Source organism: Nicotiana sylvestris, chromosome 10 (assembly GCF_000393655.2).
Source record: "Nicotiana sylvestris chromosome 10, ASM39365v2, whole genome shotgun sequence".
NCBI classification, from domain to species: Eukaryota; Viridiplantae; Streptophyta; class Magnoliopsida; order Solanales; family Solanaceae; genus Nicotiana; species Nicotiana sylvestris.
In genome coordinates, this window is record NC_091066.1 from 172,188,950 (window position 1) to 172,261,038 (window position 72,089).

The 72,089-nt window shown below is 38.4% G+C and overlaps 1 protein-coding gene and 1 long non-coding RNA gene across 2 annotated transcripts; one reads left to right on the top strand and one right to left on the bottom strand.

The window, feature by feature from the left end:
* The first annotated feature begins 121 nt into the window (after positions 1–121).
* On the top strand, positions 122–1,895 carry LOC138880264 (uncharacterized). Its single transcript, XM_070159943.1, has 3 exons — positions 122–474; positions 787–1,173; positions 1,469–1,895. Exons 1-3 carry the CDS (start codon positions 122–124, stop codon positions 1,893–1,895), a joined length of 1,167 nt encoding a protein of 388 aa, XP_070016044.1.
* Positions 1,896–11,757: 9,862 nt separating this feature from the next.
* LOC104214200 (uncharacterized) lies at positions 11,758–20,714 on the bottom strand. Its single transcript, XR_011403101.1, has 3 exons — positions 19,424–20,714; positions 19,194–19,341; positions 11,758–12,018 (listed from the first exon to the last, which is right to left on the bottom strand). It is a non-coding gene; the product is annotated as an uncharacterized lncRNA (long non-coding RNA).
* Positions 20,715–72,089: the final 51,375 nt, after the last annotated feature.

A 72,089-nucleotide genomic window follows, 5' to 3' on the forward strand; every position in this document is an offset into this window, starting at 1 on the left:
TGTACGCGGTCAGTCGAGGATCAGATGAGGAGCTTTGTCTAAGGATAATGCGCAGGAGTTGGAGGGGCAGCTGATGAATTTGGGTGCCTGGAAGAGTGGCGGGGACGCTAGCGCTATGTGGATGGCGACGACGAACTATATAAGGGAGGCAGCAAGAGAGGTGTTGGGAGTTTCGAAAAGTTACTCTGGTGGGCACCGAGGTGACTGGTGGTGGAATGACGTGGTCCAAGGCAAAGTGGAAGCCAAGAAAGTGGCTTACATTAAGTTAGTAGAGAGCACCGACGAGGACCAAAGGAGAGCAAACAGAGAAAGATATAAGGAGGCTAGGAAGGAGGCGAAATTAACGGTCACAGAGGCCAAGACTGTTGCTTTTGGTCAGCTTTATGAGGAACTCGAGGGCAAAGGTGGGGACAAGAAGTTATTTCGATTGGCCAAAGCGTGGGAGAAGAAGATTTATGACCTGGATCAAGTGAGGTGAATCAAAGACAAAGATGGTCGAGTATTGATGGAAGAGGCCCAGATTAGGCAAAGATGACAATCGTACTTTCATAAACTTCTAAACAAAGAGGGGAATAGAAATATTGTGTTAGGGCATTTGGGGCACTCCGAGAGTCATCGAGACTTTAGGTATTATAGGCATATTAAGGTTGAGGAGGTAGTGGGTAAGATGGGTAAGATGAGTCGGGGCAAAGCGACCGGACCAGATGAGATTCCAGTAGAGTTTTGGAGATATGCGGGCAGAGCATGCTTGGAGTGGCTGACTGGGTTGTTTAATATTATCTTCAGGACAAAGAGGATACCAGATGAGTGGCGGTGGAGTACAATGGTTTCGGTGTACAAGAACAAATGGGATATCCAGAATTGTAGCAACTATAGGGGTATCAAGTTATTAAGTCATACCATGAAAGTTTGGGAGAGGGTGGTGGAAGGGAGGATAAGAAGCGTGATGTCTATATCGAAAAACCAGTTCGGGTTCATGCCGGGTCGTTCTACCATAGAAGCTATCCACCTTATCAGGAGGTTAGTGAAACTATACAGGGATAGGAAGAGGGATTTGCATATGGTGTTCATTGACCTAGAGAAGGTGTATGACAAGGTCCCTAGAGACGTCCTTTGGAGGTGTCTAAAGGTGAAAGGTGTGCCGGTAGCTTACATTAGGGTGATAAAGGATATGTATGATAGAGTTATGACTCGGGTTAGGACTGTGGGAGGTAACTTAGAGCCTTTCCTAGTTGTTATGGTGTTATACCAAGGATCGGCGCTCAGCCCGTTCTTATTTGCTCTAGCGATGGACGCACTGACACACCATATTTAAAGAGAGGTTCCATGGTGTATGTTGTTCGCTGATGATATAGTTCTTATTCATAAGATGTGAGGAGGAGTTAATGGGAGATTGGAGGTAGGCCCTAGAGTCTAAAGGTTTCAAGTTAAGTAGGACTAAGACGGAATATGTGGAATGTAAGTTCAGCCACGTGACGGAGGAAGTGGATGTGGAAGTCAGGCTTGACTCACAGGTCATCCTCAAGAGAGAAAGTTTTAAGTACTTAGGGTCAATTATCCAGGGAGATGAGGAGATCGACGAGGATATTGCGCACCATATTGGGGTGGGGTGGATGAAATGGAGGTTAGTGTCTGGAGTCTTGTGTTACAAGAATGTGCCACCGAAACTCAAAGGTAAATTCTATAGAGCGGTGGTTAGACCAGCCATGTTGTATGGAGTTGAGTGTTGGCCAGTCAAGAATTCACATATCCAAAAGATGAAATTAGTAGAAATGAGGATGTTGAGATGGATGCGTGGCTACACTAGGCTAGATAAGATTAGGAATGAAGATATTCGGGAGAGGGTGGGTGTGGCTCCCGTGGACGACAAGATGCGGAAAGCGCGGCTTAGATAGTTCGAACACGTGTAGAGGAGAAGCCTAGATGCACCGGTTATGAGGTATGAGCGGTTGACTTTGGCAGGTACGAGAAGAGGTAGAGGGCGCCAAAGAAGTATTGGGGTGAGGTGATCAGGTAGGACATGGTGAGGCTTCAAATTTTTGAGGACATGGCTCTTGATAGAAACATGTGGAGGTCGAGCATTAGGGTGGTGGGATAGGGGGTAGTCGAGAGTTCTTCCCTTATTGTATCGGGTAGACTACTAGAGTTTTGTTTAGGTGTGTTAGTGGTCTATGTTGTGTTTATCGTTGTTGTTATTTTCTTTCTGGCATCTTTTGTTGTTACAAGTCTTTTCTTTTGTTTCTTTTCTGATATTATTGTCTCTCTTGTTGAGCCGAGAGTCTATTGGAAATAGCCTCTCTACCCTTTTCGGGGTAGGGGTAAGGTTTGCGTACACTCTACTCTCCCCAGACCCCACTAGTGGGATTTTACTGGGTATATTGTTGTTGTTATTGTTGTACAGATAGTCCCCTCATTTCATGGAATGTAATGAGAAGAAATGAATTGAGCCTTCGATTTTATACTTTGACCTATCATGACTCCATCCTCGTGATGTAAGTGGACGAAGTGATTGAAATGTCCTATCGGTACAGTTCCCTAAGTCATTAATGTGCGTCAGTTGATGGTCGGCCACCAGTGCCTTTGAACCATCATCTTCATCCAATAAATGTGCTTTCCTTCTCTTTGCTCAAACTTTACTCTTAATCTCTGCTCTAATCTTCAAGCTTTTTCGTTTTGCATAATCTCTAGGTTTCGTTATCAACCTTCCCTCAAAACACCAAGCCTTATTCTCTTCTTCTTTCTTTAAACTTATACAAAATGGCAAAAACATTAAAGACTGTTCCTCAAAAGGAAAAAGCTTCTTCATCGCGGCTGGCCGATAGTATAACACCGGTGGCACTGTGCCTTGAAGAGTGCGTTCCTGGGGATGTGTCTTTACTTCTGACTTCAATGTCGGGAAAACTTTGTCGGTCCCTGGTCGATGCAAGCCAATATTGATATATATATATATATATATACTTCTGACTTCAATGTCGGGAAAACTTTGTCGGTCTCTGGTCGATGAAAGCCAATATTGATATATATATATATGCTCGATAACCGAGAGCGACCTTAAGAAAGTAAAGGAGGACTGCTACTGGGAAGACAAATAGGTGGTGATTCCGGCCCCCGAAGAAGACATCACTACCTATCTGGAAGGGTTTCTAAGTGTTTATACTTACCCTTTCACGCTGGGTCCTATCAATCCCGTCATCATCGATTTTTTCCATCAATATCAATATCCCATCATCCCGAACGCGGAGAAGCAGACGCGAACGCGAATGAGAAAATGAGTTGACAGATATCAGTAGCCAAAAAATAGGGGAAAATGACCCGTAGACCACCCGGAACACACCCGAGGCCCCCTGGGCCCCATCTAAATGCACAAACAAATCATATAACCTAACACGGACTCGCTAGAGGTCTCAAATCACATCAAACAATGCCAAAACGATGAATCACACCATGAATCAAACTTAGGAACTTTCAAATCATCCAACTTCCAAAACTTGCGCCAAAACCTATCAAATTAACCCGGAATGCTGCCAAATTTTGCAGACAAGTCCAAAATGACATAACAGAGCTTCTCCAATTCTCGGAATCACATTCCGACCTGATATCACAAAAGTCAACTATGGGTTAAACTTCAACTTTTCCAACTTTCGCCGAAATGCCTCAATTTACCCTACGGGCCTCCAAATCTGAATCCGGACGCACGCCTAAGTCCAAAATCACCATGCAAAGCTGTTGAGATCACCCAAAACCCATTCTGGGGCCGTTTACTCCAAAGTCAAATTCCAGTCAAATTCTCACCGCTTAAACTTCCAAAACTAGATTCCTTCTTCCAATTTGACTGTAAATCATCTGTTAACTGAATTCAACCATGCATGCAAGTCGGTACTCATATTATTAAGCCGTTCAAGACCTTACACCGCCGAGATCAATAATCTCGCACAATAGAAAAAAAAAGTGAGATGGTCCTAATAGTTCCGTAGCCTCTCGAAGATAAGTACAGACGTCTCCGTACCGATCCACAAGACTCTACTAAACTTGCTTATGACTCGTAGCACCTATGAACCTAGAGCTCTAATACCAACCTATCACGATCCAATTTCCCCTCCGTTGGGTTTCGTGATGACACCTAGTCTTAGGGACTAGGTAAGCCTAACAATTTCTGAATATCAACAATAAAGAAAATCTAAAAGTCTTGATATATAAATCCTTACAATTTTACAATTTCTCAAAGTCCGGTAGTACAAGTCATAAGCTCTACAGAGTTTACTATAACTTCTATATACAATTGTTTGGAGATAAGTAAAACAATATGAATACTACATAGGAAGGTGACTCTAAAGCCTGCGAATGCAGGAGCAGGGTTACCTCGAGTCTCCTCGGCAAGTCCAACAGCTACTAACGATCAATACCTGGATCTACCCAAATAAATGTGCAAACGTGTAGTATGAGCACACCGCAGCGGTGCCCGATAAGTATCGAGGATAACCTCAGTGGAGTAGTGATGAGGAATAGTCGAGACACCTACTGGTCTAATAAAATAAACAAGTATAAGTATAGAACAACCCAAACATGAGATCTATATAAAGACTACACGATATGGCTAGAAATACAATAATTGCAATAAGGTAGGAAACATCAAGTAACAGTAGAAGACCATATTAAGAACACAGAAAAGTGAACAAAAAATACAACCCAAATCTGAAATCACAAATACAGCAAGGACAAGTCATAACTCAACAACTACGGCAGTCTCACATTAGGTCTTAGCCAAAAAATTTCAATCAACTAGTAAAATCCTTCAATTGATAAAACATTTTGAATTATACTTCCTTCAAGTAAATATTTTTTTTTTTCAAAAAATATTTCTCTAACAATGAATACCTTTCAAATATAATCTTTTCAAATAAATATCCTGCGCATATAAGTCATCCTATGACACCTCATCTCATAATTATACTATATGAGTCTCAATACCTGAACCCTAACACTTGGCATCATGTGCCCTTATCACATCTCATAATCATATTGACTACTCACGTGCCCAAAAGAGCTATTCTCACATGGAAGGAACATAAATAAGGGTGTGTGCCTATACTCAGCAATATCAAGAAGCCTACTATACGATAAGGGTGCTTAGCCATGTCTATTCTTGTGCAAATGTCCTAGCATAGTTCATACCAGCTAATAAGCATAAGGAAGGAACGAACATCACATAGAATGTTTACACAAGGATAGGATCAATAGAAAACACCCGCTCAGGACACAATGATAATAACAGGGGATCTCCCAGGATACTGTCTCGTAGCCCAAATGTAAATGTGCAGGGGGATCTCCCAGAATATCGTTCCGTAGTCCCAAAGTAAATGTGTAGAGGATCTCCCGAGATACTGCCCCGTAGTCACAAAGTAAATATGCAGTGAAACCAACAGAGACAACAATCACAGCACGACAGAAACTCGTTCATCATCACAGCACATACAACAACAACAACGACGACAATAAGACAAGGTACAACAAGTAAATCAACTCAAGAACTGTAAATCACGAAGAAACGATAGAACTAGTTCACAAGGGATAACCATAAAAGAGAATGTTGGCATAAAGGGAACAGTTCAACAAAAGGAAAACTAACATATAGCAATGATCCCACAATACCCAAGTTAATAACAAGGGAATCAACACGAGTCAAGTAGTCCCAAATAAAGTCAAGTCAACAAAGATATAGGTTATCTAAAGGCCTTTTTAAGATTGAACAATTACGAGGATATTTGACAATTAAATTAAGGAAAGATGATATTAGCTTCACTTAAGACTAAACAAGTATAGGAGGAGATGATGATAATTCCCAAATAAGACAAGAAGTTATGAAACGATAACACGACAACATGAGAGGCAAAATTCTTCAATTAAATCAAATAGGAGTTGATTAGGCAATAAGAGTGAAGCATGAAGCAATTAATTCCAATTAAGTATATAGAGGTGAAATTAGTAAATAGAAAACTTAGTCATGTCAAGAATACATTCATACATAGTGAATATAAAGATCTAAGAATACGAAAAGGCTAATTTTCCACAAATAAGTCCGAGTACGCACTCATCACCTCGCGTACACGAACTACAATCAACATAGCAGACTCAAATCCTAAGGAGAAGTCCCCCACACAAGGTTAGCAAGATATTACCTCAAAGACGACAAACCAAAATTTAAAAATGCACTTCTCGGGCGAAAAGACCTCCGGACAGCTCAAATCTAACCAAATTAACTTCAAAGCACAAATAAAACACTTAAGAAACTATTCTGAAGCATAAAGTCTCAATTCTATCAAAATCCAAAAATCGGTCCAAAAGTCGACCCCTGGGCCCGCACCTTGGAACCCAGTAAAATTTTAAAAAAACTGAATACCCATTCCAATACGAGTTCAACCATACAAGAATTATCAAATTTCGATACCATTTGGTCCCTCAAATCATGATTTTTCTTTTTAGAATTTTTCTTTCAAAACCAACATTTTCTTCAACTCAAAACACAAATTAAACGATGAAAATAAAGATAAAATCATGGAATATGTTATATTCTAGGTGAAGAACACTTACCCAATCGTTTTGCTTGAAAACTGGTCAAAGAACAGCTCAAAACTGAGCTCCATAAGTCAAGATATGATGAAAATGGTATAACCCTCAAATTGGGAATATATTCTGTCTGCCCAGGTCTTTATGCATCGCACACACGGAAGAACAATCGCGTTCACAAAGAAGAAAACTGAAGATGCCAAGAAAATCCCATCGCGAATGCGAGCTAAAGGACGCGAGCTCGGGGAATAAGGAAGAGAAGCTTTCGCAAATGCAGGGAGAGTGACGTGAACGCGAAGAAGAGAAAGGAAAACCTTCGCAAACGCGAGAGGTTAAACGCGAACGCAAAGAGAACTCTCTATTTCACTCTCTAACATATTCCCTTGATATTATAGCTTTCATTTATTATCTCCATACTTGTTCTTCATTTATTGTTTGTCACTGGCCATAAAGAGCCTCCATTAATTTTATTATAACTGTTAGTCACATAGCAACTGCCATTATTAGTCCGTAATCGAGCACTGGGATCGACCTCGAGGCCCGGAATCGGCAAGCCTCAGGCCCCGAGTAGCTAGCCTATGGGTTTGATTGTAGCTCCCTCTGTAACGACCCGACCGGTCGTTTTAAGCTCTAGCGCGTCGTTCAGCAGTTGGAATTCATGAACAGCTTCATTTTAGGTATATTGACTTGTACGTATGGTCAGAATTGAATTTCAAGAAATTCGGAGTCAAATTGGAAAGAAACTTTTCATTGCGGCAACCTTAAGTTGAAGAAAATGGCTAAGATTGGAATTTTGAGTAAACGACCTCGGAATTGGGATCTGAAAGTTCCAGCATGTTCGAATGATGATTTCGTACTTGGGCGTATGTCCGGATTTGGTTTTGGATAACCCGTGAGCATTTCGGCGTATATTGTGGAAGTTAGTATTTTAGAAGAATTTCATAAACTTGGGTTGGAAGGCATTTCAGAGTTATAGATGTCCGTTTGGGATTCCGAGTCTGGGAATAGCTCTGTATGGTGATTCTGGAGTTGGGAGCGCAATCGGAAGTGAATTCCTAGCATAGTTCATACCGGCTAATAAGCATAAGGAAAGGAACATACAACACATAGAATGTTTATGCAGGGATAAGATCAATGGAAAACACAGCTCAGGACACAATGATAATAATAGGGGATATCCTAGGATACCGTCCCGTAGTCCCAAACGTAAATGTATAGGGGGATCTCCCGAAATACCGTTCGGTAGTCCCAAAGTAAATGTGCAGAGGATCTCCCAGGATACTGTCCCGCAGTCCAAATCGTAAATATGCAGGGGGATCTCCCTGAATACCATTCCGTAGTCCCAAAGTAAATGTGCAGAGGATCTCCTGGGATACTGTCCTGTAGTCCCAAAGTAAATATGCAGCGCAACCAATAGAGGCAACAATCACAACACGGCAGAAACTCGTATATCACCACAACATGTACAACAACGACAATAAGACAAGGAACGGCAAATGAATAAACTCAAGAACTATAAATCACAAAGAAAAGGTAGAACCAATTCACAAGGGATAACCACAGAAGAGAATTCTGGCATAAAGGGAACCGTTTAACAAAAGGAAAACAAACATGTAGCAACGATCCCACAATACACAAGTCAATAACAAGGGAATCAACACGAGTCAAGTAGTCCCAAATAAAGGCAAGTCAACAAAGATATAGGTTATCTAAACTCCTTTTTAAGGTTGAACAATTACGAGGATATTCGAAAACTCAATTACGGAAAGATAATCTTAGCTTCATTTAAGACTAAACAATTATAGGAGGAGATGATGATAATTCCCAAATAAGACAAGCAGCTATGAAATGATAGCATGATAATAGGGGAGGCAAACTTCGTCAGTTAAGTCAAATAGAAGTCGATTAGGCGATAAGAGTGAATCATGAAGTAATTAATTCCAATTAAGCATGTAGAGGTGAAACTAGTAAATAGGAAACTTAGTCATGTCAAGAACACATTCATACATAGTGAATATAAAAACTTAAGAACCCTAAAAGACTAAATTTCCACAAATAAGTCTGAGTACACACTCATCACCTCACGTACACGAACTACAATCAACATAGCAGACTCAAATCCTAAGGAGAAGTCTCCCACACAAGGTTAGGCAAGATATTACCTCAAAGACGACAGACCGATATTTAAAAATGCACTTCTCGGGCAAAAAGACCTTCGAACAGCTCAAATCTAACCAAATTAACTTCAAAGAACAAATAAAACACATAAGAAACTATTCTTGATCATAAAGCCTTAATTTTAACAAAATCCAAAAATCGGTCCAAAAGTCGACCCCTGGACTCGCACTTCGGAATCTGACAAATTTTACAAAATCCGAATACCCATTTTGATACGAGTTCAACCATACAACAATTATCAAATTCCGATACCATTTGGTCCCTCAAATCACAATTATTTTTTTAGAAATTTTCCTTCAAAGCCAACATCTTCCTCAACTCAAAACACAAATTAAATGATGAAAATGAAGATAAAATCATGGAATATATTATTCTAGGTAAAGAACACTTACCCAATCGTTTTGCCTGAAAACCCTCAAAGAATCGCTCAAAACGGAGCTCCACAAGTCAAGATGTGATAAAAATGGTGTAACCCTCAATATGGGAATATATTCTGTCCGCCCAGGTATTTGTGCATCGTGAATGCGGAAGAACAATCTCATTCGCAAAGAAGAAAACTAAAGCTGCCAAGAAAAGCCCATTGCGGACGCGAGCTATGTGACGCAAACACGGAGTATAAGGAACAGAAGGTTTCGCGAATGCGGGGAGAGTGACGCGAACGGGAAGGAGGAAAGGCAAACCTTCTCGAACGTGAGAGGTTTAACGCGAACGTGAAGAAAAATAAATTCTACCTCCAAGATTACTCTTCGTGAACGCGGAGAAGCAGATGCGAACGAAAAGGAGAAAACTAGCTGACATATATCAGCAGTCCAAAAATAGGGGAAATGACTTGTAGCCCACCCGGAACACACCAAGGCCCCCGTACCCCATCTAAATACATAAAAAAAGTCATATAACCTAACATGGACTCGTCAAGGCCTCAAATCACATCAAATAGACCGAAACAACGAATCACATCATGAGTCAAACTTAGAAACTATCAAATCTTCCAACTACCAAAATTCACGTCGAAACCTATCCAATCAACCCTGAATGACGTCAAATTTTGTAAACAAGTACAAAAAGACATAACGGAGCTGATCCAACTCTCGGAACCAAATTTCGACCCCAATATTACAAAATTCAACTATGGGTCAAACTTCTCCAATTTCCAAACCTTACCTTTTCCAACTTACGTCGAAATGCCTCAGTTTACCCTACGGAACTCTAAGTCTGAATCTGAATGCGCGCCTAAGTCCAAAATCATCATGTGAAGCTATTGGGATCACTCAAAACCCATCCGGTACCGTTTACTCAAAAGTCAAATTCCAGTCAAATTCTCACTGCTTAAACTTCCAAAACTAGATTCCTTCTTCAAATTTGACTCTAAATTATCTGTTAACTGAATTCAACAATGAACGCAAGTTTATACTCACATTATGAACCTGTTCCAGACCTTAAACCACCCAACGGAGCTTGATTTCTCAAAATGACTGGCCAGGTCATTACATAAAAGCAGCTCGGAGGAAGCATACTGAGATGGTCGAGCAGGTATTTCGAGTGTTTCACGATAGTGAAGACGAACTTGACATAGTGACTAATGATCAGATATTGCAGGTTTGTCAGATGCTTTAATAGATTCGGAAGCTTCAGGCACAGGTAAATACGATACAGGCCAGGGCTGAGGAGTTCAAGAAAAATATGGACATCTTGGCCTCGGAAAAAGAGGCCATCCAAGAAGAACTGGAATCAATCGAGTCCCAGCTCCGGGCTGCAAAAGAGAAAGCCTCGGTGAAGGTCAAGATAATCAAGGAGCTTCAATCCCAACTAGACTCGGTTTTTTTTATAAGGCAAACATGGACAATGAACTTGAGGTGGCCGTGGCCAATACCAAAGTCGTTGCTAAAGTGGCCTAATTCAACGCCATCCAGGCGCAGGCCAATAGCATGATAGAACATGCAAGGTATCAAGATCAAAGGGAAGCCCTCGAGGGAGTTCATGCTCAGGACTTTGATATACTGGCCAAAATCAAGAATGCCAAATCGGAAGAAGCGAGGGCCCAGAAGCTAGCCTTTTCGAGAAAGACTCCAAGAGCTTAATCGAGTCTGAAGACGGGGAAGATCTCGAGGACGGAGATGCTGCCTCCGATGAAGACCAGACTACTTAGGCCTTTATATGTTTTTATGTTTTTTTGCTTTCTTTGTCATCTTTTTGAGGCCATTTTGGCCATTGTAAATTTTTATATTAGGCCATTCTGGCCTTTGTAAAAAGATTATTATATGTGTAAGGCTTTCTTTCCCTTTCTGATCTCAAATTTTTCCTTTTCTTTATTACTTGTATTCACAAAAGTAGAAATGCCTTAGCATAAAATAACTTAGGTTTTTTTAGGCATCTTGGGTTCGGTGTCACCGGGAACTTTCTCCCAAAGTAATTAATTCAAAATATAGTTTGTTGAGGGTAGCCTTTAGTACCGGTTATGAGAATTTCAAAGGACTATTTTTTGTTACAGTTCTCGGATGTCTCCTAAGAGTGTTAATATGGCCGTGGTCTTTTAATTTCGGGTGTAGCCCAGTGGGCTTGCTTTCCCGAGTTATCCAGGCTTGCCTAAGATAACAATCCCTGAGTGGGTTTGGCCGTGGCCTTTAAAATTTGGGGGTTTCCTAATAGGTCTTGCATCCCCAATATTTAATAACTCGATCTTTTCGAGTTTGTTTTCGGACGGCAGTCCCTGAGTGGGGGAGTGATTGTTTGCCGTGAAAATGGTAATAATAATTAAATTTGTTGATGGAACTCTATAAATGCATGATCTATTTTTATACTAGTTTATTAAGCAGCTGATGCTAATTATATGAGATTTAGAAACGAAATAAAGTTAATGAGGGTGTCACGACCCAATTTTCTAACCCGGTCGTGATGGCGCCTCTCGTGAAGACAAGGCCAGCCAACTAACCCAAATCGTATCTTTAACAATTATTAAACATAAATGAATAAATAAAGACAACTTAACGACAATAATAAGCAGTGTTTACAGCCCAACATAACCCGACCGGGGTGTCACAAGTCACGAGCATCTAAAGAAATCCTGAACACAGTTACAGGGCCAATAATAACAAAATTAAATTCTGAAATTCTAAAGACACTGTCCGGTTCCGCGAACGCTGGCGGTCACCTTGCTCAGCTACAATGGTAATACCTTCAATGAGCTAATATCCCGCTACCGGGTGATCAATACCTCCAGCTGCACGTGAGGTGCTGGGAGTAAAGTGAGTACTCCGACCGAGTGAGTAATAAAAGTAACTACAGTCCGAAGATAAGAAAATCCAGTAAAATACACAAAGTAAGCAATATACAGCAACATATGGAACTGAGCAGCTAAACAACAGTATAAGTACAAATACATGAATGCAATGCAATGCATATGATGGTACATTCCAGTACCCACTGCGGTGTGCAGTCCGAGCCATCCATATTTATTTATCGTCGAAGGCGCTCACTGGGGGTGTGTACAGACTCCAGAGGGGCTCCTACAGCCCAAGCGCAATATCTTGGTCAGTCATTGTTACCTGACTGGTCAGCCCATTGTTACCTGACCAATTTACATCATACAGTGCCATTGTTACCACTGTTTCAAGTATATCATACAGTGTCATTGTTACCACTGTTTCAAGTCACTTTATAATCAGTCCAGAAAAATAATATAATAAGCCCCTTGGGCATTTACAAAATAGAAGTTTCCAGCCCGAAATACATTTAAAATGTCATTTGAGTTTTCAACATTTAGAATTACGGCTAAGTTTGCAAAACAGCATTTAAAACCTTGGACTGAAATTAAATGATATGCAAATCATGCTAAGCAGTAATATTAATCCCCGACGGATTCTACAAATCGGCACAAGGCCCTAAACATGGCATTAAGCCCAAATATCATCAATACATGTGCGTATCAGTCGCCAACATATCATAAGTATCAATACAATGTGCGAATCAGTCGCCAATATACTATAATTATCACTCGGGATGGACCAAGTCACAATCCCCAATCATATACGACCCCGCACCTGCCATGGGATGCGTGTCACGCCTCAATATAGCGTTACAATGTGAAAGTCCGGGGTTTCAAACCCTCAGAACAACAGTTGCATCAATTACTGACCTCTAACCGGCCGTAGACTAGTTCGCAATGCCCTTTCCTCTTGAATCGACCTCTTCGCGCGTCGAATCTGGCTAAAACCACAACGAATACATCACAATAGGCTAAGGGAATATAACCCAATCGAAAAGACTCGAAAAATATCAAAAATCGCGAAAATTGCAAAACCCGAGCCCCGGGTCCACGTCTCGAAAAATCAGAAAATTAACATCATCGGATTCCTTATCTCGCCACGAGTCTAACCATACAAAATTTATCCAATTCCCATATCATTTCGACCCTTAAATCCGTGATTCTATCCAAGAGGGTTTTATACCCATTTCCAACAAAATTCGCGAATTAAATGCCAAAACTAGTAATAGATTCGAGTAATCTAACCAAAATTGAGTTAAGAACACTTACCCCAATGTTTTCCTTGAAAATCTCTCGAAAAATCGCCTCACCCGAGCTCCAAATCGTCAAAATGGAAAAATCTCCCGAACTTAACATTCTGCCCGGCACTGTTCACGGGTTACTATTCACGGGTCACTGTTCACGGGGTACGGTTCACTATTCACTGTTCACCCCCCACGCGGTTACTGTTCACTGCTGTAGAAAATACAGCAGCTTTTAAGAAATTTGCAGCACAACCATTTTTCGCTAAAATGGCTCTAACTCCGTCATACGAACTCGGAATTAGACGATTCTTGTTCCTATGAGTCACAAATAATAATACGAACACAACCCTTCAATCAAAACTCAATTAGGAGCTTGTTTTCCCAGTTCAATACCCATTTCGCTCGTTAAACAATTAACTCACATTTCACGTCAAAAACCCAATCGCGACTTGATGAAATTAAACCAAAATTTCTAGATCAGTCCAATAATTCATGATTTAAATTCTGTAAGTCTCGAAATCAAATTTAGATCTCTAGAACTAAAAATCAACCTTTAGATCATTATATTTATGCTCAAAATGGCAAAAATCTTCCAAAAACTCTTCCAAAACTTATCAGAGCCTCATGGGACCCCGACAAAAAATGCCAACATAATTCATAACATCATTAAAATCTACTCAAATCATCAAAACACCACAAACAATATCAAATTACCCTCAACTCATCGAATTCAAGCCTAAGTTTCCCAAAACTTCTGAAAATACATTGTCGATCAAAAACCCGACCAAACGATGTCCGAATAACCTGAAATTTTGTACACACATCACAAATGACATAACAAAGCTACAGCAACTCTCGGAATTCCATTCCGACTCCCGAATCAAAATCTCACCTATCAACCCGAATTCACCAAAATACTAACTTTGCCAATTCAAGCTTAATTCTACCCCGGTCATCACAAAAATATTCCGGACACACTTCTATGTCCCAAATCCTAACGAAGCTATCCGAACCATAAAATTTGCATTTCGAGCCCTCTAACACATAAGTCAATATCCGGTTGACTTTTCCAACTTATGCTTCCTTAAGAGAGACTAAGTGTCTCAAACCTTACCAAAACTAGTCCGAATGACTTCAAATTTTGCACACAAGTCACATTCGATATTACGGACTTGCACCAACTTTCAGAATCACATTCCGACCCTGATATCAAAATTTTCACTTCCGGTCGAATTTTCTCAAAAACCTTCAAATTCCTATATTTAGCCAAATGACCTCCGGACATCCGAATTCACTTCCGATTGCGCTCCCAACTCCAGAATCACCATACAGAGCTATTCCCAGACTCGGAATCCCAAACGGACATATATAACTCTGAAATGCCTTCCAACCCAAGTTTATGAAATTCTTCTAAAATACTAACTTCCACAATATACGCCGAAATGCTCACGGGTTATCCAAAACCAAATCCGGACATACGCCCAAGTACGAAATCATCATTCGAACATGCTGGAACTTTCAGATCCCAATTCCGAGGTCGTTTACTCAAAATTCCAATCTTAGCCATTTTCTTCAACTTAAGGTTGCCGCAATGAAAAGTTTCTTTCCAATTTGACTCCGAATTTCTTGAAATTCAATTCTGACCATACGTACAAGTCAATATACCTAAAATGAAGCTGTTCATGAATTCCAACTGCTGAACGACGCTCTAGAGCTTAAAACGAACGGTCGGGTCGTTACAGAGTGAGCTACAATCAAACCCATAGGATAGCTACTCGGGGCCTGAGGCTTGCCGATTCCGGGCCTCGAGGTCGATCCCAGTGCTCGATTACGGACTAATAATGGCAGTTGCTATGTGACTAACAGTTATAATAAAATTAATGGAGGCTCTTTATGGCCAGTGACAAACAATAAATGAAGAACAAGTATGGAGATAATAAATGAAAGCTATAATATCAAGGGAATATGTTAGAGAGTGAAATAGAGAGTTCTCTTTGCGTTCGCGTTTAACCTCTCGCGTTTGCGAAGGTTTTCCTTTCTCTTCTTCGCGTTCACGTCACTCTCCCTGCATTTGTGAAAGCTTCTCTTCCTTATTCCCCGAGCTCGCGTCCTTTAGCTCGCATTCGCGATGGGATTTTCTTGGCATCTTCAGTTTTCTTCTTTGTGAACGCGATTATTCTTCCGTGTGTGCGATGCATAAAGACCTGGGCAGACAGAATATATTCCCAATTTGAGGGTTATACCATTTTCATCATATCTTGACTTATAAAGCTCAGTTTTGAGCTGTTCTTTGACGAGTTTTCAAGCAAAACGATTGGGTAAGTGTTCTTCACCTAGAATATAACATATTCCATGATTTTATCTTTATTTTCATCGTTTAATTTGTGTTTTGAGTTGAAGAAAATGTTGGTTTTGAAAGAAAAATTCTAAAAAGAAAAATCATGATTTGAGGGACCAAATGGTATCGGAATTTGATAATTCTTGTATGGTTGAACTCGTATTGGAATGGGTATTCAGTTTTTTTAAAATTTTACTGGGTTCCAAGGTGCGGGCCCAGGGGTCGACTTTTGGACCGATTTTTGGATTTTGATAGAATTGAGACTTTATGCTTCAGAATAGTTTCTTAAGTGTTTTATTTGTGCTTTGAAGTTAATTTGGTTAGATTTGAGCTGTCCGGAGGTCTTTTCGCCCGAGAAGTGCATTTTTAAATTTTGGTTTGTCGTCTTTGAGGTAATATCTTGCTAACCTTGTGTGGGGGACTTCTCCTTAGGATTTGAGTCTGCTATGTTGATTGTAGTTCGTGTACGCGAGGTGATGAGTGCGTACTCGGACTTATTTGTGGAAAATTAGCCTTTTCGTATTCTTAGATCTTTATATTCACTATGTATGAATGTATTCTTGACATGACTAAGTTTTCTATTTACTAATTTCACCTCTATATACTTAATTGGAATTAATTGCTTCATGCTTCACTCTTATTGCCTAATCAACTCCTATTTGACTTAATTGAAGAATTTTGCCTCTCATGTTGTCGTGTTATCGTTTCATAACTTCTTGTCTTATTTGGGAATTATCATCATCTCCTCCTATACTTGTTTAGTCTTAAGTGAAGCTAATATCATCTTTCCTTAATTTAATTGTCAAATATCCTCGTAATTGTTCAATCTTAAAAAGGCCTTTAGATAACCTATATCTTTGTTGACTTGACTTTATTTGGGACTACTTGACTCGTGTTGATTCCCTTGTTATTAACTTGGGTATTGTGGGATCATTGCTATATGTTAGTTTTCCTTTTGTTGAACTGTTCCCTTTATGCCAACATTCTCTTTTATGGTTATCCCTTGTGAACTAGTTCTATCGTTTCTTCGTGATTTACAGTTCTTGAGTTGATTTACTTGTTGTACTTGTCTTATTGTCGTTGTTGTTGTTGTATGTGCTGTGATGATGAACGAGTTTCTGTCGTGCTGTGATTGTTGTCTCTGTTGGTTTCACTGCATATTTACTTTGTGACTACGGGGCAGTATCTCGGGAGATCCTCTACACATTTACTTTGGGGCTACGGAACGATATTCTGGGAGATCCCCCTGCACATTTACATTTGGGCTATGAGACAGTATCCTGGGAGATCCCCTGTTATTATCATTGTGTCCTGAGCGGGTGTTTTCTATTGATCCTATCCTTGTGTAAACATTCTATGTGATGTTCGTTCCTTCCTTATGCTTATTAGCTGGTATGAACTATGCTAGGACATTTGCACAAGAATACACATGGCTAAGCACCCTTATCGTATAGTAGGCTACTTGATATTGCTGAGTATAAACACACACCCTTGTTTATGTGCCTTCCATGTGAGAATGGCTCATTTGGGCACGTGAGTTGTCAGTATGATTGTGAGGTATGATGAGGGCACAAGATGCCAAGTGTTAGGGTTCAGGTATCGAGACAGGTATTATATGATTATGAGATGACGTGTCACAGGGTGACTTATATGCGAAGGATATTTATTTAAAAAGATTATATTCAAAAGGTATTCATTTTTAGAGACATATTTTTGAAAAAAAAATTAATTGAAGGAAGTATATTTCAAAATGTTTTATCAATTGAAGGATTTGACTAGTTGATTGAAGTTTGTTGGCTAAGATCTAATGTGAGACTACCGTAGTTGCTGAGTTATGACTTGTCCTTGCTGTATTTGTGATTTCGGATTTGGGTTGTATTTTCCGTTCACTTTTCTGTGTTCTTAATTGCTGTTCTGCTATTTTTTGATATTTCCTACTTTATTGCAATTATTGTATTTCTAGCCATATCGCGTAGTCTTTATATAGATATCATGTTTTGACGGTTCTATACTTATGCTTGTTCAGTTTATTAGACCAGTAGGTGTCTTGACTGTTCCTCGTCACTACTCCACCGAGGTTAGTTTTGATACTTACTAGGCATCGCTGTGGTGTGCCCATACTACACTTCTGCATATTTTTTGTACAGATCCAGGTATTGATCATTAGTAGCTGTTGGATTCTTGTCGAGGAGACTCAAGATAACCCTGTTGTTGCGTTCGCAGGCTTCAAAGTTACCTTCTTAGGTAGTATTCATACTATTTTACTTACCTCCAATTGTATATAGAAGTTGTAGTAAACTATGTAGAGCTTATGACTTGTACTACTAGTTTTTGGGAAATTCGCAAAATATAAAGATTTCTATATCAAAACTGTTAGATTTTCTTTATTGTTAATATTGAAAAATTGTTAGGCTTATCTAGTCCTTAAGACTAGGTGCCATCACAAAACCCAACGGAGGAAAAATTGGGTTGTGACATTCTAACTAGGCCTGAAGCTTCTTATTCAGAAGCTTGTAAGCACCCCTCTTCTCGGTGAGTTCCTGAACCTCAGCCTCGTGCTCCTCCTGGATTCGGAGTAAAGCCTCATGATACAACATCGAAGCCTGCAAGCACGAAGAAATATGTTAGAATTATTTACAACTTCAAGTTTAAAATAAATAATAAAGTGACCCTCGAAGTTACCCGATTCAAAGCATGTTGGGCCTCATTAAATAGGCAAGGCGCTCCCACCGCATTCATCATGTCCTGGTCTTCCTCATTCATCAAGCATCTAAGGCAGCTAGTAACCCCCACTGGGGCAGAGAAGACCCGGGCATCCTCAGGGGGCAGAAAAAGTTATCGACCGCCTACGGTCAGGGTTAACACTTGGGGCTGGGAACTGATCCACCAGTTTTTGGCTTGATAAAGACCCAATATGACCTGATGATTGTACCTTCTTTGGCATCGGTAAGTCACCAAGCCCGGTGATATCTTCCGAAGCAGTGGACTCAAATCCCTCCAAGAAGCCGTGGATATCAGTCACCCCCTGAGGCCCATCGTAAGAACAACTTTCTAACATACAGGCCTCGTGAATCATGGCATTCAAAATTTGAGGGGATCCGGAAATGTGTATCCCTCCGAACTCATCCCTCGGAGCGTCTTCCGCTTCTCGAGAAGAGTCGCGCCTGGTCTCTCTCCCTACCCCCTTAGCTTGGGGAAGAGTGGCCTCAACCCCTTCTGGTTCGGGAGCTTCGGCCAAGGCTCCCTCATCGACCTCCTGCGGTTCGGAGGGCTTTTGTATCGTAACACTAGCCTGCACGCGGGCCACCAATTTGGATCTATTTTCCTCTTCTTCTTCTTTGGACTCATATTTTAGTCGATAAACTGAGTCTGAAGGTAGAGGGATCTCCTTGGTCTTGCGAGACCTCCTCGTTAGTTTTTTCTTTTCCGAGTTCGGGGGACTTGAGACCCTTTTTCTTTTCTTATCGTCGCCCTTCTTCAGAGCAGGGGACCCGAGAGGCACATCCTCATCACCGGATGGAGGCCTCATAACAATGTCCTTGGGGAGACCAACAAGAGAAAATAGATGAAGATTCGATAGTGAAAGGAGGAAATTGAACATTATTACCTCGGGAAAAGAAGCTTATCATGATTACTGGCCTCCCAACGACCCTTTGATAATTCCATCCAAGTATGCTCGGAATATAGTCTCTGTGACACAAGGCCCTCGACCCATTCCTTGAGCTCAGGAACTATGACCAGTATCCGAGCCATAGCTGCAACAACAAAAACATCGGTAAGATAGGAGATAAGAGGGAAAACAACAAGATTGAACCTTCAAGGCAAAGTATTACTTACGTTTCATGTTCCATTTCTTAGGAAATGGCATGTCTTCGGCAAAGATCAGGTCCAAAGTCCTTATTCGAACAAACCAGCCCATCCTACCTTGGTCCCAGGACTCATTTATTCTCAAGAACATGGCCCTACTAGACCAACGAGCAAGCTTTATCAGCCCCCTCGATAAAGTAGGGGACTGTAGAGACACATAAGGTGATCGAGGGTAAAGGGACATCCCTCGATTTTGCTTACGAAAAATAGAAGGAGAATCACTATTCTCTAGAATGAGGGGTTGATTTGACCAAAAGTCACGTCATACCACTTGCAGAAGGCAATGATGATAGGGTTTAAGGGAACCAATATGAAGGGGTAAGTGTAACCACTTAGAAAACCCTCCACGTGGGTAGTGATCGATTCCTCGATTGAAGGTACCACCACGTTCTTATTGACCCAATTGTAATCCTCTTTAACCTTGGTGAGGAGATTATTGGTAATTGTGCATATATACCTCAAGACTGGCTCACATCGACCTGGTACCGAGGAGGTCTTTTCAACCTTAAAGTTGGGCAACGGTAGGGCACCCTGCCGGGACAAATTTGTGAGGCTCCGCTGCAACCCCACCGCCGGCGGGTCATGATGAAATGGTGGCCTCCTTTTGCGGTACGGTGTTAGACGTTTTCTCCATTGAAGAACAGAAGAAAAGAGAATTAGGATGGTATGCAGTTTGATAAAAGTTCAAGAAATTTTGGTGCAAAAGTTGCAAAGCAAAGGGATTTTTGAAGAAAAAAAAAGAATAGGAGAAGCTTTCAATGTAAAGTTTGAATAAAGAAAAGCTAGGGTACTTATAGCTTGCTGGTGACGGTTCAGAACCGACAGTGGCTGACCATCAACTAACAGGCATTTACTGCCTTGGTAACTGGACCGACGGAACATTTCGATATCCATTTGTCACTTACGTCATAGTCGGGTTCGTCGCTTACGTCATGGCCCATCGAGACGAGATTTGGAAGTTCATATCGTTTCTCATTATCTTCTCTCCGAGAAACGAGGGGACTATCTGTGTACAGTCAAAATCATGCTCTCCCCTTATATGATTAATCGAGACTGGATTATGATAGGTTAAGGTTCGACCTCGGATTATATCGAACCAAGGTGAGGTTATATCGTTAAGTTCGACCTCGGGACCGGACAAGATCGAGATCAAACTAGATCGAGGAAAATTTTTCCATGTCGAATAACAGAAGGATGAAATATCCGCAATCAGGTGCAGATCACAACGAGAATTTCGGCACATATCAAGGAAGGGCCGGTTAATTAGCTAATCATGGAATTTCTTACTTCATATAGAACTGTATCAACGAGTAGGACTCCCCTACTATATAAAGGGGGTCCAGTCATTTGTAAAACACATCATTTTTACGCAACATAAAGTAATATACAATCATGTTCTAGCTTTTATTATCTTGTTACTCTATTACTCTGTTCATACTACAGTTGGAACATCTTTGGTTCGAGGGTGGTCGAACTCGAGGGCAAAGGCAATTCGATTCGTGTGGTTCACATTTATTCTTTTACCGTCAATCTCAATATTAATCTATTCTTTTAATTTGTACCAAGTTATATTATGTATCCTTAAAATCACGTATAAATTCAATTGTTATCCGATTTTAGGGTAACAAATATTTGTATAATTTATATATAATATATTTATAACTATATACAATTAGCATATAATCTATGTATACCGGTTAGAAAAAATAAACAGTAAAACCAACCATCTATTTGTGTAAAGATCCCGGAATTTATTTCGTCTTCTTATTTCAAATCACTTTATTCACTTTTTTTTTCTCCTTAGAGCAAAATACTCAAGTGTTCCCATCTGGAACCTTCAGCGTGGATGTTATATCATCAGATGGAACATGTTACAATAGCGGGGGCCAAACCAACCCTCTAACTAAGTTACAAAAAGCAAGTTGTAACCAAGAGAAAATACTACTCTCTCTGTTTAATTTTCGACGTGATAGTTTGACTCGGTACAAAGTTTAAGAAGAAAAAAAAAGAACACTTTTAGAGGGCAAAATGAAGAGCTTAAAGTTGAATTATTTTCAATTATAAAAATGTATCATTCTTTTTGGAACGGACTAATAATAAAAATGTATCGTCTAAATTGAAACACAGAGTATACATTTGAGCTCTCAAAAGAATGCTAAACACCTAGCATTAGTCTAAATCAAATCTAACTAATGAAACCATTTACAGTAAAGTGGCCCTTTTCTAGATATATCTGTTTCTAAAATTGTAAACAATAAGGTATCGAGGGTGTTATGATTTACCACAAGCCAATAACACGGGGATTAAAAACAATAAAATATAAAGGGGGAGTTTTTGATAGAGGTAAAATAAATATTGTCTAGTAGTATATTTTTCTCCTTTTTTGAAACCTTCTTCTCTGATAGTGGGAATAGATTGACTGATGATATCTGAATATTTCCGATATTAGGTATAGTTATTTTCTATATTTATCTAAACAGATTCTGTTATTTTGTTCTAGGTAGATAAAATGTACTGCTAGATCTATTATAGAATAGAATCCACAATCTATGTCTATTATAAATTCTTCTAAATTTTGAGTAAGGCTTCTAGCAAAATTTTCTGGATGGGTGTAGTTGTTGCGGTTATTGGACATTAATAGTAAAAATTCTTTGCAGTTAAATTTTATATTTGTGAAAATCCTACTCAGTGCTCTCTCTCTTTTATTCTATAGACTTGTAAAGTTAACATATTAGCTAAATTATGAACTGATATTACCCCGTAACTCTTTTTTTTTACTCTGTTCATCTCTTCTTCCCAATCGTTTAAAGATTTTACTCTTTTCTTAACTTTTATTTCTTTAACCTCACCCCGGCCATGGTTAAATACTTATAACCTTCTTTATTAATTGGTTTTTTTTAACCAGTTTTTCCTAGAAATTTACAGGTTAATCCATCATATTTGTTGAGAAATTGGGAAGCTAACCATATACTAAGAGTGTTATATAATAATTTAATGTACAAACATAGTGTTAACTAACTAATAATCATAAGATTAGTAAAATACAAACTAATTAACAATCATAAATTTAGTAAAATACAAACTGGGGTAATGTTTATCAGAAACATAATTTAGATAAAGATGAATAACTTACATGCTTATAGGAGAGAGATTTCCCTTTCGGGAAACCCGAAAACCTTACTGAAAACTTTAAAAATTACTTCGTACAAACTGATGAACTTATTTTTCTTACAAGCTTAGAGGAGGAGGGAAAATTACTATATTATACATAGAGGTATTTTACAATGATGGTTGAGAGTTTTTGGATAGTTTGAGAGGATGGGATTTTTCGAATGGTTCTTGTTTTTCGAATGCTTCCCTTTCTCTTCCTTCTTCTCCTTTTATAGATAGAGAGTTTGAGTCGGACTTGAAAATTGGATTTCAAAATGTGTTAGGAATCCGTCTATCAAGCTTCGCAGGGTACAACTTTGGGCCCCATCTGCATGTTGCTTTGTCGAAGATTCCTTTTTTTATGCGTCCTTTTAGTCCACTCAACTTTTTTGGCTTGTCTTTTAGTGTCATTGTCTTGTCACATCTTATGTCATCTTTTTATCTCCGTCTTTTAGCACAGCTGTCTTCTTTTCTGGTACCAGTCTTTTCTTCGTCTTGTCTTTCTATTTGTATTGTTGGTCTTGTTCTTTTCCCTGTTTTGATGGTTTTATGTATCTAGATTATGGATGGCTTCTGAGTCGAAACTCATACTAGAATCATAATCATTCGGGTCTTGGGCATCTTGATAATTTAGATAGTCATTAGTTTCTTCAGAACTTTGCTCCCTTCCTGAATTTAGTCTCGGACTTGGACTTGGACTTCTTGGACTGAGACTTGGATTTTTAACTATATGCTTGTCTTGCTTTTCTTTTTCTTTGAAAAAATTCTATAATGTCTGTTTAATTATTTTTTCTATTTTCTCATTTTTTTTCTTTTTTGATATCACTCCCTTTTTCTTTAGCATTTCTCCTTGTGTTAAGGTCTTTGGTAATCTTCTTCTTGATGGTCTTTCATCTTCACTTTTTGGCAAAGTGATAGCCATCAACGGATTTGATTTGTCTTTACCGGTTACCGTTTGAACCGGACTAGCTGTATCATTATCCGATTTAGTGGATCTTACTGCATTCATTGGGGAATGCACACCCATCTCATCCATTTTTGTTTGAGATGGAGAACTCTCTGGATTGTTCATTTCTGAATCTGGTTGTGGTATAATCTGAGTCTGCGAGGTTGTCTGTGATTGTGTTAGCTCGAACCTCAATGCTTGTATCATGTGTTCTAATACCTTGTCACGACCCAAAATCTCAATCCGGTCGTGATGGCGCCTCTCGTGGGGACAAGGCCAGCCAACAACAAAATAATACATTTCTTTATAATTACTTAGCAGGAATAAGTCTAATTCGCAGATAATATAATCACAAGTGCGAAGTAAACATGATAGAATAATGGAAACCATCCCGACTCAACCCGAAATCGGGGTGTCACAAGCCACGAGCATCTAAAGATCTAAATACTAATACAAGACCAGCAATATACAGAATGGAATTTAGAATCAATGAAGAAATACGGTGCTGTGAACGCTGACGGTCACCTTGCCCAGCTATAATAGTATACCTTCAGTCCGCTAATAACCTGCTACCGGGTGAACAATACCTGCAACTGCACGCGAGGTGCAGGGAGTAAAGTGAGTACTTCCAACTCAGTGGTAATAAGAGTAAATAATAACTGAGCAATAAGAAATCACGTAAGAACACTTCATCATGCTATCTAAGACGATACAACCCTTTTTGAAAACAGTAATTCCATGAAAATCCTTTATAAAATATCTGACTCACTTTTAACCCTGGATCTGCACACAAGGTGCAGGGAGTAAAGTGAGTACTCCGACCCAGTGAGTAATAAAAGTAACTACAGTCCGAAGATAAGAAAATCCAGTAAATACACAAAGTAAGCTAAAATCCAAATATACAGCAACATATGGAACTGAGCAGCTAAACACCAGTATAAATACAAATACATGAATGCAATGCAATGCATATGATGGTACATTCCAGTACCCACTGCGGCGTGCAGCCCGAGCCATCCATATTTATTTATCGTCGACGGCGCTCACTGGGGGTGTGTACAGACTCCGGAGGGGCTCCTACAGCCCAAGCGCAATATCTTGGTCAGTCATTGTTACCTGACCGGTCAGCCATTGTTACCTGACCAATTTATATCATACAGTGCCATTGTTACCACTGTTCAAGTATATCATCCAGTGTCATTGTTACCACTGTTTCAAGTATATCACACAGTGTCATTGTTACCACTGTTTCAAGTATATCACACAGTGTCATTGTTACCACTGTTTCAAGTATATCACACAGTGTCATTGTTACCACTATTTCAAGTCACTTTATAATCAGTCCAGAAAATAATATAATAAGCCCCTTGGGCATTTACAAAATCGAAGTTTCCAACCCGAAATGCATTTAAAATATCATTTAAGTTTTCAAAACTTAGAAATACGACTGGGTTTGCAAAACAGCATTTAAAACCTTGGACTGAAGTTAGATGATATGCAAATCATGCGAAGAGGTAATATCAATCATCGAAGGATTTTACAAGTCGGCACAAGGCCCCAAACATGGCAATCAGCCCAAATTATGATGATAACAAGTAATTTCAGTCAAATACGCAGTAAAATCAACAACCGGGATGGACCAAGTCACAATCCCCAACGGTGCTCTACCCCACGCTCATATTCGGCGTGCAAGTCACCTCAATACAACACTATGATGTGCAAATCCGGGGTTTCAAACCCTCAAGATATCATTTACAAGTATTACTCACCTCGAACCGGTGAAATCTCTAGACCGCGACGCCTTTGACCATTAAACCGGCCTCCACGCACGTCGAATCTAACCAAAATCAAAGCGAATACATCACAATATGCTAAGGGAAAAATGCCCAATCGAAAACAATCGAGAAATGTCGAAATTCACGAAATTTGCAAAACCCGAGCCCCAGGCCCACGTCTCGAAACCCAGCAATTTTTATATCAATACAATCCTTATCTCTCCCCGAGTCTATACATACCAAATTCACAAAAATCGGATTCCATATGACCCCTCAAATCACCATTTTAGAATTTCAATCTCAAGCCCTAATTTCTTATAATTTGGCTATGTTTTCATGGATTTCAAGGATGATTCTTCAATAAAATCATATATTTAACTCATAAAACTTACCTCTAATCGATCTCAGTTGAAACTCCTTTCAATCCCTGTCCAAAAGCTCTCAAAAATGACTGAAAATGGTGCAAAAATGACCCAAAATCGGGTATAAACTCGCTGCCTAGATTTTTCGGAATTACTGTTCACCCGCGCGATTACTGTTCACGCGCTTGGTCACTGTTCACTGTTCACCTGCGCGATTACTGTTCACGCACGGGTACTGTTCGCTGCTGCAGAAAATACAGCAGCTTTTTAAGAAATTTGCAGCACAGCCATTTTTCACTAAAATGGCTCTAACTCCATCATACGAACTCGGAATTATACGATTCTTGTTCCTATGAGTCACAAATAATAATACGAACACAACTCTTCAATTGAAACTCAATTCGGAGCTCGTTTGCCTAGTTCAATACCCATTTCGCTCGTTAAACAATTAACTCACATTTCGCGTCAAAAACCCAATCGCGACTTGATGAAATTAAACCAAAATTTCCAGATCAGTCCTATAATTCATGATTTAAATTCTTGAAGTCTCGAAATCATATTTGGACCTCTAGAACTAAAAATGAACCTTTAGATGATTACATTTATGCTCAAAACGGCAAAAATCTTCCAAAAATGACCCGTTGGGCATCCGAAACACACTCGAGGCCCTCGGCACCCCGACCAATAACACAAACCAGTCCCAAAATACATTACAGACTTTCTCGAGGCCTCAAATCACATCGAACAACGCTAAAATCATGAATCAACCTCCTATCCAAGCTTTATGAACTTTAGAACTTCCAACTTCTATTTCCGATGCCGAAACCTATCAAATCACGTCCCACTGACTTCAAATTTTGCACACAAGTCCAAAATTAAATAACAAAGCTACAACAACTCTCGGAATTCCATTCTGACTCCCGGATGAAAATTTCACATATCAACCGGAAATCACCAAAATACTAACTTCACCAAAATAGGCTAACTTCTTCACCGGACCTCCAAAATTACATTCGATTGCGCTCCTAAGCCTTAAATCATCACCCGGAGATAACCGAATCATCGTAATTCAATTCCGATCCCTCTAACTCACAAGTTAACATCCGGTTGACTTTTCCAACTTAAGCCTTCTTAAAAGAGACTAAGTGTCTCATTTATTATCAAAATCATTCCAAATCAATTCTAACGCACCCCATACCGGTAATAGAACATAAGAAAGCAGAAAATGGGAAGAACGGGGTAGTAACTCATGAGACGACGGGTCGGGTCGTCACATTCTCCTTAACTTAAACAAACGTTCGTCCTCGAACGTGCCCAGAGTTGTTCCAAAAGCCCATAAATCATAGAACTACCTTTTTACTTCTGAAACCATCGATATAATCAAAACCTCACACCTATACTTTGAATAGTCCCAAACCAGTTGTGATAAACCATACTTGTACCCTCGGGTGAAATCATAGGTTCTACCGCGTAATCCAGGCACTCGAAACGATAACTTCTATTCACAGTAGTTGCCCACAACCACAAAATACCGATAGAAAATCCCTTATTAGCTAAAGTCTTATTCCAACACTTTCATATACTGCCAACAATAACTGAGACTCGCAGCAAACATAACCATCTCTCAGATCAACCACTTATGAACCCACTCCCCTTTTGACTAATACCACAACAAATTTCTGAGCCGAACCTCAATATTATCCTTCTAACGAGCCGAAATCAAATTTGTTCGTATTCGTCAATGATCCCAACGATCACCTCGAATCCAATACACCACTCTGGTGATATGACACCTCAATATAGGCCTAAGCCTCAACTTGTGTTATACGCGCACCAATAAGAAACGATCCGAATATACTCAAAGCAAGAAAATTATTCAACTGAGAGAGTTGTACCTCAAATTCACTAGTACTGCCACAACACAAGGCTGAGACCCTGTCTCACATCATAGAAATAGGATACACAAATTTGACCCGCAAGGTCATGTTTCCACACTTCTTTGTTGCACGCGCGATCCCATCCAAATACTTATTCCACGTGAAACACCTGTGCATTGACATCCACCACGAAGGCCCAATTAAGAAACAATCTTTCCCAGCTGTCCGCTGGTTCCTTGAAATATAAATCATTCTGCTAAAACATATTCTAACGCACTTCACCACTTAACCCGTGACATTTCCGGCATAGCCCCTAATGCAATAGTTCAAAATTACCCAACACTAAAACAACCAGTCTGAATTTCAACATCACATCCAAAATATAACACACCAGCGAATAAAGATCCACCACCACCACATAGCCTGTACATCAGAACTCCATATAGCACACAAATCATCATACCTGATCCCAGTTTCCACCGTGCAATACACGCACATATTTGATACTCCTTCATTCCATGACAGATACTAGATACTTACATGTTCTTCCGAGCAAACCCGAATACCACCAGTGGACCCAACAAGAACATGCCGCAATACTACTGAAATATAATCAGTTTAATCACATTACCTTTTTCTGAGACATATACTCTCATCAAATCACTTCCACTTAGCAATATCATTTTCCCAAATCATCCGAAGATCATTTATCTAATCACTTAGGAGGAATCACTACACATCCCATGCTCTGCATGACATACATAGGTCTTGTTCAAATTCTTACAATACTGACACGACGGATGAGACCTGTACACATTCATAACTACTATCGAAACAACAATTCATTAGTTATATACTCTTGGCAAGAACTATCACCTCATTCTGAGCCAAACAATGGTCTTAGCTCTTTAATTTACTTCACATACTCAGATTGCACTGATCTCAAATTCAATGATCTCGCCTCGCCCAACATGAACTGCTCGGGCAATAAGACACTCAAGACATAATTAAAAGTCGCATATGATGCCCCAGTGTGCTAATAGGCTACCAGTTAGAACGCAATACAAAAGAAAACGAGCTCTGGAAGGAATTACCAAATCCTACACACTAATACAGACTTTCCTTGGAAAACAGGAAGCAAGGCATACAAAGATAGCATATGAGAAAACTATACCTGATTTCACACTGTTGCGGCATGCAACCTGATCCGGATAACATACCCATGGCGGCGTGCCACCCGATCCACATATAGATCTCACATAAGGAGATGCACATCGAGCCAAGTTTGCTCATTACAATAAGATACCGAGTATCGGTCGTAAGCATGCTAAGTGCATAATAATATCTCTGAGGGACTTATAACGTTATAAGTTACAAAACTCAAGCACAACTGAGGTGCGATGTACAAATATGAATTTTCAAGAGCCAAGATGCTCATATAGCGTCATTCCTACACAGATTCTCAACACATAGCAATTTCTCAAATCGCCTTACAACTCACACGGCGCAATGCATCACTACGCGAAATATCTGACAATGAAACATCAACCTAACTACTCATCCATGAGGATTGTGTCACTAAAATGCACACATCTGGCCTGATATAGAGCCATTATTCACATTAAATCTATTTATCGACTTCAAGCCGATTCTGATCACACTGGACTAGTCTGATAAACTTTCAAAGGTCCATAATAACTTCCAGTTTCTTCTAAAAACACAAGAACAACCATCACAATCGGAGTAATCCTTCCCAGCTCACAACCCAATATGCCAAGTGCCCTTCAGGCATGAATCTTTAATTTAACGACACTATCACAAACTTCCTACTTGGTTTACATCTTTATTCAATCAAGTGATCACATGCCACACTTATAAAATCTTCCAGTGGGTCACACTCCCACACCCTACCATAAAATATCTGGAGCGTACCTCCAAAATACCGATCGCACTAATGTTGCAGAGCGATAGAGAATCATTAACTAGGACGTAAAACCCTTTTTACAAGACACCGATCTTAGGTGACACTGAAGACAATGCCAACTTACCGTAAACATCGAAACTTATCTCCTGCTCATCCGAGCTCATGACATCTTGTCAAAAAAAAAATTCCTTCACTCGTGCCATTCTCGGCGAAATTTCCACAACCAGAACTGACTCATCAACATGCATCAAATCGGAACTAACATAGTACATAACCGTACAATCCGCTAACCAATAGCAAGCTCCCCAACTTGGCTCGAAGCCATAGATCACAATACTTATACTCTATTGTTGTCGTAATACCATAGTGAGATTAAACTCACTCCTTCATAAGCTCGTGGAAATACAAATCATCTGGAATTTTAACTTTTCTGCAATTCTTGCATTTACTCACACAACAGTTAAGCCCACTCTTTAGGTGACAAAATTTTTACTATGTCCCAAATTTTTCAAAAATTTCGGCAGAGTCTCCTTTGTAATTGGGCATATCCACCTGCCAGAGAATCATCAAAACAATCCTAACAACGCGTCCACAACTTGACAAAGCATCACAATGTATATCAACAACATTAATGTCAATACTACATGTATTATATTATCAAAATTGATACATGGACATGCGTTGCACCTACTCGAATCATAAGACATAGAAAAATACATTTCAATCCTCCATTATTGGGCTATTCAATTGAGTAAGAATATATTCTCTATTTAATGTTTTCGACCTTCAAGGTGATCTCCTCGACTCAACAATTTCGTCATAATACATTTACAGAAGCGATCTCAGCTCCCAGACTCATCTCACGTCATATAGAAACATCTCACAGTACTAACATACCCTCACGTAGCTATCCAGCCATGATTCCCACTAGTAGGGATAATACCAAACATAAAGGTTCAAAACACTTGCTCGCACAATCAGCACCTCGGTGCTCAAGCCATTGGCAAAGATTCGGCCTCAAGTCCTCCAGACTAGCCTAACGTCAAACTCACAGAGATTACACCTCGCCCCTCAATCGGGGAATCAAAAGCCATTGAGGCACATCTGATACTGAGTGCCCATTCGTGTATACGATCACGCGGAAAGAATTTCAAGAGTTTCCTTTCAAGCTGAATCAAGGACGCACAATAAGAATTCAAGAATGTGAAGTTTTCCTAAAGGTTCTGCAGCCTCTCGAGGATAAATATAGACGTCTCCGTACCGATCCGCGAGACTCTACTAAACCTGCTCATGACTCGTGAGACCTAGTAACCTAGGCTTTGATACCAACTTGTCACGACCCAAAATCCCAACCTGGTCGTGATGGCGCCTCTCATGGGGACAAAGCCAGCCAATAACAAAACAATACATCTCTTTATAATTACTTAGCAGGAATAAGTCTAATTCGCAGATAATATAACCACAAGTGCGAAGTAAACGTGATAGAATAATGGAAACCATCCCGACTCAGCCCGAAATCGGGGTGTCACAAGCCACGAGCATCTAAAGATATAAATACTAATACAAGACCAGAAATATACAGAATGGAATTTAGAATCAATGAAGAAATACGGTGCCGTGAACGCTAACGGTCACCTTGCCCAGCTATAATAGTATACCTTCAGTCCGCTAATAACCTGCTACCGGGTGAACAGTACCTGCAACTGCACGCGAGGTGTAGGGAGTAAAGTGAGTACTTCCAACTCAGTGGTAATAAGAGTAAATAATAACTGAGCGATAAGAAATCACGTAAGAACACTTCATCATGCTATCTAAGACGGTACAACCCTTTTTGAAAACAGTAATTCCATGAAAATCCTTTATAAAATATCTGACTCAGTTTTAAACCTCTTTTGAAAATAATCTTTTTAACTGTTGCAAAATAATTCCAGCCATCAGTGTCACTATGCATAGAAACCCGCCCCTCGGGCAATATCTTCGTTCCTGGTCAGCCACTCGGGCCTCAACACTCAAGGATCAGACAGCACCAGCAAAAGCAGATAAATATCTCTAGAAATATCACAACAACAAATAATGAACAAATGCATGAATGCAATGCAATGCATATGATGGTACATTCCAGTACCCACTGCGGCGTGCAGCCTGAGCCATCCATATTTATTTATCGTCGATGGCGCTCACTGGGGGTGTGTACAGACTCCGGAGGGGCTCCTACAGACCAAGCGCAATATCTTGGTCAGTCATTGTTACCTGACCGGTCAACCATTGTTACCTGACCAATTTATATCATACAGTGTCATTGTTACCACTGTTCAAGTATATCATCCAGTGTCATTGTTACCACTGTTTCAAGTATATCACACAGTGTCATTGTTACCACTGTTTCAAGTATATCACACAGTGACATTGTTACCACTGTTTCAAGTATATCACACAGTGTCATTGTTACCACTGTTTCAAGTATATCACACAGTGTCATTGTTACTACTGTTTCAAGTCACTTTATAATTAGTCAAGAAAATAATATAATAAGCCCCTTGGGCATTTACAAAATCGAAGTTTCCAACCCGAAATGCATTTAAAATATCATTTAAGTTTTCAAAACTTAGAAATACGACTGGGTTTGCAAAAAAGCATTTAAAACCTTGGACTGAAGTTAGATGATATGCAAATCATGCTAAGCGATAATATTAATCCTCGAAGGATTTTACAAGTCGGCACAAGGCCCCAAACATGGCAATCAACCCAAATTATGATGATAACAAGTAATTTCAGTCAAATACGCAGTAAAATCAACAACCGGGACGGACCAAGTCACAATCCCCAACGGTGCTTTACCCCACGCTCATATTCGGCATGCAAGTCACCTCAATACAGCACCATGATGTGCAAATCCGGGGTTTCAAACCCTCAAGATATCATTTACAAGCATTATTCACCTCGAACCGGTGAAATCTCTAGCCCGCAACGCCTTTGACCATTAAACTGGCCTCCACGCACGTCGAATCTAGCCAAAATCAAAGCAAATACATCACAATATGCTAAGGGAACAATACCCAATCGAAAACAATCAAGAAATGTCGAAATTCACGAAATTTGCAAAACCTGAGCCCCGGGCCCACGTCTCGAAACTCAGCAATTTTTACATCAATACGATCCTTATCTCACCACGAGTCTATACATACCAAATTCACAAAAATCGGAGTCCATTTGACCCCTCAAATCACTATTTTAGAATTTCAATCTTAAGCCCTAATTTCTTATAATTTGGTTATGTTTTCATGGATTTTAAGGATAATTCTTCAATAATATCATATATTTGACTCATAAAACTTACCTCTAATCGATCTTAGTTGAAACTCTTTTCAATCCCCGTCCAAAAGCTCTCAAAAATGACTGAAAATGGTGCAAAAATGACCCAAAATCGGGTATAAACTCGCTGCCTAGATTTTTCGGAATTACTGTTCACCCGCGCGATTACTCTTCACGGACGGGTACTGTTCACTGCTGCAGAAAATATAGCAGCTTTTTAAGAAATTTGCAACACAACCATTTTTCACTAAAATGGCTCTAACTCCATACGAACTCAGAATTATACGATTCTTGTTCCTATGAGTCACAAATAATAATACGAACACAACCCTTCAATAGAAACTCAATTCGGAGCTCGTTTGTCTAGTTAAATACCCATTTCGCTCATTAAACAATTAACTCACATTTCACGTCAAAAACCCAATCGCGACTTGATGAAATTAAACCAAAATTTCCAGATCAGTCCTATAATTCATGATTTAAATTCTGGAAGTCTCGAAATCAAATTTGGATCTCTAGAACTAAAAATAAACCTTTAGATCATTACATTTATGCTCAAAACGGCAAAAATCTTCCAAAAATGACCCGTTGGGCATCCGAAACACACCCGAGGCCCCCGGGACCCCGACCAATAACACCAACCAGTCCCAAAAGATATTACGGACTTTCTCGAGGCCTCAAATTACATCGAACAATGCTAAAATCATGAATCAACCTCCTATCTAAGCTTTATGAACTTTAGAACTTCCAACTTCTATTTCCGATGCCGAAACCTATCAAATCACGTCCGACTGACTTCAACTTTTTGTACACAAGTCCAAAATTAAATAACAAAGCTACATCAACTCTCGAAATTCCATTCCGACTCCCGGATCAAAATTTCACCTGTCAACCAAAAATCGCCAAAATACTAACTTCACCAAAATAGGCTAACTTCTTCACCGGACCTCCAAAATTACTTTTGATTGCGCTCCTAAGCCTTAAATCATCACCCAGAGCTAACCGAATCATCGGAATTTAATTCCGATCCCTCTAATTCACAAGTCAACATCCGGTTGACTTTTCCAACTTAAGCCTTCTTAAAAGAGACTAAGTGTCTCATTTCTTATCAAAATCATTCCAAATCAATTGTAACGCACCCCATACCGGTAATGAAACATAAGAAAGCAGAAAATGGGAAGAACGGGGTAGTAACTCATGAGACGACGGGTCGGGTCGTCACATACCTTTACTTGCTCGATGAGCTTCGTGTTTTCTTGTGTCAAGATGTCATTCTTTTGGTTTAACCGTTTGAAGGCTTCTGTCATTGACGAGCAGTGATCGCAAAATATTATTTTACCATCATCTTTTTGGATGTTGTATTGAGGGGTTTTCTCTGGATTTTGTCTTAGAGCTGGGGTAATATAGTAATTTGGTCCTAATACTCCTCTTGCATAATCTAATGCTTCAATAAAATCATTAAATCCCTTAAAAAGAGGTTTTTCTATGTCTTTAATAGAATCAAATACTTCTAACCATGTCTGAAAAATACCTTTTGTTTTTCCATGTATGACTACATAATACTTAAACCTTTTGTCTTAATTTTTGTCTGCAAAATATTGACCCAAAGAGTTAAGTGCTGCTATAAAATATTTAGTGTCTTTCTTATTATATGATATCCATAAGTTATCAATTAAACACCTTTGGCGTCTGTCTATGACACATTCTGGTAAAATTCTGAAAGACATATTAGATGGTGGAAAAAATATAAGACTATGTTTCCCAAAATTTATTCTTTCTAAATTAGTCTGTTCTAAGAAAGATTGTTGCTTAAAATAGAGATTACCTAAAACTATCTGTAAATATTTGTCTGAGGGTGAGGCTTGAATGCCCTTCCCTTTGTCTGTAGTCTTTAAAACAGTTGGTCTCATGCTGTACATACAAAATATGCTTTGTTAATTGATCATAATTTTAAGTCTACTTAATTGATCTGCTAAATTATTATCTTTTCCTTTAATATGTTCAAAAACTAAGTTATATATTGATATAGTATCTATAAAATTTAACCATCTTCTTCTACTGCTATTTTTTGTATTTATTTTTTGATGAAACTTTACTATTGCTTCACAATCAGTTCTAATTGTTACTTCTTTTTTGTTTAATATGTATAATTTAAAACTATTCAATCCATAGATTACTGGCTAATATCTCTGCATCTATGCTACTCATATTTCCCTTTTCTTTATATTTTCCACTTTGATAAGCACATATTTTTTCTGTATTTTTGTCACTATATTTATTTGGTTTTGCTTTTAAAACTGCTCCCCATCCTTCAAAACTACCGTCTGTTTCTACAATTAAATAGTCTGTTTCTAATGGCATGTTTAAGTCGGGGATATTCCTTATCTTTTCTTTAACTTTTTGTACTAGTTTAATGTCTTCTGTGTTGAAGTATTTTTGTCCTGTAGAGCTTGTCTTAGCATATAATGGCCCCGCTATTTTTCCTAAATCTTTTATAAAATTTCTCGCATAGTTCACTATACCTAAGAATTTTTGTAATTCTTTGGTGTTATCTAGTTTATCTGGCATTTCTAGAGCCTTTTTAGCAATATGGGGATGTAATTTTATTTTTCCATCCCCTAAAGTTACTCCTAGAAAGTTTATATAATTTTTGCATAATTCCATTTTCTTTTTACTAATTATTATTCCATTGTCTACAAATAATCTAAATACAGTCTGTAGATGTCCTAAATATTCTTTAATATCTTTACTAAATACTAATATATCATCTACATATACCAAGATAAATCTCTTATATTCTCCAAATATATTATCCATTTTTCGTTGGAAAATTGGTGGAGCTGTCTTTAATCCAAATGGCATTACTAACCATTCAAAATGTCCTTTTGGACAAGTAAATGCTGTCCATTCAAGATAGTAGAAGAACACTATCTTAAGCGAAGTAGAAGAACACTTTAAAACTCAAACTTTCCAGTGTAAAGGATGTAAACTTAGAAAGCTAACCTTAAGAGAAGTAGAAGAACACTTTAAGAAATGTGAATTGAGAACAGATAATTGGGGATATAGAAAAGAAGATATTTTACAGAAAAAATCAGAGAGATTAGATAAACTTTTTGATGAAATACAAGATAGTTATGAAGAAACAGAAATAGAATCCTTAATAAGCCTAAAAGAATTGATGGAATCAACTAGTTCTAGCCCAAGCCCCTTCCAAAGAACAACTTATCAAAACATAGTAGATACTAGCACAGGGAATGTACCTCGACAAAGAGTTTACAGAATAGATCAAGAAATGGAAATAGAAAATGTAAAACCGTCAGGAAAAAGAATGCCTATAGAAGAACCTATAAGACTACAGGAAGGAGGAAGTAAGGGTAAAATATTAAATATAGCAGCTCATGATCCACAAATGTGGAACTCAGTAATAGACCTATGGAAAGGAATAGTAGTAGCGGACTTTATAAAAACTTATAATGATACAGATGTAGAAACAATGTATAAATATATGGAAACTTTCTTAGGAGAATCAACCAAAGGCCTATGGGAAGCCTATAAAACAGAATTCCCACAAGATTTCCAAATGTTAATAGCAATGGGAGCAAATCCTTATAATTTTACAAATAAGATACATAGTTTAATTACAGGAGAAGATCCAAATAGTGGATTAGTAGTATTACAGAAAAATGCTTTAATAAAACTAGAACAATTAAGTATAAATAGTTGGTTTTATATAAAAAAGTTTTTAAATGATTATTTTTATTATTGTACTATAAGCGGGAGTGCTTCGGATCAGAATTTAGGTAAAAAATTATTCAATAAATTACCAGGAGTTTTAGGAAGAGAAATAGAAGAAAGATGGTATAAAAGAGAAGGAGTGATACAGAATCCTCATGCAAAATGGTCTATAGGACATAAAATACAACATATAATGGAAGTACTACAAGAAAAATATACTAATCTACAAATACAGAAGCAATTAAAACAAAATAATATGAGTTTTTGTAGATCGACTGTATACACAACGCAGAGTTATGATAAAAATGAGTATAAAAGGAAAAAATATAGAAAATATAAACCGCAATACAATAAAGGATATAATAGAAAAAATTATTACCTTAGAAAATCATCAGCTAGAAAGCCATATTTAGACAAAGATAGACATGTTAGGAAATATAGAACAGACAGAAATTATAAAAATAAATTAGAATGCTTTACTTGTGGTAGTGTCGAACATCTGGCAAATACATGCCCAAAGAGAATTAATAATAAAACAAGAAATTCACTGTTAATAGAAGATTTTCAAGAAACTTAAATAAATGTAGATGAATATATGTCAAATAAAAGATCTAAATGTAAGCTATGCTATTTAGAAGGATGTATAACTTGTATAGAAAAGGATTTTGAAACTAAAATAAATAAAGAAGAAAAATATCAAGAGACAAGTAATCCTACAATAAACTTGAGAATAATGACATTAGAAGCCAGGATAAATGAATTAGAAAAAAGAATACAAAAAATGGAAAAGGGAAAAGAAAAATTAGGAGATATAAAAGAAAGCATAACAACAATAGAAGAAGACTAATGAGTATAGAAAATTATGATGCACTCATATGTAATGAAGATAAAAGGTTAAGTACAATAAAAATCCTATCAAGAATCAAAATAGAAGATTATGAAATAGAAACCTTAGCTCTAGTAGATTCTGGATGCACAATATGCATAATAAATAAAAGAATAGTTCCCCCAAATCTGATAAAAACTTTACAATCCGAATATACAGCAACATATGGAACTGAGCAGCTAAACACCAGTATAAATACAAATACATGAATGCAATGCAATGCATATGATGGTACATTCCAGTACCCACTGCGGCGTGCAGCCCGAGCCATCCATATTTATTTATCGTCGACGGCGCTCACTGGGGGTGTGTACAGACTCCGGAGGGGCTCCTACAGCCCAAGCGCAATATCTTGGTCAGTCATTGTTACCTGACCGGTCAGCCATTGTTACCTGACCAATTTATATCATACAGTGCCATTGTTACCACTGTTCAAGTATATCATCCAGTGTCATTGTTACCACTATTTCAAGTATATCACACAGTGTCATTGTTACCACTGTTTCAAGTATATCACACAGTGTCATTGTTACCACTATTTCAAGTCACTTTATAATCAGTCCAGAAAATAATATAATAAGCCCCTTGGGCATTTACAAAATCGAAGTTTCCAACCCGAAATGCATTTAAAATATCATTTAAGTTTTCAAAACTTAGAAATACGACTGGGTTTGCAAATCAGCATTTAAAACCTTGGACTGAAGTTAGATGATATGCAAATCATGCTAAGCAGTAATATCAATCCTCGAAGGATTTTACAAATCGGCACAAGGCCCCAAACATGGCATCAAACCCAGTAATATCAATAAAGTGTGTGTATCAATCACCAGTATAGTATAAACATCACACGGGATGGACCTAGTCACAATCTCCAATAGTATCCGACCCCGCACTCACCATGGAGTGCGTTTCACGCCTCAATATAGCGTTACGATGTGAAAGTCCGAGGTTTCAAACCCTCAGAATAGCATTTACATCTATTACTCACCTTTAACCGGCCGTAGACTAGTCCGCAATGCCCTTTCCTCTTGAATCGATCTCTTCGCGCGTCGAATCTAGTCAAAACCACAACGAATATGTTACAATAGGCTAAGGGAATATAACCCAATCGAAAAGACTCGAAAAATGTCAAAAATCCCGAAATTAGCAAAACCTGAGCCTCGGGCCCACGTCTCGAAATTCAGAAATTTTTATATCAATACGATCCTTATCTCGCCACGAGTCTATACATACCAAATTCACAAAAATCGGAGTTCATTTGACCCCTCAAATCACCATTTAATTCTCTTAAGTTTCAAGCCTAAACCACCATTTTTGTCCATAAATTACTTGAGTTTTCAGCTCTAATCCATGTATTTAACTTGGAAATAAGTAGAAACAACTCACCTTTGATGCTTGATGAAATCCCCCTTGAAATTCTCTCCAAAATAATCCAAGCTAAATGAAAGAAATGAAAGAAATAAGCCAAATCCGTGTTTAAAAGAATCTGCCCGTGCTTCGTCGAGTTGTACCTTACACTTGTACTATACAAGTTGTACATCCGATTAAAATTGTTCCTTGTCGGACACCTTCTGTTTAAACGCCCATAACGTCTTGTATAAATATCCAAATGACAAACGGTTTGAAGATTTAGAAACTAGACTCAAAGATATTTAATTTGATAGGTTGTACACCATATAACTCTTTATATATCCCGAGATATGAGCTTCTAAATCGGCTCCATGAAATCAGAAAATTTCTGGAGAAACTGCTCCACCAGTCATGTTTAATCAATCATAACTTTCTCTACAAATGTCTAAATTACGATTTCTTTAGCTTTCTGGAAACTAGATACGAAGGAATACAACTTTTAGTTTTAAATCATATCAAAATTCCTTGTAGATCAAAAGATATAGGCCTCTGAAGTACGCTCCACGATTGCAGTCCAATGACCTTCTGCAGAAAATTGCAGCAGAAATTTCTGCAACTTTTTCTTTTCTTTTTGGTCCGAATTTCATTCCGTTAACCTTCCGAAATCCACGCGAGGCCCTCGGGACCTTAACCAATTATATCAACATGTCCCACAATATCATTCAAACTTGTCCCAACCTTCGAAACACCCAAAATAACATCAAAACATCAAATCATCATCGGATTCAAGCCTATGAATCTCACGAACTTCCAAATTCATTTTTTGATCAAAATCTCAACCAAACCACGTCCGAATGACCTCAAATTTTTGTATACAAGTCCAAAATGACATAAATAGCAACTCTCGAAATTACATTCCGACTCTCGGATCAAAAATCTCACCTATCAACCGGAATTCGCCAAAATACTAACTTTGCCAATTCAAGCTTAATTCTACACCGGTCATCACAAAAATATTCCGGATACACTCCTAAGTCCCAAATCACCTAACGAAGCTATCCGAACCATAAAATTCGCATTTCGAGCTCTCTAACACATAAGTCAATATTTGGTTGACTTTTCCAACTTGAGCTTCCTTAAAAGAGACTAAGTGTCTCAAACCTTACCAAAATCATTCCGGAATGACTTCAAATTTTGCACACAAGTCACATTCGACATTATGGACTTGCCCTAACTTTCGGAACCGCATTCCGACTCCGATATCAAAATTTTCACTTCCGGGCGAATTTTTTCAAAAACCTTCAAATTTCTATATTTAGCCAAATGACTTCAAAATGACCTCCGGACATCCGAATTCACTTCCGATCGCGCTCCCAACTCCAGAATCACCATACGGAGCTATTCCCAGACTCGGAATCCCAAACGGACATCTATAAGACTAAAATGCCTTCCAACCCAAATTTATGAAATTCTTCTAAAGTATTAACTTTCATAATATACGCTGAAATGCTCATGGGTTACCCAAAACCAAATCCGGACATACGCCCAAGTCCGAAATCATCATACGAACATGCTGGAACTTTCAGATCCCAATTCCGAGGTCGTTTACTCAAAATTCTAATCCTAGTTCATTTCTTCAATTTTAAGCTTTCAAAATGAGAATTTCCATTTAGATTTGACTCCAAACTTCCTGAATTTTAATTCTGACCATACACACAAGTCAATATACCTGAGATGAAGCCGCTCATGGCCTCAAACTGCTGAATGACGCGCCGGAGCTCAAAACGACCGGTCGGGTCGTTACAATCTCCCCCACTTAAACATACGTTCGTCCTCGAACGTGCTGAGAACTACACTGAAGTAGTCCAAAATCACTTGTTTAACACATCATGCACCTTCCCATGCTACCACTACTCCGTTGAGCACATTAGCTCGATAATTCTGTAGATATACTTATTTATTCAAGCAAATAAGCCATTAGGCCCAATTCCAACATCCTGAATTTCCCTGCCAAGCCTGTTTCCATCATACGACCACCATATCAATCTCCACACGCTGTACCCAAACATGACTGCATAACTTTGCTGAATTCACACTTTGCATCACTTACTCATAGAACCACAATAACATTCTTTAAACATAATGGTCGAAATTCCACGAATCTGATGCTCCCATTGCATCTCATGATCTACACAGGTCTTGCTCTAGTTTTTTTTTATATATATATTTTTTTCAACACCGATACGACTAAAGAGATGTGCCGAAATTCACAACCAACTGCTGAATCAACAATTCATTGGATCTACACTCCTGACAAGTTCCATTACCTTGTCCCAAACCAAAGAATGATCTTTGCTCTATAATATACTTCATATAATCAGTTTGCACTGACCCCAAATCTAGTAACCTCGTCTCACCCAGTACGAACTGCTCAGGCAATAAGCCACCTCAGACATAATCAAAAATCCCACAAGACGCCACAATGTGCCAGTATGCTATCAATTCGAACGCGATACAAAAGGAAGGCGAACTCTAGAAGGAACTACTCAACTCGCACACTAACATAGACTTCCTCAGAAAACAGGGAAACAGAACACACAAAAGCAAATATGGGCACTGAACTGAACATCACACTATTGCGGCGTGCAACCCAATCCAAACAACATACCCATGGTGGTGTGCCACCCGATCCACATATAGAACTCACATAAGGAGATATACGTCGAGCTGAATAGCTCATCACATCAAAATACCGAACATCGGTCATAAACACACTAAGGTGCATAATATCATTCCCAAGGAAACATATAGCGCTATAGGCTACAAACTCAAGCACAACTGAGGTGCGATACATGATCTAAGTCTCATCCTGCTCATATAACATCACCGCTGAGCGGAACCTCAACACATAAGGAATTTACCAAGCCGTCTCACAACTCATACGGTGCAATATATCTTTACATGAATTAACTGACCACGAAATAAGACTGCGACTATCCTTCCATAAAGAGCGCATTGCTGAAATAAACACAACTGGCCTGACGTAAGGCTCACTTCCACATTTAAATCTATCCACCGACCTCAAGTCGATCCTGATCGTGCCAAGCTAGGCCAATAATCTTTCACAGGTCCATAACCCAATAAACAGAGTGCCCTCCAGGCATAAATTCTCAAATGGATGATATTACCAAAATCCTCATACTTGGTTTAAATTTCTAATTAATCAAGTGACTACATGTCACACTTATACAATATTCCTGTGGGACAAGCTCCCACCATCTTCCGAAATAATTAACGGGTCTGCACATCCAAACCACCAGCTGCACTAACGCTGAAAAGCAATCAAGAATCCCTAACCAGGATGCAAAGCCTTTCTCACAGAACACTGACCTCAGGTGATACTGACGTCAATACCCATCTTACTCAAAACACTGAAACTCATATACTGCTCATCCGAGATCGTGACATCACAGTCATTGACCAAACTGCAACCTTGGTCCTTACTTCAAATTCCATACCACTCACTGCACCTCACGTGCCAATATACGATAGACGCGATTTCCATCACAACTCTGGAACCGCCGATAGGCTAATACTTCATCACATAAGACTTTCCATTTAACTCACTTCAGGAGAACTATAGCAGCATACAGGCGAATCCTCATAATCGTCGAATATGCCAATCTCTAAGTAGTTGTCCAAGCCACCATAACACTTTCTGGGATCCGCCTACTCATAATAGGCCCTAACAAAAGCATGCTTCAGAATAACATCAATCACTACGGCCGACAAGCCTCACATGCATAACTCGATCACGCTGGACGAACCGATCACTGACACCAGTATACCAACTCAACTATGGCTAATCAATCTACTTCCTTCCAATTTATCCTTGATTGCCTTAGAAATAATAATATCTCCCTTTAACACCTAACTTATTTCAACCAAACTCACCCCGAGTGACCTTAAATCACGAGACCATGCTGTCTCAAATACCATGACCATTTCATGTCTCTCAAATGCTACACCGCAAGTCAAAACATCATAGAACATTTTGTGCCTTTCTTCATAAGCTGCTTCAAAAGCTTGACTCTTAACCGTACTTATAGACTCAAAATCATTAGGCACCACACTTTGCCTCTTGAATTAACTAGGTCCGCTATTGAGATCCACCCAGCTCTGACTTGGCCCCGAATGCAACCAACTCTACTGAATTTTATAACATATGAATACCCTCTCGATAAAGCACCCAGAGGGATCACTTCTCTCGAAGCCTGCACCTATAAGAGGCATATATCATGAATCTTCCCTCAAGTCTGAACATGAGCCAATAAGGCTAACCATAATATGCATCCAACAATTCTTTTACTCAAATTACCACTCATGATTCTTTTCTGTAGCTGCAATAACCCACCAATACGCCAATAACTAGAATTCACGCAGGTAATAAACCATGCAATCAGCTAATCAACAACAAGCTCCCCAACTTGGCTCGAAGCCATAGATCACAACACATATACTCTATTGCTGTCGTAGTATCATGGTGAGATTAAACTCACTCCATCATAAGCTCATGGAAACACGAATCATCTGGAATTTTAACTCTTCTACAATTCTTGCATTTACTCACACAACAACTAAGCCCACTTACTAAGTCCTAAATTTTTCAAAAATTTCGACAGAGCCTCCTTTGTAATTGGTCCTATCCACCTGCCAGAAAATCACCAAAACCATCCTAACAACACATCCACAACTTGACAAAGCATCACAACGAATATCAATTACATAAATCTAAATTGATACATGGACATGCGTTACACCTATTTGAATCATAACACATAGAAAATACCCTTCAATCCTCCATTATTGGGCTATTCAATCAAGTAGAAACATATTCTTCCTTTAATATTTTCGACCTTCGAGGTGGTCTCCTTGACTCAATGATTTCGTCATAATACATTTACGGAAGCGATCTCAGCTCCCAGACTTATCTAACTAGGAGACACGAAAAATATTCTTCACGCGCCCATAACTCGAGCTACTCAACAAATCACAATAAGAAACGAATCACTTAACAGTTCATCTACTATCCAGTAGGCTTCTTCGCCACTACTAAGTTGTACAAATACACCTCGCAACACTAACATACTCATCACGTGGATATCCAACTGCCATTCCGGCTAATAAGGACAATAATGAACATATGAGTTCAAAACACTTGCTCAAAATCAGCACCTCGGTGCTCAAGCCATTGGCAAAGATTTGGCCTCAAGTCCTCCTGACTGGTCTAACTTCAAATTCACAGAGATTACACCTCACCCCTCGATCGGAGAATCAAAATGAGCGCCCGTTGGTGCATACGATCACGCGGAAGGAATTTCAAAAGTTTCTTTTCAAGCTGAATCGAGGACGCACGATAAGAATTCAAGAATGTAAAGTTTTCCTAAAGGTTCTGCAGCCTCCCGAGGATAAGTACAGACGTCTCCGTACCGATCCGCGAGACTCTACTAAACTGGCTCATGACTCGTGAGACCAAGTAACCTAGGCTCTGATACCAACTTTGTCACGACCCAAATCCCGGTCGTGATGGCGCCCAACACACTACTAGGCAAGCCCGACCATTATTCAACACTTAACCCAATTTATCAAAAATAGCGGAAAAAATATCAATTAAGCAAGATTAAAGTACTGAAGATTTTAACAAAATACACAATATAATCTCACAAGGACCCGATGTCACGAATCTGAGCCTCTAGAATACATAATATCATCCTAATACATGGTATATCCAAAGTTTGATAATGCAGAAATAAAGGGATAGGATAGGAGGGAGAAGATCAATGGCTGCGAACGTCGTGCAGCTACCTCGACACTCCCAGAGGCTGGATCTGCTGATCAACTAGATCTACTGAGCCTGAGACTGCCCTAGATCTGCACACAAGGTGCAGGGAGTAAAGTGAGTACTCCGACCCAGTGAGTAATAAAAGTAACTACAGTCCGAAGATAAGAAAATCCAGTAAATACACAAAGTAAGCTAAAATCCAAATATACAGCAACATATGGAACTGAGCAGCTAAACACCAGTATAAATACAAATACATGAATGCAATGCAATGCATATGATGGTACATTCCAGTACCCACTGCGGCGTGCAGCCCGAGCCATCCATATTTATTTATCGTCGACGGCGCTCACTGGGGGTGTGTACAGACTCCGGAGGGGCTCCTACAGCCCAAGCGCAATATCTTGGTCAGTCATTGTTACCTGACCGGTCAGCCATTGTTACCTGACCAATTTATATCATACAGTGCCATTGTTACCACTGTTCAAGTATATCATCCAGTGTCATTGTTACCACTATTTCAAGTATATCACACAGTGTCATTGTTACCACTGTTTCAAGTATATCACATAGTGTCATTGTTACCACTGTTTCAAGTATATCACACAGTGTCATTGTTACCACTGTTTCAAGTATATCACACAGTGTCATTGTTATTACTGTTTCAAGTCACTTTATAATCAGTCCAGAAAATTATATAATAAGCCCCTTGGGCATTTACAAAATAGAAGTTCCCAACCCGGAATACATTTAAAAATATCATTTAAGTTTTCAACACTTAGAATTATGGCTGAGTTTGCAAAACAACATTTAAAACCTTGGACTGAAATTAAATGATATGCAAATCATGCTAAGCAGTAATATCAATCCTCGAAGGATTTTACAAATCGGCACAAGGCCCCAAACATGGCATCAAGCCCAGTAATATCAATAAAGTGTGTGTATCAATCACCAGTATAGTATAAACATCACACGGGATGGACCAAGTCACAATCTCCAATAGTATCCGACCCCGCACTCACCATGGAGTGCATTTCACGCCTCAATATAGCGTTACGATGTGAAAGTCCGGGGTTTCAAACCTCATAATAGCATTTACATCTATTGTTCACCTTTAACCGGCCGTAGACTAGTCCGCAATGCCCTTTCCTCTTGAATCGATCTCTTCGCGCGTCGAATCTAGTCAAAACCACAATGAATATGTTACAACAGGCTAAGGGAATATAACCCAATCGAAAAGACTCGAAAAATGTCGAAAATCCCGAGATTAGCAAAACCCGAGCCCCGGGCCCACGTCTCGAAATTCAGAAATTTTTATATCAATACGACCCTTATCTCGCCACGAGTCTATACATACCAAATTCACAAAAAATCGGAGTTTATTTGACCCCTCAAATCACCATTTAAATCTCTTAAGTTTCAAGCCCTAAAGCACCATTTTTGTCCATAAATTACTTGAGTTTTCAGCTCTAATCCATGTATTTAACTTGGAAATAAGTAGAAACAACTCACCTTTGATGCTTGATGAAATCCCCCTTGAAATTCTCTCCAAAATAATCCAAGCTAAATGAAAGAAATGAAAGAAATAAGCCAAATCCGTGTTTAAAAGAATCTGCCCGTGCTTCGTCGAGTTGTACCCTGCACTTGTGCTATACAAGTTGTACATGCGATTAAAATTGTTCCTTGTCGGACACCTTCTGTTTAAACACCCATAACGTCTTGTATAAATTTCCAAATGACAAACGGTTTGAAGATTTAGAAACTAGACTCAAAGATATTTAATTTGATAGGTTGTACACCATATAACTCTTTATATATCCCGAGATATGAGCTTCTAAATCGGCTCCATGAAATCAGAAAATTTCTGGAGAAACTGCTCCACCAGTCATGTTTAATCAATCATAACTTTCTCTACAAATGTCTAAATTACGATTTCTTTAGCTTTATGGAAACTAGATACTAAGGACTACAACTTGCATTTTTGAATCATATCAAAATTCCATGTAGAGCAAAAGATATAGGCCTCTGAAGTACGCTCCACGATTGCAGTCCAATGACCTTCTGCAGAAAATTGCAGCAGAAATTTCTGCAGCTTTTTCTTTTCTTTTTGGTCCGAATTTCATTCCGTTAACCTTCCGAAATCCACCCGAGGCCCTCGGGACCTTAACCAATTATATCAACATGTCCCACAATATCATTCAAACTTTTCCCAACCTTCGAAACACCCAAAATAACATCAAAACATCAAATCATCATCGGATTCAAGCCTATGAATCTCACGAACTTCCAAATTCCATTTTTTGATCAAAATCTCAACCAAACCACGTCCGAATGACCTCAAATTTTGTATACAAGTCCAAAATGACATAACAAAGCTATAGCAACTCTCGAAATTACATTCCGACCCTCGGATAAAAAATCTCACCTATCAACCGGAATTCGCCAAAATACTAACTTTGCCAATTCAAGCTTAATTCTACACCGGTCATCACAAAAATATTCCGGATACACTCCTAAGTCCCAAATCACCTAATGAAGCTATCCGAACCATAAAATTCGCATTTCGAGCTCTCTAACACATAAGTCAATATTCAGTTGACTTTTCCAACTTGAGCTTCCTTAAAAGAGACTAAGTGTCTCAAACCTTACCAAAATCATTCCGGAATGACTTCAAATTTTGCACACAAGTCACATTCGACATTATGGACTTGCCCTAACTTTCGGAACCGCATTCCGACCCCGATATCAAAATTTCCACTTCCGGTCGAATTTTCTCAAAAACCTTCAAATTTCTATATTTAGCCAAATGACTTCAAAATGACCTCCGGACATCCGAATTCACTTCCGATCGCGCTCCCAACTCCAGAATCACCATACGGAGCTATTCACAGATTGGAATCCCAAACGGACATCTATAACACTAAAATGTCTTCCAACCCAAATTTATGAAATTCTTCTAAAGTACTAACTTTCACAATATACGCCGAAATGCTCACGGGTTACCCAAAACCAAATCCGGACATACGCCCAAGTCCGAAATCATCATACGAACATGCTGGAACTTTCAGATCCCAATTCCGAGGTCGTTTACTCAAAATTCTAATCCTAGTTCATTTCTTCAATTTTAAGCTTTCAAAATGAGAATTTCCATTTAGATTTGACTCCAAACTTCCTGAATTTTAATTCTGACCATACACACAAGTCAATATACCTGAGATGAAGTCGCTCATGGCCTCAAACTGCTGAATGACGCGCAAGAGCTCAAAACGACCGGTCGGGTCGTTACAGATGGATTAACTTGTAAATTCCTAGGAAAAACTGGTTAAAAAAAACCAATTAATAAAGAAGGGTATAAGTTTTTAACCATGGCCGGGGTGAGGTTAAAGAAATAGAAGTTAAGAAAAGAGTAAAATCTTTAAACGATTGGGAAGAAGAGATGAACAGAGTATAAAAAAAAAGAGTTACGGGGTAATATCAGTTCATAATTTAGCTAATATGTTAACTTTACAAGTCTATAGAATAAAAGAGAGAGAGAGAGTACCGAGTAGGATTTTCACAAATATAAGATTTAACTGCAAAGAATTTTTACTATTAATGTCCAATAACCGCAACAACTACACCCATCCAGAAAATTTTGCTAGAAGCCTTACTCAAAATTTAGAAGAATTTATAATAGACATAGATAGTGGATTCTATTCTATAATAGATCTAGCAGTATATTTTATCTACCTAGAACAAAATAACAAAATATGTTTAGATAAATATAGAAAACAACTATACCTAATATCGAAAATATTCAGATATCATGAGTCAATCTACTCCCACTATCAGAGAAGAAGGTTTCAAAGAAGGAGAAGAATATACTACTAGACAATATTTATTTTACCTGTATCAAAAACTCCCCATTTATATTTTATTGTTTTTAATCCCTAACCAGTTTTTCCTAGGAATTTACAGGTTAATTCATCATATTTGTTAAGAAATTGGGAAGCTAACCATATACTAAGAGTGTTATATAATAATTTAATGTACAGACATAGTGTTAACTAACTAATAATCATAATAACCTTTAAGGAGAAGAAAATCTTCTATTAACGAATCTGTTTAAAAGCCAATAGTTAAAGGCTATTTCTTTGGCTATAGGATGATGTCTTAACATATGGTTTACCCTAGTGGAATATATTTTATCTTATTTCTAGTTGTTTGAATATAATTTTTCTCCTCTTGTATTTCAATACTTGTTCTTTCTATTTCATGAAAAAGGAAATTCTGAAAATCCTCGGTATTAAAAATATCTAATTCTAATTCTAATATTCTTATATATTTTTATAACTTCTAATGGTCTTATAGCTAATATATATCAGATGGTGATGGTAACTTATATATTTGGCGAACAATAATTATTTCATAAACTGTTTGGTCCTAAGCGGTAGCAGCTCATGCTCCACAAATGTGGAACTCAGTAATAGACCTATGGAAAGGAATAGTAGTAGCGGACTTTATAAAAACTTATAATGATACAGATGCAGAAACAATGTATAAATATATGGAAACTTTCTTAGGAGAATCAACCAAAGGCCTATGGGAAGCCTATAAAACAGAATTCCCACAAGATTTCCAAATGTTAATAGCAATGGGAGCAAATCCTTATAATTTTACAAATAAGATACATAGTTTAATTACAGAAGAAGATCCAAATAGTGGATTAGTAGTATTACAGAAAAATGATTTAATAAAACAAGAAAAATTAAGTATAAGTAGTTGGTTTCATATAAAAAAGTTTTTAAATGATTATTTTTATTATTGTACTATAAGCGGGAATGCTTTCAATCAGAATTTAGGTAAACAATTATTCAATAAATTACCAGGAGTTTTAGGAAGAGAAATAGAAGAAAGATGGTATAAAAGAGAAGGAGTAATACAGAATCCTCATGCAAAATGGTCTATAGGACATAAAATACAACATATAATGGAAGTACTACAAGAAAAATGTACTAATCTACAAATATAGAAGCAATTAAAACAAAATAATATGAGTTTTGTAGATCGACTGTATACACAACGCAGAGTTATGATAAAAATGAGTATAAAAGGAAAAAATATAGAAAATATAAACCGCAATACAATAAAGGATATAATAGAAAAAATTATTACCTTAGAAAATCATCAGCTAGAAAGTCATATTTAGACAAAGATAGACATGTTAGGAAATATAGAACAGACAGAAATTATAAAAATAAATTAGAATGCTTTACTTGTGGTAGTGTCGAACATCTGGCAAATACATGCCCAAAGAGAATTAATAATAAAACAAGGAATTCACAGTTAATAGAAGATTTTCAAGAAATTTTAATAAATGTAGATGAATATATGTCAGATAATGAAAGCATATACTCAATAGTAAGTGTAGAAATAGAAGAAAAAATCCCGATTGACACCTCAGAATCAGAAGAAGACGATCTAATAAATGAAGTGAGATTAGAAAGATTAAATCTAGAAGAAAATAATTTTGCAAATATATCAGAAGAATGTGCCCATAATTTTGCAAAGACAGTAAGTGCAACTGTCTCAAAGTCAGTTAATCTTCTCTTGTGAGCTACAATATCTTTTATGTATTTAGCATACTTTGGAATTTCCCGAAGCACATCAACGAGTGGAATATTCAATTTAACCTGGCTCAACATAGAGAGGAATTTTGTGAACATGCGATCGTCATTCTTTTTCTGCAATCTCTAGGGAAAAGGTGGTGGTGGTCTAGGGGCCTCCACGGGCTCTGAAACTTCAGCAGCATTCTTTTGCTCTTGAGTCACTTTAGGGATCAACTCTCCCTCAGGTATGGTCTTGTCTTTCTTTTTCTTTGGAACTTCCTCTAGCTCCCTCCCGTTTCTAAGTGTAACTGCATTCACTTGAGGGTTCTTTTCTGTATCACTAGGGAGAGTGCCTGCAGCTCAGGAGCGAACTCAACTCTGCCTGTATCTGCACACATGGTGCAGGGAGTAATGTGAGTACTCCGACCGAATGAGTAATAAAAATAAATAATGACTGAAAATATGAAATCTCATAACAGCACAATATAGCGCTATCCCAAGCAGTAAAATCAGTTATACAGTAAAACAATGAGTATCGGATAATTCTTCTTTTAAAACAGTGAAGACAAATAATTTCCACAGTAAGGATAAATCATAAGCTTGCCCATCGGGCTCAATATGTAAATCTCAGTATAGTATCAGCCCCTCGGGCTCACTCCTAACTCACCATCACACAACATCAGCCCCTCGGGCTCACTCCCAACTCACCACACACAAGCAACGACCTCTCAGGCCCACTCCCAACTCACCTGGGTACCCTGCGCTCACTGGGGTGTGTACAGACTCCAGATGGGCTCCTACAGCCCATGCGTAATATCAATAGGCCTGAAAGCCTTCACACATCACACACGAGTCCTGAAAGCCTCCTCATATAACACTCGAGGCCTGAAAGCCTCCTCACATAACACTCGAGTCCTGAAAGCCTCCTCACATAACACTTGAGGCTTGAAAGCCTCCTCACATAACACTCGAGGCCTGAAAGCCTCCTCACATCACTCAACATATCCTCACGTATGGACCTCGGCCTTAATCAGTCCAGAAAATAATCATAAGCCTCTTGAGTATCAGTAAAATAATAGTGCTCAGCTCAACAACATTATAAATATCATTAAATCTCGAGTTGAGTATAAATGTAGCTGAGTTCACAAAATAATATAATTCAATTTGACTGAGTTCAAATAATATTTCAATTCGTGAGGAAAATAGTGATGTAAATTCACCAAAGATTTCAGATAATTGGCATGAAGCCCAAATATGGCAATAAGCCCCAATCATAGTGAAAAATAATAAGTTTTTATCAATTACGCGGTAAAAATATCAACTGGGATGGACCAAGTCACAATCCCCAATAGTAAAGGACCCCGCGCTCGTCATACCACGCGTGTCTCATCTCAACATAGCAGTATGTTGTGCAATTCGGGGTTTCAAACCCTCAGTGCATCATTTAAAATCATTACTCACCTCTAGCTCGCTATGCCCTTCCCTCTCTAATTGGCCTCCTCGTGTGACGAATTTGCCAAAAATCATACAAACCTCGATGAAGTTCGATTTCTAAAAGACGGGGTTTTAACCATACATATCTGAAATTCGCCCATTAATGATACTATAATAATCTCATACAGTTATGTAACTTCAATCTATAATACAACACTCAATATGGCCAATATTAGTACTAGATCCCATAAATTATGCCATTTAGGCATATTATCAAACATCTTGTAGGCATAAATATTTACACCTCTTAACTATAGCATTGGTTCCTCCAACTATCACCATTAACCAACAATTCATCACACTATTATTCTTTAACAATTTATACTCCTAACATCACATGTGTGATCAACCATTCACACCCAAACCAACAAAATTCCATCAAATAAACACCTTTAACTCCCTACCATGTTCATGTATTTAAATCGGGAATTTATGGCTTCCAACTACCATACAATAAGTTGTAATACTTGATTCATACTCATATTTCTATAATTTATCCATATATGTGAGTCTAAGGTGTAGGATTTACCTTTTGAAAGAAATCTTGCAAAACCCTTCTTTGAGTTCTTGAAGGAATTTCTTGAAAATTTAAGGATTTTTTAAGATCAATCCATGTTAATATAAGTGTTTGGGAGTAGTAATCAACTCAAAATACTCCAAAAATCTTACCTTAGGAGTGCAATTAGGTGCCTTGGTCGAATTGGGGTGTAGAGGAAGCCCTAAGCTTGAGGAATGACTCAATTCCTCTCATTTCCGGTCTTTAGAGTACTTAAAAACCTTCAGTCGCGCGAGTTCGCGCATTGTTCGCGCGTTTGTTCGCGCGTTTTGCAGAGCATTCTACTTCAGATGCGCGAAACGCACGACTTCACGCGATACTTCGCGCGCTCTGACACCTGACCAGTGAAATGGTCATAACTTCCTGTATACACTTCCAAATGACGAACAGTTTATTGCGTTGGAAACTAGACTCAAAGGAATTTAATTTGATAGGTAGATCCTCACACAACCCCTTATATAACTGGAGATATGGTCGTTTAAATTGAGGTCTTGTGCACACTCATTTACAATTTCGTCTATTATGAAATTTCCCAACTTCAAAAGTTCCCATTAGCCATCCGAAATCACCCCGAGGTCCTTGGGACCTCAACCAAAAATATCAATACATCTTATAATATTATTCAAACTTGTTCCAATTATCAAAACACCTCGACTAACACCAAAATTATCGAATTACATCGAATTCAAGTCTAAGTTCCTTTAAAACTTTGAAAATGAGCATTCGATCAAAAACTCGACCAAAATATGTCCGAATGACTTGAAATTTTGCACACATATCCAAAATGGCATAACGAAGCTACATAAATTCTCGGAATTCCATTCTGACCGCCGGATCAAAATTTCACCTATCAACCGAAATTCGCCAAAATACTAACTTCGCCAAAATGAGCTAATTTCTTCACCGGACCTCCAAAATTAATTCTGATTGCGCTCCTAGGCCTTAAATCATCCCCCGAAACTAACCGAATCATCGGAATTCAATTCCGAGCCCTCTAACTCATAAGTCAATGTCCAGTTGACCTTTCCAAACTAATTCTTCCTTAAAGAGACTAATTGTCCCATTTAATACCAAACTCGATCCGAATTGACTCAAATTCACCAAGTACACATATTAAAACATGAATAAGTATTTATCGGGGAATACGAGACGAAAAATACAGGAAACAACGGTTCGGGTCGTTACATTCTCCCCAACTAAAACAAACGCTCGTCCTCGAGCGAGTTAAAGAACATACCTGGAGTTTCAAATAGGTGCGGGTACCTGCTCCGCATCTCCTGCTCGGTCTCCCAAGTAGCCTCCTCTACGGGCCGACCTCTCCACTGTACTTTCACTGATGCTATATCTTTTGATCTCAATTTTTGAACCTATTGACTCAAAATAGCCACTGGCTCCACATTATAAGTCAAATTTTCATCTAACTGCACTGTACTGAAATCTAAAATATGAGACGGGTCCCCAATGTACTTCCAGAGCATGGACACATGGAATACCGGATGAACACCTGACAATCTAGGTGGTAAAGCAAGCTCGTAAGTCACCTCTCCAATCCTCCTAAGTATCTCAAATGGTCCAATAAACCGTGGACTCAACTTCCCTTTCTTTCCGAACCTCATAACACCCTTCATCGGGGAAACCTTTAGCAAAACCTTCTCGCCCTCCATAAATGACACATCTCGGACCTTCTGGTCCGCATAACTCTTCTGACGTGACTGAGCTGTGCGAAGTCTTTCCTAAATTACCTTCACCTTTTCTAAGGCATCCTGGACCAAATCTATCCCCAACAACCTAGCCTCACCGGGCTCAAACCAACCCACTGGAGTTCTAAACCGCCTCCCATATAAGGCCTCATACGGTGCCATCTGAATACTAGACTGATAACTGTTGTTGTAGGCAAACTCTACAAGTGGTAAAAATTCAACCCAAGAACCTCCAAAATCAATCACGCAGGCACGCAACATATCCTCCAATATCTAAATAGTACACTCGGACTGTCCGTCCATCTGAGGATGAAATGCTGAACTCAACTCCACCTGAGTGCCCAACTCGTGCTGAAAAGTCCTCCAAAATTGAGAAGTGAACTGAGTACCTCTATCCGAAATAATAGTAACTGGAACACCATGCAACCGCACAATCTCTTGAATAAAGATCCTAGCCAACCGCTCCACAGAATATGTGGTACACACCGGAATGAAATGCACTGAATTGGTCAGCCTATCCACAACGACCCAAATCGAATCAAAATTCTTCAAAGTCCGAGGAAGTCCACTCACGAAATCCATAGTAACGCTCCCCCATTTCCACTCAGGAATAATCATCTGCTGAAGCAAACCACCCGGTATCTGATGCTCATATTTCACCTGCTAACAGTTGAGGCATCGAGCCACATATCCCACAATGTCTTTCCTCATTCTCCTCCACCAGTAATGCTATCTTAAGTCCTGATACATCTTCGCAGCACCCGTATCGATGGAATACCGTGAACTGTGGGCGTCCTCAAGAATCAAATCTCTAAGCCTATCAACATCAGGCACACAAATACGGCCCTGCATCCTCAATACGCCATCATCACCTATAGTCACATCTTTGGCATTATCATTCTGAACTCTGTCCTTAAGGACAAGCAAATGCGGATCATCATATTGGTGCTCTCTGATGTGATCATTTAAGGAAGATCGAGAAACCACACTAGCCAATACCCGGCTAGGCTCAGAAATATCTAACCGCACCAACTAATTAGCCAAGGTCTTAACATCAACTGCAAGAGGCCTCTCCCCAACTGGGATGTAAGCCGAACTCCCCATATTGACTGCCTTTCGGCTCAATGCATCGGCCACTACATTGGCCTTTCCCGGATGATATAGAATGGTAATATCATAATCTTTAAGTAACTCAAGCCACCTCTGCTGCCTCAAATTAAGATCTTTTTGTTAAAGTAAATGCTGAAGACTGCGATGATCAGTGAATACCTCACAAGATATGCCATATAAATAGTGCCTCCAAATTTTTAATGCATGAACTATAGCAGCCAACTCCAAATCATGAACAGGGTAGTTCTTATCATGGGGCTTCAACTGACGAGAATCATAAGCAATAACTCTACCCTCCTGCATTAGCACACAACCAATCCCAACTCTGGAAGAATCACAATATACCGTGTATGAACCTGTAGCTGATGGTAACACCAATACTGGAGCTGTGGTCAGAAGTGCTTTGAGCTTCTGAAAGCTCTCCTCACACTCGCCGCACCATACAAATGGGGCACCTTTCTGAGTCAACTTGGTCAAAGGCGATGCAATAGAAGAAAACCCCTGAACAAATCCGCGATAATAGCCTGCTAGCCCAAGAAAACTCCGAATCTCTGTGATTGAGGACGGTCTAGACCAACTCTGCATTGCTTCTATCTTCCTTGGATCAACCTGTATACCCTCGCTGGACCCTATGTGTCCTAAAAATGCCACAGAACTTAGCCAAAATTCACATTTGGAGAATTTTGCATAAAGCTTCTTCTCTCTCAATCTCTGCAACACTACACGCAAATGCTGGGCATGCTCCTCCTGGCTACACGAATACACTAGGATATCATCAATGAATATAATAACAAATGCATCCAGATAAGGCTGAAATACACTGTTCATCAAATGCATGAACGCTTCTAGGGCATTGGTCAGCCCGAAAGACATAACCGAAAATTCATAGTGACTATATCTAATCCTGAAAGCAGTCTTGGGAATATCCGACTCCCTGATTTTCAACTAGTGATAGCCCGAACGGATATCAATCTTAGAAAATACCCTCACTCCCTGAAGCTGATCAAATAAGTCATCAATGCGAGGAAAAGGATACTTGTTCTTCACTGTTACCTTATTCAACTGCCTATAATCAATGCACATTCTCATTGTGCCATCTTTCTTCTTCACAAATAAAACAGGTGCACCCCACGAGGACACGCTAGGCCGAATGAACCCCTTATCTAAGAGTTCCTGAAGCTTCTCCTTCAATTCTTTCAGCTCTACTGGTCCCATATGATATGGCGGAATAGAAATGGGCTGAGTGCCCGGCACTAAGTCAATGCCAAAGGCAATATCCCTGTCCGGCGGCATGCCCGACAGGTCTGCAGGAAATACATCAGGAAAGTCCCTCACAATAGGGACAGAATCAATACTAGGAGTCTTAGCTCCAACATCCCGCACAAAAGACAGATACGATAGATAACCCTTCCCAACCATACGCTGGGCTTTCAAGTAAGAAATTACTCTGCTAGAGACATAATCAGTCATGCCACGCCGCTCGATCCTCGGAACACCCGGAATAGCCAAAGTAACTATCTTAGCATGACAGTCTAGAATAGCATGATATGGAGATAACCAATCCATGCCCAGAATAATATCAAAATCTACCATGCTCAACAGTAGTAGATCAACTCGGGTCTCCAGACCCCCAATAATCACAGCACATGACCGATACACACGGTCCACAACAATAGTATCGCCCACCAGGGTAGACACATGAACAGGTAAAGTAAGAGACTCCCGGGGCATACTCAAATGACGGGCAAAATATAAAGACACATAAGAATAGGTGGATCCCGGATCAAATAAGACAGAGGCATCTATGTGACAGACTGAGATAATATCTGTGATAACAGCATCTGACGCAAGAGCATCTACCCGATCTGGGATAGCATAAAACTGAGCCGGACCATCGCTCGCTCGACCTTTCCCTCTGGGGCGGCCTCTAGCTGCCTAACCCTCACCCCTAGCTGACTGAGTGGGTACTGAAGTAGTTGGTGCAGAAGGTGAGGACCGACCCCTCTGCTGTGATGAACTGGTGGAACGACGAGGACACTGCTTCCACATTAGGGCTGTGCATTTGGATCGGATATCCGAAATCCGATCCGATCCACTCTATTTCGGATTTTCGGATTTCAAATTTCGGATTTTCGGATTGGATACGGATTGTGTTTTATGAAATTTCGGATTTTCGGATTGGATTCGGATTGGTATGATTTTAATCCGATCCGATCCGATATCCGAAATTATATGTACCTATATAAATACACACTAAAATTTTAGGGTTATGCTTATTCATTTTTCACACACCCCCTCACTCACTTAGATTTTTCCGCCTCTCTTGCACCTCTCTTCTCTTCAGTGAAGACTAAAAGAGTCTCAATGACTCAAACTTCCGATTTTACTTTGATTTTATGTCTCTTTCTTCCGTCTCTCTTCTCTTCTCTTCTGTCTTTTATGTCTATTTCATGTTCTATTCTTCAACTTTTGATTTTATTTTGATTTTTTTATTTGTTTTGGTAGATGGAAGATGATATAGAGACACCGAATGAACTTTAAATTGTTGAAAAATTTTGTGACAATCCGATCCGACAATCCGAAAAATTATCCGATCCAAAGTTTAAAATCCAATCCAATCCAATGTTAATTCGGATCGGATTCGGATTGCCCTTTTCAGAATCCGAAATCCGAAATCTGAATCCGAAATAGGCTAAATCCGATCCAATCCAATCCGTGCACAGCCCTATTCCACACATGTCCTAACTCTCCGCACTCATAACAACCCCTAGCTGCTAGAGGATGGGACTGAAAAGAACCCCTCGCACCGGAGTGACTAGCTGGTGCACTCGGTGTAGAAGAACCCTGAACTGACGAGGCATGTGAAGAACTCTGAGCTAGAAGGGCACTGAGTGATGACTGGCCCTGCTGAAATCCCTGATGACCACGGCCTGAAGATGGCCTGCGTTACTCTGGACGAGCTGAATAATGAGGCATGTAAGAACGACCTCTACTCTGCTGAAACTAGCCCCTAGACAGAGTGCCACTGTGACTAGCTGATCCATGAGGCCTTTTAGCCTCCCGCTCCTCTCTCTCTCTAGACGACGATCCGTCTCAATGTCGCGAGCAACATCTACTGCATCCTCAAAAGTATGGCTCAGAATCCTTTCTCGAGCCATCAGAATACGAATGGGATAATTAAGCCAATCCACGAACCTCCTAATCCTTTCCCGGTCAGTCGGGATCATCCATGGAGCATACCGAGCCAGCTTCGAGAACCTCACCTCATACTGAGATACGGTCATATCTCCCTGACGAAGATACTCAAACTGTCTGCGCATCTCCTCTCTCTGAGATCACGGTACCCACTTCTCCAGAAAGAGAGTGGAGAACTCTTTCCAGGACAAGGGCGCTGAACCTACCAGCCTACGCTGCTCATATGCCTCCCACCAAGTGAAAGCTACACATGAGAACTAAAAAGTAGTAAAGGATACACCACTAGACTCCATGATCCATGATGTCCTCAGCATACGTCTACACTTGTCAAGAAAACCTTGGGCACCCTCGCCCTGAGCACCACTGAAAGTAGGAGGTGCAAGTCTACTGAATCTCTCAAGACGACGTTGCTAATCGTACGGCATAACTGGGACCATATTATCCTGAACCGGTGCAACCGGCTGAACTGGGGCAACCTGCTGTACTGGTGGTGCCTCAGGTGTGCGAGCAGCGGGGGTCTGATTGCCTCCCCCTGCCTGTGAAGTAGTTGTTGTAGTAGTGGCTGAAACTGCCTGAGCCAGGCCAGTGCAAACTATCAGAATCTGAGCAAGGGCCTCCTGAAGGCCCGGAATAACAATAGGCACATCTGGTGCCTGAGCAGGTGCTGCTGGAGTCTCTGCAGCTGGAGCCTGATCCTGAGCCGGGGCAACTGGTGGGTCTACAGATGCTGCCCTTGTGGCTCTACCTCGACCACGATCGCGTCCACGGCCTCTGGTGGACTCAGTAGGTGGCAATGATGGTCGTTCGTCCTATCCATTAGCGCGTGTTCTCGCCATCTGCGAGAGAATGGAACAACAGAATTTAGTTTTCGGACCAACAAAGTCGTACGACAAGAATTTCCAAGAATATGAAATTTCCTAAAGGTTCTGCAGCCTCTCGAGAAATAAATACAGACGTCTCCGTACCGATCTGCGAGACTCTACAAAACCTGCTCATGACTCGTGAGACCTATGTAACCTAGGCTCTGATACCAACTTGTCACGACCCAAAATCCCAACCCGATCGTGATGGCGCCTCTCGTGAGGACAAGGCCAGCCAATCAACAAAATAGTACATCTCTTTATAATTACTTAGTAGAAATAAGTCTAAATCATGGGCAATATAATCATAAATGCGAAATAAATGTGATAGAAAAAAGAAAACCATCCCAACTCAGCCCGAAATCGGGGTGTCACAAGTCATGAGCTACTACAGAGTTTACTAATATTTTATAAAGTCTGGACTTATCATAAATAACAAAGATAAGGGATAAAACGAGGCTGCGGACGTCAACAGCTACCTCGTTACTCCTAGTCACCGCCTGGTCTGGAAAGAATCAGTGCTCAAGAGCGAACTCAACTCTGCCTGTATCTGCACACATGGTGCAGAGAGTAATGTGAGTACTCCGACCGAGTGAGTAATAAAAATAAATAACGACTGAAAACATGAAATCTCATAACGGCACAATATAGCGCTATCCCAAGCAGTAAAATCAGTTATACAGTAAAACAATGAGTATCAGATAATTCTTCTTTTAAAACAGTGAAGACAAATAATTTTCACAGTAAGGATAAATCAAAAGCTTGCCCCTCGGGCTTAATATGTAATTCTCAATATAGTATCAGCCCCTCAGGCTCACTCCCAACTCACCATCACACAACATCAGCCCCTCGGGCTCACTCCCAACTCACCAGACACAAGCAACGGCCTCTTGGACCCACTCCCAACTCACCTGGGTACCCTGCGCTTACTGGGGGTGTGTACAGACTCCAGAGGGGCTCCTATAGCCCAAGCGCAATATCAATAGTCCTGAAAGCCTTCACACATCACACATGAGGCCTGAAAGCCTCCTCATATAACACTCGAGGCCTGAAAGCCTCCTCACATAACACTCGAGGCCTGAAAGCCTCCTCACATAACACTCGAGGCCTGAAAGCCTCCTCACATAACACTCGAGGCCTGAAAGCCTCCTCACATTACTCAACATATCCTCACGCATGGCCCTGGGCCTCAATCAGTCCAGAAAATAATCATAAGCCTCTTGGGCATCAGTAAAACAATAGTGCTCAGCTCAACAACATCATAAATATCATTAAATCTCGAGTTGAGTATAAATGTAGCTGAGTTCACAAAATAATATAATTCAATTGGACTAAGTTCAAATAATATTTCAATTCGTGAGGAAAATAGTGATGTAAATTCACCAAAGATTTCAGATAATTGGCACGAAGCCCAAATATGGCAACAAGCCCCAATCATAGTGAAAAACAATAAGTCTTTATCAATTACGCGGTAAAAATATCAACTGGGATGGACCAAGTCACAATCCCCAATAGTAAATGACCCCGCGCTCGTCATACCACGCGTGTCTCATCTGAACATAGCAGTATGTTGTGCAATCCGGGGTTTTAAACCCTCAGTGCATCATTGAAAATCATTACTCGCGCGTTTGTTCGCGCGTTTTGCTGAGCATTCTGCCTCAGACGCGCGAAACGCGCGACTTCGCGTGATACTTCGCGCGCTCTGACACCTTACCAGTAAAATGGTCATAACTTCCTGTATAAACTTCCAAATGACAAACGGTTTGTTGAGTTGGAAACTAGACTCAATGGTCTTTAATTGGATAGGTATATCCTCACATAACGCATTATATAACTGGAGATATGGTCGTTTAAAGTGAGGTCTTGTGCACACTCATTTACAATTTCGTCTATTATGAAATTTCTCAACTTCAAAAGTTCCCATTAGCCATCCGAAATCACTCCGAGGTCCTCGGGACCTCAACCAAAAATACCAATGCATCTTATAATATTATTCAAACTTGTTCCAATTATCAAAACACCTCGACTAACACTAAAATTATCGAATTACATCGAATTCAAGTCTAAGTTCCTTTAAAACTTCCAAAATGAGCATTCGATCAAAAACTCGACCAAAATATGTCCGAATAACTTGAAATTTTGTACACATATCCAAAATGGCATAACGAAGCTACATAAATTCTCGGAATTCCATTCTGACCGTCGGATCATAATTTCACCTATCAACCGGAAATCGCCAATATACTAACTTCGCCAAAATGAGCTAATTTCTTCACCGGACCTCCAAAATTAATTCCGATTGCGCTCCTAGGCCTTAAATCATCCCCCAAAACTAACCGAATCATCGAAATTCAATTCTGAGACCTCGAACTCACAAGTCAATGTCCGGTTGACTATTCCAAACTAATTCTTCCTTAAAGAGACTAATTGTCCCATTTCATACCAAACTCGATCCGAATTGACTCAAATTCACCAAGTACACATATTAAAATATGAATAAGCATTTATCGGGGAATACGAGATAAAAAATACAGGAAACAACGGTTCGGGTCGTTACAGTTTGGCATGCAACTACCCCCACAAACAGAATTAAGATTCATCTTTGAAACATCATCTAATCCATCTACAAAAGTGTGGCCCAATACTTTGTCCGTCTGGAAATGATGAGGACAGTCTCTGAGCATCTTCTTGTACCTTTCCCATGCTTGACGCAGCGTCTCACCCTCTCGTTGTTCAAACCCAAGAATTTGACTCCTCAATACCTTTGTTTTCTTAGTGGGGAAAAACTTGATTAAGAATTTCCTCGCCAGATCATCCCAGGTGCGGATTGAATTTGATGGCTCTTTATTCAACCACTCCTTAGCTTACCCAATCAGTGAAAAGGGGAAGAGTGTCAGCCTGACATAGTCCTTGGAAACGTTCGGATAGCTGTAGGTATCCGTAATTTTCAAGAAATTCTAAATGTGCCTCTGCGGGTCTTCATGAAATAAACCCACAAACAGCCCTGTGGATTGGATCAGCTGCACCATGTATTGTTTCAGCTCAAAGTGCCCAGTGATGTCAGGCTTCACAATAGCCTGAGTCATATTAGCCAGACTGGGCCTTGCGGTTTCAATCACCGCGCGTTCCTCATTACCCGCCATCTCAATTGGCTATGGTTGAACTTCGATGTCCTACTCTCTTTCAATTCTGGTTCTCGCGTCCACCTCCCTCCTCAACCTGTGAAGTGTTCGTTCAATTTCGGGATCAAAATGAAGGAGGTTGTTTGCGCTTCTACTTCTTCGCATTCAATAGAAACTCCTGTATTAACGAAAACAAAGTGAATTGACGTTAAAACTCGAATAAATAAGTAATAAAAGCTCAATTCAGTCAAGTAGCTAATTTCTAAGTCCCCGGCAACGGCGCCAAAAACATGTTGGGACCAAAAACACTCACGCAAGTGCATGTGATCGTCAAGTAATAGAGTAGTGAGTAGAGTATCGTTCCCACGAAGACTTATGATCAACTGTTGACTGATTCAAACCCAATTTCTTTATCTACCCAAGAGATTGTTCAAAAGAAAGATGTAATTGTTTTACTACTTAACTATAAAGAATTAATCTATCTAAAGCAAGTAACCAAACAGATAGCAATCACAAGTAACGAACAATAGGAGAAGATATTCCAGGGTCACGGGTGTAATACAATCGTGTTGTGTTCTTGGCTCAAAATGACTAATCAATTTATCTGGGTTATTGATTGATAGGGTTGATATTACTCATAAGAATCTGTCGAGTTCTTACTCGCCTATTCAAGTCAACTCAATGCCTATATGTCTATAGAATTAAGATCAACAAGAACGCATTTACAATTCCAATATTTCAACCAAACAAGGCAATTGGGTATATGTCTATCCCAATTGCAAATCCGTTCCCCGAGGCCCGGGTTCAAGAACTTGCTCTATTTAATTCTATATGCAATCTAAAGTTCCCACTTTCGAGTTCAACTGAAGATTCGTAGACAATATTTCACTGTTAGCTACTCAGCAAAATAATTAAGAACAGAATTAAATAAATAACCCAATATGATAAACCAATTTTGTCAAATTAAACTTCAAACAACAACATTCATGTTTTACCCACGACCCTAGAACAATGGGTCTTAACTATTCATACTAGGGTTCATCATAAACAAGTTCAATTTCATCACAAACAGCAAAAACAAAAGAAGAAAAGAAGAACTTGATGATCAAAACTCCTTCTTGCCTCTTGCCTCTCTATCTCCTCCCCTCAACTATGAAAAACTTCTTTTTTTAACCTTCGGCGAGCTTGACTTTATATAGGTTAAGTGGGTTTCCCTCCAGATTTTCAATTTTACCCACAAGCAACGTTTCTCCTGATCGGACATAGTTCGCGCGCTTCAGTAGTTCGATTTCGTCCATTTTTTCCGTCTCGTCCTTGCGCACACTCGACTCCTAGGGGTTGTTCTTGCTCATAAATCATTCCAATATCCTCTTGAAAGCATCATTTAGGCTCCTCATCCTGCAATGTATACATATCACAATTAGAGCCTATTTTTCATCAATTGACCATAATATGACATCGGAATATAATCAAGCGGAAGCATAAACAATAGCTAAATCACCTAGATTTCGCCTATTATCAACAATACCACTAAATAAGAAATTAATTTGCATAAACTTCCAATACCAACCATGTTCTAATTTTTTTTTTTGATATTTTTTGGTTTTCCTGTTCTATACCAATACCAGACGGAGTAAAACACTTTGAACAACTTCATATATCCTATATAAAGGGCTTTGTTGGCATTAATTGTTGTCTTGCCATTGCCGCAAGAGCACCTTTTCTTGAGGTAGTTTTCTTTCATCCATAAATTCTCCCTCAAAGATAGATTTTATGTATTTCAAGAATGAACAACTTGAAGATTTTGCAAACTTTTTATTTAGAAGATTCTATTGCTCATTTATTTGTAGAATTATTGCCTGTGTATAAGTTGTTACAAATTTCAATACGGATGGATTTCTTTTCAAATTACTAGTCTTTGTGGCGCTGAGTAAAAGATTTTAAAAACCCACATAAATATTATTAGGATTTGTGTTTTGAGTTACAAAATAGAATTTAAAGAAAATAGTGTAAATTCCTAAAAATGATGAATGTTAATTAAAATTCATTAATTAACATAATTTATATGCATATTTGAAATAACATAAAAAACTCTACTACTAATTAAAATATATATATATATATATATATATATATATATATATATATATATGAATTTGATTAAAAAATTCATACAAGTTTGGACTTTAATGCTTGCCTTTTCAGTTTATTAATCATTCTTAATAGTCGTAAACTCCACTTCAAATGTATTATCACACTTAATTTACGAATGATGTTGATATATGGCCTCTCTTAATCTTACTATTATGACTCATACTTGTCACTAATTTTATATTTATATCATAATCAAAGAAAATAATTAAATAAGGTAATTTAAAGTTTTAAATAGTAGGATTTGTACATAGTTCAAGTAAGGAAAGATCTAATAAATAAAATATTGTTCATTTAAAAGTCCTACTATTTAAAATTTTAAAATAAAAAAACTATTCAATTTATATAAATCTGTTTCTTATTTAAACCATATAACATAACTATAATTCCTTTCATGTTCCTTTCTAATATTGATGAAAAAGTATAAAATAATTAAGAATTTGATTATTTTCAGTTAAATAATCCAAGAGAAATTAGCCATTTGATGAAGAAAATGTAACCGATATGAGAAGTATTGATCAATGAAAATGCCTACTTTAGCAATTCTACTCACTGGTGTACATACAGTGATACTATTATTTAGAGACGAAGAATTTAACCACGTGCTCATTCAAGTTGGTTCAAATCTTCTTGTGTCATTGGAAATGTTTTCCAATGTATTTACCTACATTTGTAATTTTGATTTGTTATTCACACTCGTACCCAAAAAAATTTTAAAATATTTTATGTTGCGGAAGAAAATTCATAAACATCTACAAAGAAGATATAAAATATAAAGATGGAAGCATTATATACGTCTGATATTTAATTTGAGTATGACTCGTCAAAGTATTGTCAACACAATGGAAAGAAATATTATATTTATGCAACATAGTTTAAATAAGAACATATTTTCTATTAATTAATTTTAAAATTCTATACATTATTATTTGATACATAATTCTAATAAGGAAAAAATTAATAATTAAAATTCAGTTGATTTCAAAGTCCTAATTATTAGAAAATTATTTTACTTGATTTCATTCCAAATCGTTAGTAAGTATTCAAATGAAGACATTATCAAACATTGTTCAGCAATAATCTCAAATAGTACTTTTTAAGACTTTAAAATCAATTAAAATTTGCTTGCTTGAAATACTCAATAGAGCTCTTGATGCTTGCCACGTATATAAATAAAATTTAAAGGCTAGAGCATTTCGCTTAAGCTTTCATTTAATTATTTTCTCAGTTTTTTCTTGGATTTTTCTACATCACGATATCGATTATAAATATTTTAATAATTAAATTTGCTTGTTCAAAATACATAACATATATAAAAATTCAAAAATCATAATTTAAAGGCATAAGGAGTAAAACCGGTTTATACGATATTCAAGTTTCTATGATATTCTATTGTAAATATTTTTCTAAAAGACTTGTGTGATTTTATTAAATTAAAGAAAAAATAGAAAAATTAAATTTGCTCCATAATCAAGAAGCGGAGGATTTTCATATTTTTTTTCTTAAAGTTATGTTACTTAATTAAGGAAAGGATTTATAGATTTTAAATTCATAATCGATTTTAAAGTTCTAAATATAAGACTTTAGTTTAAATAAGGAAATACAAAATTTTGATTTATTTTAAAGTCTTAACTATTAGGAAAATAACAAATGAGTATTTTGTCCAAAATAAACTCTACTTTTAAAGGGTGAAAAAGGCAAAGGATATTTCGCTTAGGACCTTTGTGCTTTTAATATAGTATAGATGATATGATATATTATGTAGGAAATTTGTGAGTTACTCTATTTTGTGGTCATATTTTTCTTTTGGATAATATTTGAAGTGCAATATGTAAGTGTTTAATTATAAAATAAATTTTACATGACTTGATGCGTATTATCTATTTATGGTTTTAATCACCTAACTTAAACGGACTCTTACTCTTTTACAATCATTTTGTTTGTTGACTTAGAGTAGTGACTTAATATTTCATATATTACTTAATATATGTGACTAAACAAGCATTGTATCATGCGAAAGAAAAATATTATAACTTGACTAAGTAATTTCACTATTTTCCGCAATATGTTTCTCATATTAATATTGGATTGTGTTTTCCACACTGTATTTTCTTAAAATATTTCAATATTGGACTGTATTTATGTATTTTTTAAAAATATTTCAATATTGGAGTGTATTTATCGCAAAAGAGTTCTAGACATGAAAATTAGCCGAAGATATGTAGATACAATTGTATCTAACTAACTCAGCTAAGATGATGACCTTTACAAGCTTAGACAATATCTAATTATTTTGAGTTCAAATTATGGTAATGTAATGACACATTTCAACATTTCAAAGATATTTGCAATTTTCCACATCAATTTCTTTAAGATAATTCTTTCTTATGTATAATTCTTTAAACAAATTAAATATGTTGTTTGTTCATAAATAATTGGTTGAATATAAACATGCAAAGCATATACATAGAAACTATTTGGCTGAATATCACTTTTTTTCCACATCATTTGCTTGGAAAATAATTTATTTTTTGTATATAATATTTTTAAAATTTTAATTTGAAATTCTTTCATAAATAATTGACTTAAAAATTTCGTGCAACGCACGAACGTATTAACTAGTCTATATACTATATTAAAAGCACGAAGGCCATTAGCGAAATGCCGTTCGCCTTTTTTATCTTTCATAAATATATTTTATGTTTGATAAAATTGTAATTTGCAAATAAAAAAAAAATCAAAATTATCGAAATTGAACCAGCAATTAATGTCAAGTTAGACTTAGGATTCTTTACCAAAATTGTGTAGAACACGTAATAGGTAGCTATAATTAATATCGCTAGCAAGTAGTATCCAAGCAATTACGCTCACTTTAGATTTAGGATTCTTCTTCCAAAATTTGCTCAGCAATTAATGATGTAGAACTAGGATTCGTTTACTAAAATTTCTTTATAATATCACTTTATAGTCTTTTAGTGCTGCATGTTGATATTCCGATTTTAATATTATTTTTTTTTGGACGAAGTTTCTCTCAAGACTCTTTCGCCTTCCCCCACAATCACATAGGTAAATTTTGGCCTCACTCGTTGCCTTGCTTTTAATTTTTGTCGAGCGTGTTTTTGTTTGATACGTTAGTTGATATTACTTGTCGTTGTTCTACATGATTTATTTGTATATTTTTCTTTTGTTTTAGATATTCTTGAACTTAAGAGATATGAAGTCTAATTTGTAGAAGTTTTTGAAACTATTTTAAGGATGAATGTGTTGCTAGACGAGACTAAAAGTCAAAGTCAACTCAAATCTTTTGATATTTGAGGGTTTAGAAATATTTCGAAACATTTGAGTTCAAAGATCTTTGAGTTGAGAGTAAAAGAGATAAAATATTTATCCAAGAAAGGTTAGTTGTTCTTTGACTTTTTATTGGTTATATCGTATTCTGTGATAGTTGTCTACAAAGGTGGGGTGGCGTTGGGAGCTAGGTTGGGAGATTTAATGGTTTAGCCTGAATCTATGGCACTGAAAAGCAAGAAATTTTTTGTCATTTCAGTTTATGCAAAATCTAATGACTTGCTTTAAATTAAATTATGTGTTTCCGAGGCCTTGAAAACCACGTTTAGAGCCACCTCGATTTGCGTGCGCAGACCGGGCGCGTAGCCGGAAAGCTTAACTATGAAAATCTATGAAAAATGATAAAATTTGGTTATAAAATGAGTTAATTTGACTTCGATCAATGTTTTGGGTAATTTGACTTCGGTCAATGGATCGGGTTGCACGCGACAACAATGTTAATTGATAAGGGATCGGGTTGCGCGCCGCAACAGTATTATTATTGTTTTATTGTAGGTTTTGAACTGTCCTCTCATATTTCTCTTAAGTTGTTGTTGGATTTGATATGTTCTGCGAATTATGTACCCCTCCCATTTAAACTGCTTATTCCTGTTTATTTTTTCACGGTATACGATATAATTGCACAGGTTTATCTGGAGTGTGGTCCTCGCCTCGTCACTACCTCGTTGGGGTTAGGCCAGACACTTACCAGCACATGGGGTCGGTTGTGCTGATGCTACACTCTGCACTCTGAGCAGATATCGGAACAGCACGAAGACAGTAGCACTTAGGAAGCCATCCTTGAGCCCACAGAGATCCCGAGGTAGTCCTGCAGGCGTCCAACGTTCTTTTCTATCTATTATTATGTTCTGTTATCACTTGTATCCGAGACAGACTATATTTTTTTCACACCTTTGTATGTAGTATTCATAGATAGTCCGTGAATATTATGACACCAATTTCTGGGTAGAGATGCATGTTGGCATTTTCGTATTTATTTTGGTATTATATTAGTCTAAGTCTTCCGCTTAACTTCATCTTCCGCTATTATTTAAATGTTGATCATTTGTTAATACAAGTTGTTAAAAGGATTAAAATGAAATATTTAAAGATTTCTAAACTTCGTGTCTTGCCTAGCTTCTACGAGTATATGCCATCACGACTCCCGAGGGTCGAAAATCCGGGTCGTGACAAGTTGGTATCAGAGCCCTAGGTTACATATGTCTCACAATTCACGGACAGACTTAGTAGATTCTGAGGGATCGGTACGGAGACGTCTGTATTTATCCCCCAGAGGTTATGGAGTTAGGAAAACTTCACATTTTTCCTTTTTGTCGTGCGGTTTTGTTTCTCAATGCTAATTGAATTTCTACTCTATTTTTTAGAAGATGACGAGAACATGTGCTTCCTCATCCACCACTCAGCAGCCCGAGCCCCCAACAGCAGCTCCCATGAGGGGCAGAGGGCAAGGCCGTGCTAGAGGCCGGGGTAGGGGCAGAGCCCAGCCCCAAGCAGCAAAACTTGTGGCGGAGCCTCAGGTTGATTTTGATAAGGAGGTTCCGGCCCCAGCAGTTTCGGTGGGCCCAGATCAGGTCCTAGAGGGGTTTATTGCTACCCCAGTTCTTCAGGATGCTCTGGTTCGACTAGTGGGACTCATGGAGAGTGTCACCTGGGCAGGCTTGCTTCCTATAGCACCAGCCGTCTCTCAGGCTGAAGGAGGAGCCCAGACTCCTGCTACTCGCACTCTGGAGCAAGTATTTCCCTAGATTCAGACTCCAGCGGTTCTGTCAGTTGGAGCAGTTCAGCCGGGTGTGGTAGCTCAGACCGGTGATGGAGCAGCTATGTCCGTCGATGTTTTGTGGAGGCTGGATAGGTTCACCAAGCTCTTCACTACTACTTTCAGACTGGATCCAAAGTTCTAATAGTTCAAACTTTACATAAAAATGGCACGGGACGTCCTATTTAGGCACCCCCATTTAATTTATACTCATTTTTAAAAATATTTTAATTTGTACCTTCTTTTTAAACAACTTCAGCTTAATTTCTCCTCCTCCTTCTTTTCCTTCGTTTTCTTCTTCTTTCTTTCTTTCTTTTTAGGTGTAAGCATCTATATTCTAGCACTGAACAAGAAAAGCTCTACATTCCACATACTTTGCTACAGCATGGTTGCTAGAGGTATAATTCGTTATTTAAGATTCTTATTTGCTCTGCAAAAACTTAAGGTCAGTTTTTGGCTCGAATCATATAGAGGATGCCTTTTGTACTAGGAATCTTGTCCTCCATGTACAATGAAACGAGAATTTCGGTTCAGATATATAGACCACATTTTTGTTATGTGGTGTATACATTGTCTTTATAAATGTTTTAAAGATTCGAACTTTTAGGTTGAAACCTCCCTGGCTTAATTAAAAACTTTTAGGTTGAAGCTTTCCTTGTTCAGTGCTAGAATGTGCACCTTCATTTAACTTAAAATATCACGTCTAAGTAGGTTTGTTAAAGAAAGTCTGCACTAGAGATGAATATAGATGCTTACACATTTTCATGTGTGAGACAAGAGCAAATCACAAAAACTGTAGCTTTAAAGTTGAAGTTCGCCAGTTGCAAAACAAAACTTTAGCTCTAGAGCTGAAGTTCGCCAGTTACAAAACAAAAACTTCAGCTCTAGAGCTGAAGTTCGCCAGTTACAAAACAAAACTTCAGCTCTAGGGCTGAAGTTCGCCAGTTACAAAACAAAAACTCGCTAGTTACAAAACAAAAATTTCAGCACACTTGGTTCAGCACACTTGCTACTTCATTCCTGTATACTAGAATGCTGAAGTTTTGCATGATTGCCTTTGCTACTTCAGCCCCGTATGCTGAAGTTACGCGAAAAAGTGGGTACGCTTACAATTTTTTTGCAAAGCAAGCACAAGTTAAAACATGACCCATAAAACGGGTTTAGATGCAAATGCCCCAAACTTTACGCAATTAGATTATTCCAAGTTAATTAATAGTAATAATTTTGTTCAATAGGAATCTATCTTCAAAGGGTAGAATACTTACTTTCATACTAGACATAATTTTTATTTATTTATTTTTTAAATATTTAAAATTTTGTAACATTTAAATATGTAAGTGTCAAATTGAAAACATACAAATTTATAACAATAAGGATGAATTAGTAGACAACAAATATATTCTAAATGCAGACTTATAGCAATAAGTTTATATTCTGTATGGGATGTCATTAGTTATTTTTTTTTTCTGCATTCATTTTGACCAATGGCAACTCCCTATATTCTTTTAATATTTAAATTATTTGTTATAAATATTAATTCAACATAGTTATTCATAGACATTATAATATCATTTGCCAATCTTTTTCTAGAAGCTAAAGGGTCAACCTCTTCATTCGCAAATCTCCATAGACCGAAATATTCAAATTATTTTTAAAATTTTATTATGTTGACAAATCTTTGAAGACTTGTTATTAAAGCATGTTTGTGTTAATTGTTTGTTTTTTGTATTAAGTGGCAAAAATAACAACAAACTCATAAGATATTCTGTAACGACCTAATCGATCGTTTTGATCTCTAGCACGTCGTTCAACAGTTTGAAGACATGAGCAGCTTCACTTCAGGTATTATGACTTGTACGCGGGGTCGGAATTGAATTTTGGGAAGTTCAGAGTCGATTTGGAAAGAGAATTCTCATTTCGGAAGCTTTAAGTTGAAAGAATCGACTAAGATTGGATTTTTGAGTAAACGACCTCGGAATTAGGATTCGAAGGTTCCAGGAGGTTTGTATGATGATTTTGGACTTGAGCGTATGTCCGGATCGGGTTTTGGAAGACCCTGGAACGTTTCAGCACCTATGGTGGGAGTAAGCATTTTTGGAAGAATCTCATAAATTTGGGTTAAAGTTCATTTCAATGCTATCGATGTCCTTTGGGATTCTGCATCTAGGAATAGCTACGTACGGTGATTCTGGTATTGGGAGCGCAATCGAAAGTGAATTCGGAGGTCCGTAGGTCATTTTGGAGTCATTTGGCTAAAGATAGAAATTTGAAGGTTTTGAGAAGTTTGATCGGAAGTGGACTTTTTGATATCGGGGTCGGATTCCAAATCCTAAAGTTGAATAGATCCGTAATGTCAAATATAACTTGTGTGCAAAATTTGAGGTCAATCGGACGTGATTTGATAAGTTTAAGCAACGAAAGTAGAAGTTTGAAATTTTAAAGATCATTAAGCTTGAATTGGAGTGCGATTCATGATTTCTACGTTGTTTGATGTGATTTGAGGCCTCAAGCGAGTTCGTATCATGTTTTGGGACATGTTGGTATAATTTATTAAAGTCTCGAGGGCCTCTGGTGGATTTCTTAAGGTTAACGGAATG

What these genes read in the sequence shown, in the direction of transcription:
- LOC138880264 (XM_070159943.1), top strand. Translation starts at nt 122, where the DNA reads ATGGCGACGACGAACTATATAAGGGAGGCAGCAAGAGAGGTGTTGGGA. An exon ending in TATGACCTGGATCAAGTGAG is followed by an intron (nt 475 to 786) that starts GTGAATCAAAGA and finishes TATTATCTTCAG; the next exon opens with GACAAAGAGGATACCAGATG. An exon ending in ATTAGGGTGATAAAGGATAT is followed by an intron (nt 1,174 to 1,468) that starts GTATGATAGAGT and finishes ATGTAAGTTCAG; the next exon opens with CCACGTGACGGAGGAAGTGG.